The 56,287-nt window shown below is 43.2% G+C and overlaps 1 protein-coding gene across 7 annotated transcripts; it reads right to left on the bottom strand.

Annotated features, from left to right (window-relative positions):
* Positions 1-6,779: 6,779 nt before the first annotated feature.
* Positions 6,780-56,078, bottom strand: APLP2 (amyloid beta precursor like protein 2). Of its 7 annotated transcripts, none has more exons than XM_038161327.1 (18): positions 55,926-56,078; positions 33,934-34,107; positions 32,571-32,700; positions 27,796-27,908; positions 26,112-26,287; positions 25,027-25,244; positions 23,261-23,428; positions 21,189-21,304; positions 20,505-20,579; positions 19,174-19,332; positions 18,602-18,730; positions 14,751-14,850; positions 14,039-14,209; positions 13,426-13,461; positions 10,618-10,700; positions 9,704-9,778; positions 9,070-9,225; positions 6,780-8,322 (listed from the first exon to the last, which is right to left on the bottom strand). In XM_038161327.1, exons 1-18 carry the CDS (start codon positions 56,004-56,006, stop codon positions 8,221-8,223), a joined length of 2,262 nt encoding a protein of 753 aa, XP_038017255.1. In that variant the 5' UTR covers positions 56,007-56,078; the 3' UTR covers positions 6,780-8,220. The 7 variants fall into 7 exon arrangements, with proteins under 7 accessions (XP_038017255.1, XP_038017256.1, XP_038017257.1 ...); XM_038161328.1 differs by having other exon boundaries at positions 10,621-10,700; XM_038161329.1 differs by having other exon boundaries at positions 10,633-10,700.
* Positions 56,079-56,287: the final 209 nt, after the last annotated feature.

The raw sequence follows: 56,287 nt of genomic DNA, 5'->3' as shown, positions 1-56,287 counted from the left end.
AAATGCAACACCCTTAAAATAATTTTAAAAAATAAAAGTAAAAATAAAGTAACTTTTGCTTTACTTTTAATTTTTGTTTTAAGCTTTGCTTCCTTTTGTTTTCACTTATTTACTTTAATTTTCACCTTTTTATTTTTGCTTTTATTTTCAGTTATTTTTATAGTCACTTCTAGTTTTAATTTTTAAAATTAAAATATATTTAAATATTAAAGAAAAAAATCCAAACACTTGTTTCACCCCAGCCAAAATCCAAACCAGACCAGTGAGATAGAATCTATCCTGGTGTTTACTACTGTAAAAATTTTCATTTTTACAGTTCCCCCCCCTCCTCTAGAGTTTATACATTAAAAAAAAGCCCCCACCCAGGAAAAGAAGTAACATACCAACTACCTGGAAGTGTGGTCCTCTGGTATATTAGACATCCAAAAACACGGAATCTCAAAAATTCTTTCAAAGGAGCCAAATTCCGAGTCCTTCATTGTAGAGACCCTGGGTGGCATCCCTTGGCTGGGGAGACACGAGAAGCTTCCCTCAAAAAGCTGTTAAGACCCCATTGGCTCCTTCCCCTGTTCCTATGTCCCTGAGCCGCTCCCTCCCTATTCCCCCACTTCTCCCCCTATTTCCTATTGGCCCTTGTCTTTGTACTGCCCCGATGGCCCTGATCAGCCCCCACCTCTGGGCAGAGAGAAAACTGGAGACTGCCCAGGTGGGTGCCTACCATGCAAAGGCCCTTTTTGCTTCCTTACCCTGGACTTTATTAGAAATTCAGGCTGCAACACTTAATCAGAAAAAAATCACCATGATTTCCATGCTGAAGCTCCTTTTTTCAGCAAGATATTCCAAATATACCAGTAAAGTGTTGTGGTGGTCTATAAACATCCCAGGCTGAATATAGTTTATATATATATATATATATATATATATATATATATATATATATATACATGCTCATATATGTATAGTCTGTAAAAGTAAAGAACACTTGAACATCCTCAAACACCCAGTGTCTTAGAAAAATATGAACTGACAGCACAGGAATAAATGCACCACCTAAACCCAGAGTGTGATTCAGAGCACAAACTGGGTTGTTGGAAATTCAAGTGTTCTCTGCTTTTTTAAAAATAAACTTGAACAAATAGACCTGGAATTATATTACAAGAACTTTTCTCATCTGTGGCTTGTAGTTCTTGATGCATCATCCTGAAAAACAAAGGATGCTTCAAGTTCAACCCAAAAAACTGGTTTTGGTGTTCACTCTTCAAAGCAATGAGAAAGCAATTAGTAAAAGGCAATACAGACAACATTCCCAGAACTACGAGCAGAGAAAGGCACTAAACACAATCTGCACAAAAAGGATTATTAATGAAGTAACTGGAATAGCTGAGGGCTGGATCTATGACCAGGCCTTGGGATAGTCACAGTCTAGTTCTTGATTCTTGTAGTTATGATATTTTATGAAAATCCTTTTGTCAGGATTTTCTTTTCCTGAGAAGCTGAGGGCCTCAGGAACAAATGTAAACAAATTGTTATTTGCTGCTGTGGAATGCAACAGGTGCATTCTTGATTGGTCCATGTTGAATGTTTCTACTTAATAACCAATCAAGAATGCAGCTGGTCTGAGACTCTCTGGATCACAAGCCTTTGTTATTCATTCCTTTCTATTCCTGTCTTGCTTTCAGATATATCTTTTCTCTCTGTTCTTGTAATATAGTTTTAGTGTGTTTTTTAAAATATAATATGTATCATAATATAGTAAACCAACCTTCTGAAACATGAAGTCAAAATCTCTCAGTCTCCTTCACCTTCGTTCTAGCTGCCCTGAAAACCACAGATTCTCAGTACTTGGAGTGAGCTCCAGTAGTTTACTTATGTCACCAGTAAGGGTTAAACCCAAAATTCGCTCTTAAAAAAACCTCAAACCACTGGGAATCCATCCCAGCAGAGAATGGCTAGATCATTATTTAACCTGCAGTTTATTTCTTTTCTAGTATCCAAATACTCACATGGCCATAAGGAGTATTTCCTTCCTCGTGCCTGCTGAAAATTCATGTCCATAATTGCATCTTCACAGGATAACACAAAATCTAAAACATCCTGTTTACATCCAAAAAAGTGACACCAAAAGGTGCACAGCAAGGGCTGAGCCCCAGAAAGAGGGCTGCACACAAATAAGCTTGCCCAGCGGAGGAAAAAAGGATATTTCCCTGTGATCTGCTCTCAATGTGAAGATCCCTCTTTAGACTTCCCTGGCCTCAAATAATCACATAGTTTTTCCTGCCCCAAAACCCTTGGGTACAGGCAGGAGAAATGCTGCTGAAAAAGGCAGCATTATATTTGACCACCCAGACCTGTTCAGACCCAAGCTGGGAGTTCAGTGAGATGCCCTCCAGAAGTTCCTTCCAGCCTTCATTTCTGCATGAGCCTGCACCAGCTGCAGGATTATTCCCTGCTGGACCACCACACTGAGAAAACAATTATTCCTCACTCTGCATTTTGTGAGGTAGTGCCAGCCCTGGGAGAACCAGCCCCACTCTGTTCTCCACTGCAGGAAGGAGAGGTCCTGGTCAGCACATAGGAGAACAGCCCATCCCCTCCCTTTCACACATACACCCTGCAAACCCAGGCAGCAACACCAAAAGCCCAACCTGTAAGACCTCTGTAAGGTTGCTCTAAGAACAGGTCCTCTGCCAGATGTTCCCAAACACACCCTAGGAGCACCAAGCCCAGCTCCAGGATGACAGCTCTGTGCCAAGTCCCCATTCTAGCAGCCACCCAGGGAGCAGCTGAGGGAGCCAGTCCCTCTGCTCAGAAACCTTTACACCACTTTCTCCCTGCAGGTGTTTTCTCTGAAGTGCCTGTGCTTTCAACTAAAAAAAAATAAATCCACCCTGGTGCCATCCAAGAGACCAGAGTCTCCCTCTTTCTTGAGCTTGCTATAGACAGAGCCCTTCCTCTCCAAGACCTTGCAGGAGGATACACCAAACAGCTGCTATGATATAATCCAGAAGGGATATTAAATCCCAATCAACAATCTGCATCTCCCTTACCCCTCACTGACACTGTCTAGAGCGCCAGAACAGAAGCACCCTCAGCCTCTTCAACATCACAGCAATATGTTTTACAGGGAGAGATTCTTCACAGCCAGACACACATGGGATGAGCAGAAAGTTCAAAGCCAAGAAATGAACACATTCTCAGGCATTTCACTTCTGCTGCACAGTCAGGCAGAGAAAAGCCCCTGGTTGTGCAGGCAGGGGGACAGAAGAGAGAATTGATGTTCTCTCTGCCAGGCAATGTTCCCAGGGAGCAAGTGAGGAGGAGGGAGATCCCTGCTCTCACATGGAACAGGTGAGACACTCCTGAGAAGTTCCTGCCTCCAGAGAGGCCTCCAGCCCAGGTCCAGAGGATGGATGTTGCTGCAGAGACTGCAAGGATATTGAAGATGTCAGGAGGATCACTCGCAGGTAAACTGACTCCCCTTGCTCTTTCTGCTCTCACATTCAGGGTTCATATGGGGAAATCTAAGGTATGGAAGCAGAACTTTGGCTAAGGCTCCTACCTTCCTACAGCACAGCCAGACTGTGAGACACAGAGCTCCATGAAGCTCTAACATGGGAGGATGAGGGAGCATTCAGAAAACTGGGATATCCCCAAGCTGTTTCAGTCAGACACAGCAATTCAGGTATTAAGTTCCACAGACTCTGTCCCATCACCTCATCCCCTTAAGGGTCTTTACTTCCTCCCACTGACACACATCATGGCAAGGTTTTGGGGAGATGGGACCACTTCCCTCAGACCCAGCTCCTCCCACCACCTTCAGCCCCACACTCCAAACACCAGAGTCTGTGCAGACTCTGAATCTCCCTGATGCCATCCAGAGACTGATGGTATTAAACAACCAGCTCGTTCAGCCCACAGCCTGTTCTCAAATTGCACTCAGGAACCCAGTGCTGCTGGAAATAAAATTTTTCATTAACTCATCCTGGCAGCACACACAGAAAGCCACTGGTCCAGGGGTTAAGTGCTCCTGCTAGAAAGCACAGTCTCCACACAGGTCACTGGTAAATACAGCAAAATGCTCCCCTGTTTAACCCACTCACTCCTGCAGAACCACATATACATGAATTAAACCCTCATCTCTGTCAGGTGCTGTGCTCAGCAGAATCTTCTCCCCGCCTCTGCAGCAAAGCTACCAGTGCCTGCTGGGATCAAACTGTGAATTTATGGAGAGGCACCCAGAAGGTTAAGAATGCTCTGACTCCTGCACTGGAGAAACAGCTTTTGAGCCTGCTGCTTTCCAGTTGCCCGAGACTTCCATGCCACTGTGCTGCTAAGATTCACAGCCAGGTGATCTGCATGTGGCCCACTGAGACCTGAAAGCAGGAGCAGCTCACTCACCTTTGTTTTCCCTACCTTACTGTACTATGTCCTATAAAAACTGTCTTTCTGGTTCATCACTGTTGCCCCTTGCTGTGCATATCTGGCAGCCTTTTTCACCACAACAAAGCCACTGATGCCTCTGACTGAGTTGCACCTGCTCTGGAGACCACCCAAATTCCTGTGTGGTGGCACCAACTTTAAGCACCACTCACGCTGGACCAAAAGGACACCTCACCTTGAGACTTGCAGCTCTCAAACATCTACCTGAAACACCCCAGGTCAAAGGATAAGGAGGGTTTATGTGCTCCATCCGGTGAATGTCACCTTTTGATGGGGCAACAGGGAAAGGCTCCAGGCACTGCATCACCACCTGCTTGAGCTCATAGTGGGCACCTTTAATCTCTTGTGTGGGCCAGGGCTGAATGATCAAAACCACACTTCACACAAGTGTTGCTCTGGACATCAGAGACAAGTAAGGCTGGTTAAATCAATCCACCCACATTCCATCCATTTGTTCCTGTGCACATCACAGTCTTGATGCACTGACGTTCATCACTCTGACCTTGCAGGAGGGCTACACACAGCTTCAGGAGAAGGGAGACAAACTGACCCAGCACTTCCTCTGCTCAGCATTCCCAAAGACCCTTCTCAAACATCCTGTTTCCTCAGAGAGCTAGCACTACAGTGCTTGAAGCACTTTTTCTTTAAAATCAGTTTTTCTATTGAAATGCAGCTCTCTGCATGCTACAAGTCTTCCCCCAACCAACTGCTCTCCACTGTGCTCTGCATAATTTAATTTTAAGCATCTTATTGCCATGAAACTGCTGATATTTTCCCAAACTACCTCATCGCCTCTTTGCTGGGATCAGCCCCTCTGCTTGCACAGCTTATATCAGGAACACTTGGGACATGCCTTGGCATCCGTCTTCAAGCAGCTAGGTTTCAGCATGACTTTTCAGAAGCTGCGGTCAAAATCCATGCTTAAAGAATTGATCCCAAGTGCTCGGCAGTCTGTGCCAAAGCACGGAACTAATAGACTTTGATTCCTGCCTGATGCATTTATTTTGCAGGACTAATAGAATTTATCAAAGGAAAAATCTGATACCCAAATTCAATTCTGGAACTCAGTCTGCAACCTCTGTAATTTGTTTCACTTGCAGGTCACCCTACCTGAGAGTGCAGTTCAAGAATGGCACTGGGCTGCAGATATGCTTTGGCATCATTTAAATTAAATTTAGTTTAAAATCAAAACTCTTTCCCAAGTAGTTGTGACAAGCCAACAGACGGCATTTTCTAGGACAGCATCTGCTCTTTCCTCAGTGTCTGAATAATTTAGCCAGAATATGGAGGTTTCAGTGGAACCAAGGAGCCCATGTTTAAGGAGAAACAGGACACACAAGTGCTTCCTGTTCCAAATTGCTAAACCTTCTTGTTTCCTCCTCTCCCTCTCTTCCTCCAGACCTACTGGGAACTGCAAAGATCAATATGGAGGAAAATTAATTCTGTCTATTGACCTCTAAAATGACATTCAAGTGACAGTGACTCTTAGGACATTTCACTGAGATGAGAGAGTAGGAACACGTGCTTAAGGTCACACCTCAAAGGAGAATAGAGAGGAATGACACATGGGACCACAAATAGCTTTGAGCTTTACAGGCTGTTAGTTTTAGGTGTTCTGGAAGAGAGACTTAAACCAAACAGTTACTTCCCCTCATAAAACAGCAGCAGGAGTGATACAGTGAGCGCTAACCTTTATTAGCTGATTCCTGCACTGGGCTCCATGACTTTAATTATTTCAGATTTGGCCATCCACCAGAAGCAACCACACAAACTGTGTCACTGTGAGGTCTTTTTCCATGCCCTCATATCTAGGAATTCCAAGATTTCCTGCTGTCCTTCTGCCCAGCCCCATTCCTGAGGACTGTGGATGTCACAGGCTTTGAGCACACAGCCAGCACAGGGTCCCTATGGCTCTCAAGGAAGTGCAGGTGGATGGCCAGAGACAGAACAGCTTGTCACCACAGAGAGCTTTGGCTCTGCTTGCTCCCAACAGGGTGTGCCAGCAGCCACCTGCATCCTGGGAATAGGGCGAGTCATCCACAGGATCTTCCAAAAAGCAGCCAGAGGCAGCCCCAGCCTCATCTCTCCCTGACCTGCACTCCAGCAGCTGCTTTAACGCTACTCAGGATCTCAGGATCCAGCCGTTGGTTTAGCATCCTGCCTCCTCCTCTCCACAAAGGTCATCAGGATCTGGAAATACCACAAGACTCCAGGCATGGTTATACATCAGTACCTGTACAGTCTTTTTCACCGTCAGGGAAAGGTTTTGTGAGTTCGGCAGGATACAGGGGGAGGACGGGCAATTAGAGCAAGCTGATGAATAAAGAGAAGAAGCAATCTGGAAGTTAAAGTGTTTATTGATGTGTTTAAACTTTGTACATTCCCCACAGACCACACTAAGGAGTTTGCAGGTAAATCTGTGCATAGTGGGAAGAAACACGGAAAGGGAAAGAAAAAATAAAGTCACAGGAAAAATAGAAAAAATACACCACAGGTTACCAGAACCCCCAGATTAAAAAAAGCTGTGAGCATTAACACCAACTATACAAGCATTACAAAGACATGATGATGGTGAGTGGAACAATGCCCCTTTTGGTCTTCTTGGGGCCTATGCATCCTATTTCCCTCAAAGCAGGCAGCATCCCTTTCCCAACACGTCACTCTCTTTCATCCCCAGCTAAGAGACCTCTCTATGTTTATCAGCTCCCAAGGTCCTAGTTATTGCAGTGATTTGTCATTTCTGGCCCAACATCACCCAGGGAGATGCAAAGGCTCAAAAACCTGCGGCTCTTAACTACTTACCATGTTGGTGAGGCAGGAGAGCTGGGGAAATTAGAAAGCAGTAGCAAGAGGGGGCTGTTAATGCCAGGTGAGTGCTGAAGGAAACTGGCTGAGAACAGAGGATTTCAATTCAATACCAGAACTTCCAACTCTAGAGCAGAACTGAATCTCGAAGGGGAATGTGCAGACCCAAGTATGCACAAACCATGTTCTAACATTCTACTAGAATAACTATAAACAGAGATGCTAGAAGCCTTTTAACTCCTTGCCTCCAGGGAGTCTTGATTCCTAGAGCCCGAGCTGCTAAGCAGCAGGGTGCACACCACTGGCATATGAAGATAAGGTTTTTTCCTTTTTTTTTCTCTTTTTCTTTTTTTTGTCTCATTATAAGGAATTTTGTTAGTTAGTTACCATTCCAAATTGCTTCCTTGCTTATGCTGTAATAGCTTCTATCCCTAAATTAATCTCTTTGCAAGTCCCAGTGAAATTCACTTAAAAAAAAAAAAGGAAAAAAGAATAATGCTTTATATACAAAAGCCAAAATGACCAAAGAGCCACAACTGTCTCCTTTTTTGAAGGTGGGCTGGTACAAACGACCCTCAATATACAGGTGGTCTATCAGAAATTAAAATCAACATTTTCCATTTTTATATATATAGAGTTTGTATCAGACAATAGTACAACAGAACTGGTATTTTTCAGATTATTAAAAAAAACCAAAACAACTACATCTCAGTCAAATATCTGCAATAGATCAATCTTTCCCATTTAAGGAGATTTATATATCATATTGTTATATTATCATTTCTTCACCCATTTTAAAGAATGGAAACTGCAACTCTACAGTAGTAATTATAGTCTTAATGATCCAGGAGTTCTGAATGTAAGATGAAGTCCACTTGAAGCAACTGTTGGTCAGTAGTTGATCCAAAACACTGGACCACTTTGGCCCTTTGCCCCGCACCTTTTTCCATCGGGGCTATTCCATCTTCATCTCTTTTATATCTGCATCTGCTCCAGGTATTTGTAAGTGGGATTCTCATAGCCATGGTTTTGCATCTTGCTCAGATGCCGCTCCTCAGGGGTGAGCATCGGGTCAACCTTTAAAAAAAACACATGATACTAGTCAAGGAGACACTTCCAGGATTGATTCCACAAAACAAGAGGCAATAGACAAACACTGAGTGAATACCATGGTGAGCAGTAAACGGAAAAAAAGGTAAAGTGCAAAAGGGAATTTGTTTAATAGAATTGCTTGTTCAGGAGCTGATGCCTCCTGCCCACCCAGTCCTCTGTGGGGATGTTCTCACAAATCTGTCATTGCTCAGCCAACACTGCAAATTAGGGACCCACTTCTCTCATTGAAGAGGTTGTTATGATCTCCTGCATGGGTGGGGCAAAGGGAAAAGCAGCTTTCTCTGGGCTCCATTAAGTTGTCATAGAATGTGCAAGGAAGAAGGAGCAGCTCTTCAGCATTTCATCAATCACAACATCTTAATCGTCAATTAGCCAGGAGGACAAATTGCTATGGACTGACTGACTGCCCTGCTAAAGATATTGCCTGAAAAGCTCATTCCTGAATCCTACCCTAAGCCAGCCAGGGAAGCTAAGTAAATCCCAGTGATAAGCAAATGCAACTCTGTAGTGGCAGGTGCCAGCACAGCACACCTGGGACTGGCACCTGCACACTGAGGAACAAGCAATGGTGGTGTCAGCAGGGACAGAGTTAATTCCTACCCAGCCAGAAGCAGAACTCTCCATGGCCTGGCAGCTCCTGCCATTCTCTACCCCCACACATGTGATTCAACACTGACTATTTTCATCCTCAGTTATGGAGCTGTTTCTCACCTCCACAATTCCATGGCTGATGGTCCCATACTGCCTCTTCCTCAGCATCACCAAGCTGATGACTATAACAGTAGCTATGGCAACAGCAATCACCAACAGCCCAATAAGGGCACTGCTGCTGAAGCCAAAGTCATCACGGAGGGAGTTGTCATTATCCTGGAGGGAAGAAAACAGAGCAGGTTGAGGAAGAGCAATAAGGGACATGCACTGCTGAACACAAACCTAAACCATGGCCACTAGTAAAGTCTTTGACCATCTGTGGTATTGAGATATGACTGATTATACACTAGACAGTGTATATATATCACCTTAAGTATTCCACCCCTAAATATTTTACCTCTAAATATTCCATCAAAATGATAACCAATGCAAAATTATTTCCCCACTTAGTAGCTCTGGACAGACACTGGCCCACATCACTTCCCTTATCCCACAAAACACTTTTGCCGTAGGAGTCAAGTTTATATCTAATGTGTGTTCACTGTTTACATCTTATGCAGAAGGGCTGTACTGTGTTTCACTCTGCATGAGCTCCCAGGCATCCAGGCACCAAATCCTGAATTCAGTAAAAATGGTCATCAAAATCCAGCATTAGGAATTTGCCAGTCCCTGGATTCGGCAGCCACAAACGTACCGGCTCATCCACCAGCCCTCCGACACGCTCTGCGTTGAAAATCATCTCCTTCACATCAAGGGTTTCATCAATTACCTAAAAATGGCCACAAAAGTGTTTTATGGAAGGATCCACACAAAACAAGGAGGAGAAAGAAGAGAAAGACAAACAAGAGACCTTTAATGATCACTAGCAAAGGCTCAGGACCACTTACCATCTTCCCCTTTGCTCTCAACAGCACGGAATGCTCTCCAACTCTTATACAGCCATCAGAGATAGTATTACAGCTAGTTACCTCCAGACTATCTCAAACTAAAGCCCCAATGAAAAAAAAAAAAAACAATAAAAAAATAGGTGCTAACTTTGGACCCAGCGGTTCTGTTATGTAAGATCTAACCTGTGGCTTTAAAACAGTATTGAAAGGAAATTCAAAAGCTGACTTTTTAATTTTTTTAAACCCATGGAACTGAGGCAAAGTGGCTGTCACTAGAACCTAGAGAATTCTTAACACTGTGGATAGAGACAACTCCTGCTGGGTTGCTCACCTTCAGAGTAAGGTGAGGCCTCCCTTGCCATGAAAAAAAAGTGGGAACACAGAGGGAACACACCAGAATTCCGTGTGTTCAGACAGTGAACCTAGTGAAAATAAAGGGACATCAAAGGGTTTCTGCTTGGGAAAAGCATTCCTAAATCAGAGAGTTCTTGGAATCAGACTGCCAAAGATCCAAAGCTCTCTCCTTCCCTTCCCCTCCTACCCTTCTGATGCTAATCAGTATTAAGAGCCTACAACAGTCACCAAACTGACTCCCCCACACCATATGGATAATGAACACACTGACATTTGGTGAGCTGGAACGAGATATGGAAACAAGCCACTGCTATTAATTAGTGTCCACAGCAGGTTTAGCTTCACAAAATAAAGGTGGAGAGCTCACCACATTTTCATCCACCTTGTTCTTGCTGTTAATCACTTTTTCTTCAGCACCAATCAGCCCATCCAGCTCAGTCATGCCAGAACCTGCACCAAAAGAGCAAGGAGAGCCCATCAGTCCTTGAGAACATTTTGGAAGGATCACCTACTCTGTGTAGAGCTGCCATGGATCGTGTGTTTAACTGCAGAGACCGCTGAGTATTAACCTGTCCTCATGCCGCTATGTCAGATGGCAGCTCACGAGCTACAGTGACAAGTGATTAGGAGGGCTGTTAATGAGGGGAAATGAGGTGGCAATGAGAGGAGCAGACAGGACTCATCACCAAAATCAGGCTGAGGTGTCAATTCAGACAAACTGCACAGTTAAGTGCTTCTGTTAGATGGCTCCAGACAAGGCGTAACACACAGTGAGTGCAGTAATGGCTGCAAGTGTCACCCCAGGTCACCAACACCCCTCTGTGACCCTAAACAGGAGTGGACACACATCCATCTGCCAAGAGCCAGGGAATGCTTTCAGCATCGCCCATGCCGCTGGAATCAGGCACATCAGCAAGTGCCTCGGGAATGGGAATTTGAATTCCAAGGTCACCCAGCATGGCTCTGTAATGAGCTGCTGTCCCTGGCACAAGCCCAAAAACAATAAATCCTGGGACAAGGGAGGAGCAGAGAACTACACCAGCCTTTGTACCAGAACACTACTACCCCACTTCCAGGGTGGAACCAGCACTGGCTCAAGAGAAGAATATCAACTAACAGAAGGCTCTGCATAAACTATTTTGATCCAAAGCATTTATAAATAGATCAGATCAGTAAGAGAGTCTGATGCAAGCTGCCCTGACATAATGTGGCATGGTAGGAGAACACCAGTGTTCCACTGGTGGTGGGGACACTGTAATGACCTGTGATGCACTAGTGCAAAAGCAGGACAGTGAAGCCTCAAACCTGCAGTGGATCTTTCCAATGACATGGGAGAAATTCTACTAGAGCACTTCAGGCTTTGCTGGTGACTGCAAACTCCCCACTCTGCACAAACTGCTGAGCTTGCAAGGTGCCCAAGACATGTCAACTGCTGCTGGAATTGGCAATATTTTCTTTGATGAGATGCAAGGACAGGCTACTTGGCCTCAAGGCAAGTTTTTACAGTGACAAATTTGTACTGCCTGAAAATGCCACAGAAATAACATTTCACTATGAAGAATCTTAAGTTTTAGTGTATCATGTTTTTCTTCAGAGGCAGTAATAAGATTCCAAGCATGGCCAAGACTGCCAGTCTGACTTCCCTCAACTGTCAAAGCAGGTTATGTTATTATGGAAGCCAATGACTGGGATTTTCAGGAGAAACCAGCCACAAATAGTTTGTACAGAACTACTGTATTGGCTTTTGGCCTATGGTTGCTTTATTCCAGTCTCAAGAGCCAACCCAGCACAGTCTCCAGAGCTGAGAGTTCAGCTGCTGCACTGAGCTCTGCTATTTGTCTCAGTGTTCAGTACCAAGTAACACACCCAGTGCTACGTAGCTCAAAGGCACAGTTTATGTTATATACCTCACAGGGAAAAAAATCCAAAAACACACACCTGCACAAAATCCCCCCCCAACCCCACCAACCCAATACTCCCTCAAAGCCTTTGAGCAATTCAATTAAAAGGGAAGGGAGAGAAGGAACAAGTGTAGGAAAATTGCTGTCCCCAGGTCGTCAGAGACTCTTATATTTATCCAGACAGGGAGAACTAGCACAAGTTTATCATCCTCAAGGCAACACAGCAGTTGTCCAAAAATTTAATAAATAAAATATCAAACTAAAGTCTGTCCCAATTCTTGCCGGAGCAGTCAGCACACTGTACACTGTTCCACACCAGGGATGAAGGTGACTTACATTTGCAGAAAAACATGGATAATGAGAATAGTTTCAAGCTATTTGGCCTTCACTGTGTTACAAAACCACGTGTGCTCACATGAAATAGTTATTAGGCAAAATCTTTTACCCTCCCTTGAGATCTACACAATATATTGGGAACCAAAGGCAGATTTAAACATTGAGTTTACTCCACACACACAGCTCAAGCAGCACTACTCTGCAAGAGCCTCCCTTTTCTACTGATCCTTCCCTGATTCCGTATCACTAATAGAGACATTATTTAGTGCTAATATTTCTATGCTGCTCTTAAAGCTGCTTTTTAGCCAGGCACTGAGCTACTGCGGAATTAATCCTGAGTTAAGGGAGAAATGTAAAACCACACACACTTTCCTGGTATGGAGAGATGCTACATTTGGAAAAGTGATGCCGAGGAAAGCACAAACATGGAGGAGGAATCTCCTGATTTATCTGTCCCGTACTAGCTGCACTCCATAAAGACATTTAGATTGGAAACAGCCTGTGTCCTGAAGAACACTCATTTCTTCTTTTGTGGTGTCAAGGGGCATCAAGGACAGGTTCCACAGGAGGCAGAAGAGCCTCTGGACTATTCCCCACCAGCACAGCAGGGTTTAGTCTGAGAGGTGTCACAAACTGAGTGATGCAAAGCACCACTGCAGACACTGGCTAAGGCCACCTTCCCCAAGGACTAAGAGCCCCTCCAGGCATTCTGAGACCCTTGTGAGCCCACGAGGGAGGAACACACACACATCTAGATGCTCAGGCTAGCTGCCTTCTTTAATGCTAGGCCTAAACAAGCAAAAGTGAACATGACTGATCTAAGTGAAAGCAGGGAAATGAAAATCAAGGTGAGTATGGAACTAAAATGAAGCTATCAGACACATTAAGGAGGTAGGAGAGTGATCAAAAGCACTGTGAGGGAGCAGCTTAGAACCAACCTTTTTTCATTGGATGGTACAAATCCGGCTGAGGATCTAGCAGGAGGGGAAACAAAAACAAAAATAGCAGAGAAAGGAGATTAAGAGAGAAAGGAAAAAAGGCTTGTGCATGATTTCTGACTCAGACCCTGGGAAAAGCTTTTAGTCTACAGCTTTACGCTCAGGACTCCGTTCAAGCGCTTTTATAAAAATAAATACACGCGCACACACCAGATGTCAACATCCAGTGATACAAAAAAATAGATATACACATTTTAAAAAACAAGGGAATTCCTTCAGCCCTTCAACAGGTCACAGCACAAAGATTTAACATTACACGAGAACGTTTTTGTTAAAGACTGAAAATTAATTCCAGAGTCAAGTTGCACTGTAAAAACTTAACAGTCGCTGCAAAATGAAAAGAGAGGACAATTTTGCAAAGAGAAGATTAAGAAAATCATTAGAACAGCTCAGCCGACATTACTTGCAACACTGCTTCTCCAGTGAGTGAGGGGTCCTGTCAGGTTGACTGTTTTACTCTACATCGCCCAAAGAGATTGGAGCTTTCTCTGTTCCAGCTGAGCCTACTGTCTAAGGAAAACCACCAGTGAACCCAGTGTTCAGTTCCACATACCTTCACTTTCAGGCAAGGCTGGGAAGGTTTTCACCTGGAATGGGTGGAAAGGTTTGCCATCCAGGGGAATTTCTTCACTCTCCTCAGAGCTCACTCTGACATCCACCTGGGACTCAGAAATGGAGGATGTGAACTGATCCATGTCAGCACGCTGCTCCTGAAGCAGCTCATCTGAAAGGAATAAAAGGAATTATTACACAGACTGCATGCAGCCTGGCAGCGACAGAGAGGGGCAGATGGTTTGAACCAGGCTGAGGCAGGACTGCAGGGGAACACTGCTCTCAGGGCTGCCAGGTTATTTTATCTTGAGTATTTCATTTGGAATTCTCAGTAAAGGCCTTCGTTAGAAATACATTCAAATAAGGGCCAAGAGGTTTGATGTGGCAAGAGGTTTTGGCAAGATGGGACTAACCTATAAGGGGAGAAAGCATCTGGGTTTATTTTAACGGATCTTTTTCATCTCCCTTAGAGAGACAGCTTTGCTATTCTGAACATTGTTGACTTTTTCTTAAACGGACAGTAGAAATTCTTGGAACATGCTATTCTGACTGGCTATTTTGTAACATCCAGACAGTACCTTCCCTGAGCTTGAGCCAAGTGCTTGTTGTCGAGGGCACCCCCTCAAAGGAGAGAGCAATCTTTTGGGAGCTCATTTGATATAAAAACTTGGGAGTCTTAACACAGCAGCATAGGGGCTGGCATACACACTCACCAATCTCATCCTGGATTTCTTCAGCCACATATGGCACCTTGTAGAGCAGAGACAAGCTTTGATTCATCCGTTCCTCAATCACATGAAGATGTGTCATCACCTGCAGATGTAAAAGAATGTGTTGGGTAAGCAAAAACTGTCAGTCACTTCACAGAACCAGTTCTTTCCTTGCTCAATAAAATATCTATTACTGGTGGATCTGCCATGGCAGGCAATAGGGGACACAGATCCATTCAGTCCAATTCTCTGACCAATGCTCTCACACTTCACTGGAACTCACCATCTGTAGATGGTGCTCTCAGGAGTTTGGAAAATGTTGGGAATAAGAGAGGATTCAGCTGACTCTCACTGTAATGAGCTCTCCGCTGCAAACACTAAAATGCCACTGAAGTTGGTATTTCTCATATGTCCAACGTAGTCATAATTCATCTCCTGTAGCAGCTTTATTAAATGGATTATCATTCCTGACTGCTAGAAAAGACACAGGCAAAAGGAGCAGACAGGATATTTCTGGTTTCAGAACAAAGGTGCCTTTCAAACCAACTGTGGCATTACATTTGTCCTACACCCACGCATTGGCAGCCGTGTTCTCCCTTCCTTTGAGCAATACATTCAAGCTCTGGGCAAGCTCAAATCACTCCTCCCAAGCACATTAAATCCAGCGGTGAAGTCAGGCCTGACCTGAAGAGGGTGCTGCATAATCAGGGATCAAGGAGACCAAGGAAAACATTTATATAGATGGCCAAATATTGCAAAAAGCTAGAGTCAGATGGACCTGTTTCACAGTCTGATGCGTGCCTGACCTTTAAGAGCAAGGATGAAAATTTAATTTTGCATGTGGCAGCTTGTCAATCCAAGAAATCAACTGAGGAGCTTAAAAGTGCACGTGAAAAGTAAAGTGAATGGAAATTGAACTGTACCACCCACATCCCTCGCTTGTCGATTTGTTGGCACTACAGCCTTCAGAATGAATTAAGAACTGTTTAGGGTTTAGCTTAAGAACACAGCTCACACACACTCTCCTTGGCTGTGGCAGCAGCAGAACAAAGCGCTGGGTCAGGCAGTGCTTGACATGTCTGAAAACGTGACCACGAATTCCATATGGAGAGCCAAGCACCATCATAACTACCACAGTTGCCACCACTCCTCCTGGGGATATGCAGCTTAAGAAGAATCCTACAGGCAGTGGGAGACCAGGAAACACAAGGTGAACGTGCACTGCCAACACCCAGAAACAAGATGGAACCCATGGAATGTGCCACCTCCCAGTGTGAGGTTTGCTTCTGGAAAATCATTGTGACATCACTCTGCCCCTCACCAGAAGTGACAGCAACAGGCTTCAGACCTGGTCCCACCCTTAACCCAGGATATTTCCACTTGCTGGTTATACAGTTTTTATGTAGTTTTTCCTCAGTGCCTACTTCTTCCTCTTGGCAGCACTAGATGTGCTCCACTGCACTGTCTCCCTGCAGCTCTCCATTCCTGCTTCTTCTTGCTTATCTTTTGTGCACTGCATAATTCAAAAATACTCCAAGGCAGCATACCAGCCACAGAGACTAGGGAAACATTCCTAAAGCTGCAAAAGGACAGCGAGTTCTCTCTGAACCTAAGAAAGGGCACATCCTTCCAAACAGATCTTTGTGTTAACAGACCATTCTTGATCTGAATTTTGAATTGGCCTTCCAGCACATTTTCACTATTTTAAAACAAGTGAAAACAAGTATCAACATAATTCCAAAGACTACCGGAGTATCTGCAAGTACTTGGACAAATACAAAAGCCAGTTTTGAAGTAACATATTCACACACAATACCCAGCAGAAGGAAAAGGATTTTCTGGCTGTTCAGAAGTAAAATACAGTGTAGTGGTGTAGTGGGTCTAGTGATGGTCAAATGCCAGCACAGCCACTAGAATTATTCATTTTCTGCTTTGAAGATAAGGATTAGGAGGAGAGCAAAGGTCAGAACTTTAAAAAAAAAAAACAACTTTATGAACAGAATTAAAAGAAAAAATAATTAAAAAAACCCCCAAAATAAACCTTCAGAACATTTCTCTGCCCTCCAACTTTTCTTTCTTTTTCCCACTGACAACATAAAGAGATAAATTTGGTATTTTCAGTCAGTTTAGCACTTTTAAAATAATCTTTCTTTAGTCTACTTAGGGAGAGGAGTCTCTCCTGCCATGCCATGGAGACTTTTCCACAAGAAACAGTTTTCTTGTGGTTTTAATTTTCACAAATAGCACCTTCCCAGAAAGTCCCTACCACGTTTGGTAGTTTTCCCACAACTACCACCATGGGTCATTTCAGCTTATTGGGGTGCAATTTTAAGGATGAGCTGTTCCAGTATAGAAACAAAAGTTCTCTTCTTTTATCTCTGGGAACAGAGGTTTTCTTCTTCCATCCCTGGGGCAAGGTTTTTCATCTCTCTCATTTCTCTCTGTTCAGGCTTTTCATTGGATCACAGCTAGTTCAACATCTGCTTGCTTCGACACAGGTGCCTCTGCTCACAGTCGTGGTTAGAACGCTACCCAGATCCCCCCCAGTGCATTCCATGAGTTACAGGGAAAAAAAAACAACTGTGGTGTATCAATTGTATCTTCACCACAGCCTTACACGAGAATTTCAGCCCAAGACTAAGGCATCTCCTCATTCTCCTCCCATCTGGGATTTGACTCTTTCTTCACTGACCTTGGTGTCTCCATGTTGTTTCCTTTATGTGTCTTCAACCTTTCCTTTTCTCTCACTCAAGAGAGGATTGATGTCTGCAAGTTTCATCTGTGCACTAAAAAGAGTTAATATCTCGTCCAGGCCTGCGGATGGCCACGTGATCTCTGCCAGGCAGCGGCTGCTCTGGCTGCACACCTGTTTTCTGGCCCCCCTACGCAGTCAATTCCAGCCACGGGGCTGCAGGGCTGCCCCTGCTCTCAGCCGTGAGATTTTCCGCGGTGCCAGCAGAATGGCTCAGCGGCTCACAGCCAGAGCAGGGCCTGGCTTTGCTCTGGCCAAAGCCAAACGGAGCCGGCCTGGCCCATTAGCTGTGGAAAATCTCAGCCGAGCCGCAGGCTGAGCCGGCCGGGCTGCGCAGCAGAGTGAGCCCGGCCAGCGTCCAGTTACCTGTTTAAAAGCTAGAAGCAAGAGTGTTTTTTCCAGGGTTTGTTCATTTTTAAGTGTGATTTCACAGAGGCATGTTCAGCTCTCTTAAGTGGTTTGACAGGGTGTCAATATTCAAAACCAGCCAGCTGATTGGTTCTGTCCGGTCCAAAGGAAGCTTTTAGCAGTCCACACAGATAATCACTTCCATAACGAATGGATTTTCTCTTTCAAATGGTACAACATAAACCCATAAATACCAGACTTTCTGATAAAGCTAACAACATTGATCAAGTACTTGGAAAGGGTTACGATTTATGCATTGGAAACCAGGTAATAACACCCCAGAGGCAGGAGAGAATTCCCACCAACCCCAAACACAGGTGCTATGAAGATCAAGCCTAAGGAAAGAAACACGTAGACACTTGGAAGAAGTGAGGAAGCCTGTTCAGGAAAACCAAGTCCCCAGCAAATAAATTTCAGGGGTGCTTGATAAAAGGAAACGTAAAACTGATACTGACCTAGGTCTAAATCCCTCAACTTGCCACTGTGACCAACAATGTATAAAACAGAGCTTCAATTTTTAACACTGAGTCAGGCACCGAGGAAAACCATGCAGCAAGCATGTCTGGTGACAAGAAGTAAGCACAGGAGAGGGAGAGAGCTCCACAAGGATGAAGTTCCAACACACAGCTTCCAGAGCCTCCGACAGCCCCAGGGCTGGACAATAATGGCTCCCTTGACAGAAAGCCCCTCATACCTGGGATTTCATCTGCGCAGCCTTCTCCGGATCCACCGCCAGGACATGCTGGTAGTGGCGGATGGTGTGCAACCTATCCTTGTTCTCGGCACGGACATAGCGCTTCAGGGCCTGCAGGATGCGATGGGGCTGCAGGACAGGAGCAGGGAATAGGTCAAACCACTGGTTTCAACCCAAACCCACAGCTGAAAACAGCACTTCAGGTGTGAGCCTACTTTGGTGCTGGACAGATCTATCACCTGCACTCGCCCCCTGGATTTTTTTTTTCATTAAGCCGGTTTGATTCGGAACACTTAAAATTAAGTCAGTATGACTCAGAACACCACACCTTATGAACTGTGCCTTACGGACACCAAGTACAGCAGAGTTTTTTCTCCCCAGGCAGGAAGGAGTAGGAGTCAATTACAGACCCACTGCTAAGTCTGCAGCACCAACTTCCACAATGAAGAAACTTTCCTAGGAACCAATTCCCAGTTTCTGCAAGTCACAGGCAATCTTCTCACCAAGACATTCCCACCTGCCATCCTACCCAATGCTATCCCACTGTAAAAATATGTTGGGAAGAAACTCACACGTGGTGGGTCAGCCTGCAGGGCAGCCAGGTAGTTCTCCAGGGCAATGCGACGGCGATCATTCAGCATGGCTTCCACACGAGCCAGGTGAGTCTCCACCAGCTGCTGCTTTTCACTCGCTGCTTCTTTCTCCAGAGATTTTACCATGGCCTGGAAGTGCTAGAACAAAGAAAATAATCTGTGTGAAATGCACTGTGTGATCATCACCATCTGAAACTCCTCAGAAATAACAAAGACTGTGAAACTCCATATCCAACCCATTTACAGTTAGGAGAGAAAGGCATGGAAAAATGCTGATTTTTTCAGAGATTTCATCTCTGCAAATTCAGTAGTAATAATTTGCCTTCCAAACTTCCTTCACAAGCCATTTTAAAGGTCTGAAGAGTGAAAAGGATCTTGCACATAAAGGCTATGCAGGGGATGGGAGATCCAGGCTGTGCTGAAGAACTGACACAATATTAATTCTTTTCCTCAACCCTGCAATACAAAAACAGGATTGATCCCTTCAGCCTGAAGCCATTAATTTGAATTTACAAAAGTTTACAAAGGTATTGCATAGCGAATTTTCCATCAGCATGCCTTCAGATCAAATATCTTTCTATTCTTTTAGAAAGGTCATAACCCTCATTTCCAAACCAACCAGAATAGTCCACTAAGTGTTATGTTTCAATAGAGATAATGACAAACTTTTGCATTTGTGCATAGTTCCAAACAGAGACTTATATTAAAAAAAATGCAGAGAGAAAACTGTGTTCCAGGATAAAATCCAAAGTGGGCTTAAAAGCTGGAGTCAATCACTTCATTGCATATTGGTTTGAGAGAAATTCACAGAGTCGTCACTGCCAGAAGAGCCTTCCCCTAACGATCCCACACTGCAATCTCTCATTAACTTCACAGTCCAACTGAACTCTCCTCATAAGGCACAAGATTAGCATTTTGGCAGCAAATCAGCTTCATCTGCTGTCTAAGCTGTTTTCACTAAGTCAGGCCAAGCAGGAAATGTGTGCCCAGAGAGCCAGAGCTGACTCTGAACCAAGCTCTGAGGCCAGTGTTAGTGCAAAACAAGCCAAAGGTCTGAAATTACAATTTGGCTCCACTATTGCTACGTTTGAGGTGTGAGATCACTTTCTACTAGTGTGGGTAGGAAAGGACCTGGCATAGTGTCAGATCATCTCCAGTTTTAAGAACAAAGCAAATAACTGAATCAAACCTCCTCTAAAAGGCAGTTGTTGACAGCACAGGAAGGCTGTTCTTGCATCTCAGTTGTCTTTTAGCTCTGAATATTGCCATCTCTCTCAGTAACTTTCCCCTTTAGGTTCTTCCACTCTTACCTGGATCAGAGTCTGCCTTTCTGCCTTGGGGAGATTAACAGCCTGGTGCTCTGCTTCCTCCCACTCCTTTTTCACCTGGACAGGAAAAGGACAGAACACATGAACAAAACACAAATTTACACCTTATCTTTATGAGCTGATTTGCCTTCACAGGCAGATCCTAGCACATAACACAAAACCTGGCTGGGTTTTGAAGGCACAAAAGAGCTGTTGTGGGGTTTAAGCTTAGCACTTAATCCCTCTGAGTAACAAGCTAAGCTTCACGGAATCCCAGAAGGGTTTAGGCTGGAAGGGACATCCAAGATGAGCTGGAAGGCTCAGGGGGTTCCACCCCCTGCCATGGGCAGGGACACCTTCTACTAGACTGGATGGCTCCAAGCTCTGTCCAACCTGGCCTTAAACACTTCCAGGTATGGGGAATCCACAACCTCTCCAGGCAACCTGTGCCAGGGCTTCAGCACCTTCTGAATAAAGAATTTCTTCCCAGCACCTAATGTAATTTCTCTCTCCCAAAACTGGAGAAATAAAAATCTGACTCCCATGGTGTGGTCATACTGAAAGAAACACACAGAAGGCTGGAAACTGGAAAGCAAGTCACTTCACCACCAATTTTTCCAGCAAAACAGGGGCAGCAACCGACACACGAACAACCACACAGAACAAAGTCTGAAGGCTGACACTCACCCGGTCCATGCGGTTGTGGTGCCTGACCTCCAGCTGCTCCTTGGCCTTCTGGAAGCGGGCATGCTCATTGTCATCAGCAGGGGTTTCAAAATAGACATCCACATCATCAGTTGGCACTGCACGAAGAGGGAAGGGAAGCATGGTCAGAAACCCGCAATCCTGGATTGCGGAGTGCAAGGAAAGGAATCTCCATGCCTGCCTAATTAATAGTCTGGCAAGCTGAGCCTACTGAACCACCACCTTCCAGAGTCTGTTTTAGAATCTTTACGGTGCCAATTTTCTGTCCAACATCAGCTCCATCAGCCCAAATGGCAGCGATGACCACAGCTCTCAGCACTGTTTGGCCTGTGCAGTGCTGAGGTGAGCAGCACTCAGCTCCAGAAACACAGCGCCTGGCATGACAGGATAAAGAACTACTTTTCTGTTCCCTTCCACATTGGCTTTGGATGGTTTAAGTGACATTCTGTGCATTAGCTGTTCACTGACAAGCTGGCTCCAGACATCATAAATATGATTAGGGAGTTTGACAATAAATGTGCACAAAACCAGTATTTTACACTTCAAACCTACCTTCCCTACCAGATGCACCATGCAGGACTTACAGGCAATGATATTAGACAAGACAGCAACAGAAGGAGACTCAGTGTGACAAAGTGACTTGTCCAATACACTGGATGGTTTGTAACTTCAAGACATCCAAATTCAACAAGGGGAAAAAAAAGTCTCAGAACTGATAAACTTCACACATCTACAGAATCCACATCAGGGGCTCTGTATTCCTTATACTGTAGTTCAGGAAGTGCTGAAAGTGCTCCTGTGCTATGGTTTTAGGAACTACACATCCCGGAGTCTTTTTGAAAGATCTATGGCAAACATTATGTACCCTGTTGCTACCCTTCACCTGAGGGAAGGGACACAGGGACAGTTAAGGCAACCTGTCATCCATAGTAGTTATTTGGGTGGAAAAACCTCTAACATGTCTTTAAAGACAGCATGCTTCAGAAAAAAATTACCTGGCACTTCAGCATCAACACTGAGTAAGAGTTCAGCATGCAGTACACCCACCAAAACCTTCCCTCTAACTAGGGGGAAATAATGACAATACATAACACAGGCACTATTGCTGTGTGCAAGGGACAATGTCATATCCGTCCCATATTCTGGCCCTGCTCCTGGCATTTCTGAACCAGGCTTGGACACAGAGAACTCTCTTCCCAGCCCCAAATCCTTCTGTAACAGGACAATCTTTTGTACAAAAAGCTCCTGACATCTGCATCTTTTCTTTCACCGCCTCAGTTAGATCAGCCCAATCTAAAGCACTTGCATGAAGCACATTTTGTAAACAGGATTATGGCTGTATAGTCAGGCTGCCAAGCCCCAGATAACACAAAGAGCCTTTCAAAAGCTTTAATGGTAGCTGAAGTGGAAGTGCTGGAGTTCAATAATAAGATTAATAAGGAGGTTAAAATGTTTTTGGTAGTTTTATCATCTGACATAAAAGCCAGTTGAAACTGGTGCCAAACACCTTAAGCACTCAAAAACACAGGCATCGAGTTGTGATTTGTATTTCATACCAAGCTGAAAATGGGAATCTGAGTTGTATACTACTGGTCTGATATTTTCCAAAATTAAAGTAGCAAGAAAATGCCTACCAGCAGGAGAACAGTAGCCTGCTTTTCAGGACCTACTGTCAAACATATGCATAGTAACACGACTGGGGAAAGCAAAGGCTTCCTTACATATATTTTGATTAAAAAGCCAGTTAGGCAAGAGGTCAGAGATAGCCCCTGGTCCCTGTTATAGATCTGGAAGAGGGCAGCTGAGCCCTCAGCAAGAACTGCAAGTCACCAGGGAGCACAGACAGCATACGGTGGGGGGCACTTTCACCGAGGAACAATCACCCTACGGACCTAGGGAAGTAGAGACAGGAGGAGACTGCTGTAAAGGGACAGACACCAGAACCAAAGGAATAAGCTACAGTCAGGTCCTCTACTGCCCAAGGGAAGGAGGAGACACCACACGCCAGACACACAGTGGCCAGCTGCAAAAGGCCAGTGGGAGGCAGGACTTACTCATCTTTTTACACACAGCCATACAATACTCCTCTGACTCAAAATTGTTCCTGTTGCCTCCGCAGCCTCCATATATAAAGCGAATGCATTTTCTCTTGTTAGGATCGAAGTACCAACGAGGCATCACAGCCCGGCAGGGCCCTGTCATGGCCTCCTGGGAGCAGACAGCTGTGTGGAGATGGGTGAGAACATGAGCTAGTGAGGAGCACAGGCCTTGCCAAGCGATTTACATGATGCAGAGGTGGCTCGACTTCACCCCTTCCTCTGAGGCACTGGCCTCAGCATTGCTGCTGCACCAACCCAAGGGCTTCTGTCAGTTTTGGGGGGTTTAACATTCCAATGCATCCATCACAAGCTGGTCAGGGAGATGCCTGCACGTGGTGCTTTGGAGATAGCCAAGCAGCTCACTCTGTCTTTACATGGAGCTCTCATCCGTGAGAGATTTCTCCAGAGCCAGGGGCTGGGACAACAGGAATCTGTTCTGCTGATGCCACAGCATTATGCCCCAGCTGGCCCAGTGGGAGACACTCCACTCTATAAAACCAGAAGCATGAAAAGCCAGTCAATTAGGGTTGCTTAAAGCATCAAAGGATGCCCAGTTCACTGCACTCTGCCTGGACAGACACTCCACATCTTACAGGGCAGGTATAGGAGTAAGTGAAAAAGCAGGCTAAACAAAGGGACTGATCTCCATGCCAGCCTCAGACACTGAGGTTTTAAGGTTTGAAACATCTATGCACCAAACACTAAAGCTCCAGGTAGCCACGGCACGTGGAATGCTTCATGGTGAGCCAGCAATAGCAGCTGGGCTCTTTTAAGGCAAGAGAGCAGATACAGTGTATAAATTAGCAACTGTTCATGGTACTTCAGGGAAAAAAGACTGTATACCCCCAAAACAGACACCCCAATCATAATCTTCCAAGCCTCTAATAAAACCTGCAGATCTTCAACAGCCCTGTACACATATGAGCTAAGCCTTGTTTCAGCAAGGAAAATTATCTGCAGCATGCTGGCATTTTACCAAAAAGATGCGAAAACTGCTGGCAATGATTTAGTGATCTGTAGCTAATTGAATTTCTTTCCCTCTCCGCTCCTCCCTCCTCTGCAGACACTTCTACATGCAAAGTGTAGGGCATCACATAATGCTGAGGCATCACACCATGAGCCCTCTGCAAAGGCACCTACCACTCAACAAAAGCTGCTACCAGAACAGTAGATTATACTACTGCAGAAAGTATATCTTAACATACAATAAAGTTGGGGCGGTTGTGCTGGCTGACTTTCTTTTGTGGAAGAGAAGTGTTTTGCAAAGGCAACACCAAGGATGTTCCTCACCCTTAAATGACCAGATGGCACATCTGCAGAGTATGGCCCACCACTTTCAGCTTCCTCATTTTAAGCTGGTATAAACCACCAGATTTTAAATTTACAGTGTACCCCAAATGTCCCTTTAAGATTTCCAAAATTTGCAGATATGGCTTTTCTGACTCATCACTGCACCTTCATGAGGTGCTTGTTCAACATGCCACACACTGGGCTTCCTGCCAGCAGAACTGCTGTATATCTGGAAACATATGGCCTATGCTCTAGAGTTAATTTCAACACTTTAAACAAGCATCATGAGCTTTTCTCTGTTTGCTAAGTTATCTGGCAAATAAAACTTCCAAGTGGCACTTATCAACTTGATCAAAACCCCACCACTAACTGACAGCCAATAGGAATAATCTCAAGGGAGCAGGAGGCCTGTGGACTGGAATGTGTCTTACATTTCATGTCACTGCTCACTTCTTTTTCAGCCACAGCCTTGTCACTGCTGGGCTCTGTGGGGGTCTCTCCATTGTAGTCGTCAACCTTGTAGCTGTCATAGTAGTAATCACGATCTTCCACGACATCCTCCTCCTCTTCCCCTTCATCATCCTCATCCTCATCTTCCTCCACAGCTGTTCCTGTGAAGTCTTCTACACCCGCGTCTGTAGGGAACTCACTGGAGGGACACGGATAAATTAGGGAGTAAGGTTAAAGCTAATCACTTGGATGTACCTGAACAACTCCTTCCATCTGTACTAGAAACACCAGAAATGGGAAAAATAAGTGTACTATTAATTAGCCCATTACTCACAGCAAGGGGACATCCCTCATTACAGACATTCCTGCTGCTGCAAGCAGAGTATCTCCATGGCTCTGCCTTCATGTGGCCTCTTTCCATTGTTCAGTAAGTGAAAATCTAACCTTGAGTCAGGCCCCTACTACAGAATCCCAGAATGGTTTGTGTTGGGAAGGACCTTTAAGCCCATCTTGTTCCACCCCCTCCCCTGGGCAGGGACACCTTCCACTATCCCAGGTTGCTCCAAGACCCATCCAACCTGGCCTTGGACACTTCCAGGGATCCAGGGGCAGCCACAGCTTCTCTAGGCAGCCTGTGCAAGGACCTCACCATCCTCACAGGGAAGAATTCCTCTCCAATATCCCATCTAACACTCCCCTCTGGCAGGGTGAACCAATGTCCCCCTGTCCTGCCCCTGCAGGCTCTTGTATAAAGACCCTCTCCAGCTCTCTTGGAGCCAGTTTAGGCATTGGAAGGGGCTCTAAGGTCTCCCTGGAGCCTTCTCTTCTCGAGGCTGAATGACCTCAACTCTCTGCAGATATGAAGGAAGAGGGGGTGTTTAGCTCCTCCAGTAAAAGGGGGACTGCAAAGTCATTTGTCCTCTTCAGGCTTAGGACACTTCTTCCAGAAACTCAGAAGTACAGAAATTTGCTCAATCCTCACTACAAGGTAGTTGCTGTGTGAAATATTCCCAAGCAGCAGCTTCATGTGCAAAGCTGTCAATATCTACACCAGTAGGAACTCTACCTCTTGTAAAGGTCATAGTCTTCATCCTCATCCTCATCTTCTTCCTCTTTGGACAGAGCCTCATCCACAACCTTAGTCTGAGGACAGCACACATATTCTGTTCCGTGGAACTGGTCCACTCCGCAGGGCAGCAGCATCCCATAGCTGTGCAGGATCATCCCTTCTGTCAGACAGGCCTGAAAGGGAAGCCCATTCACGTCAGTTCAGCATCATGCTCTTCCTTTGGATAAAGCTCAAGTTTGCCTACCAGAGATCTCAAGAATGGTTTAAGTTTTACAGCAAAAACAACAGCAACGTATGACCTACATCTGAACATCAAAGGAGAGTGGAAACTTGTAGTGTAAAAAAAAAAAAAAACCCACAAATGTCCCAGACTCAGAAACACCTGGTACTTCTGGTGTTAACATTTCACACCCTGGCCCCAGCAACTGATGGTTTGTCAACCCAGAAAAGTTCAGGAAAAAAAACCTAAAAACTTTGTGCCAACTCAAGGGAGAGCACTTGAAAGAACCAGAAAGGGTGTTTTCTTTTCTGGGCTGGCCACTGCATTAAACTTTATCTATTAAACTATACGTGGTAGCAAGTGAATAATTGCTCAAATGGACTTTGTGTCAAGATTATTTTACCATGCTGTAAGAGTAAAATCAATCAGATGGTTCAAGAAAAATTCAAATGTAAACTACATTTAGACATTATGTCTATACACTTCTCTTAAGTGAAGGAAATACTTGGCTTAGAGGTGCCCGGAAAAGAATGAAGAAAACCTTTATTATACCCATCAGAACCCTTTTGTGGTTTGCTTTGTTACAACACTGATTTTAAATGTGCCAAATATTGCTGGAAAAGTTCTCCAACTACATTTAAAGTAAATGATTTTTCAATTTTCTAGACATTAAAAAGTTTACCCCCAATTAAAAGACAAAAGCTTTATTTAGACGGATTTTTGCTCACATGATTTTAAAGAAAAAAACCACACTTTAAGTGGAGCATCCTTAACTGGTCTTTGTGTTGCTGTTTCTACAATTGTTGCTTCTACAAAATGTTAAACATGCACATTCTGTAATGATCTTGCTTTTATTACCCCAGCTTCAAATGAAAGTGCAGAGCTTTTGCAATAGTTTAGCTAGCCAGGCAGAAAAAACCACAAACCTAAACCCCCAAAACCATGGGCTAGATTTGTTCTGCGAATATAATCCATCTTTTACGTAAAACCTCCACTAATCAGTCCCAACAAAACTCAGATGCTCCCTGGCAAGCCGTCCCAACCAAATCCCCAGCAGCAGAAGGTACATTAAAGCAAAATGTGCAAGAAAAATAGGAACTACCCTATGCTCACTGTATCTCCCCGGGGGGAAAAAAAAAAAAAAAAAAAAAAGAAAAAAAAAAGAAAGAGGGATGAACCATTGGTTAAAGCAGTATCCCAGGGATCTGATTTCAATTCCTACCTCTATGATGTGGATAAGCTATTTAGGACAGCTTTTCATGAAGAATAACTCAATTGCTAGACAGGCTTTTAAAGTCACTTGAATACCTTTGAATTTTTATTTTTTTTGCTGTCAGCCTCAGTCCATTGACCGGAACATGGGAACAGCAATACAGAGAGAAACACTACTGTGCTCCAACACAACAAATATCCAAGTGGACAGATCCAGAATAAACACTCCTGTCCCAGTGGCTGCATTACCTCCTTTGCCACAGTGTGCCAGTGCTGGTGGCTTTCACACACATCCATGCGCTCCTTGTGGAAGAACCGGCACTTCTCGGGCACCAACAGGACATCACTTACAAACTCACCCACTGAAAAACACAATGGCCAAAGTTCACATTCGTCCAGCTTCCAAAGGCAAATAAAGCCTCCCAGAAGTCCCCCCAATGTGCTCTCTGTGCATGTGTGTAGCAGTTTCAGTTGAACTGATTTAAGTGTAGCCATTTTTGTTCACCAAGCTGAGTTTCTTGGCCAATGTACCTATTAATGGGGTCTAGGGGAGCAAATGCCAGCACAGCCACTAGAATTATTCATTTTCTGCTTTGAAGATAAGGATTAGGAGGAGAGCAAAGGTCAGAACTTTAAAAAAAAAAACAACTTTATGAACAGAATTAAAAGAAAAAATAATAAAAAAAAAAAACCCCAAAATAAACCTTCAGAACATTTCTCTGCCCCCAACTTTTCTTTTTCCCACTGACAACATAAAGAGATAAATTTGGTATTTTCAGTCAGTTTAGCACTTTTAAAATAATCTTTCTTTAGTCTACTTAGGGAGAGGAGTCTCTCCTGCCATGCCATGGAGACTTTTCCACAAGAAACAGTTTTCTTGTGGTTTTAATTTTCACAAATAGCACCTTCCCAGAAAGTCCCTACCACGTTTGGTAGTTTTCCCACAACTACCACCATGGGTCATTTCAGCTTATTGGGGTGCAATTTTAAGGATGAGCTGTTCCAGTATAGAAACAAAAGTTCTCTTCTTTTATCTCTGGGAACAGAGGTTTTCTTCTTCCATCCCTGGGGCAAGGTTTTTCATCTCTCTCATTTCTCTCTGTTCAGGCTTTTCATTGGATCACAGCTAGTTCAACATCTGCTTGCTTCGACACAGGTGCCTCTGCTCACAGTCGTGGTTAGAACGCTACCCAGATCCCCCCAGTGCATTCCATGAGTTACAGGGAAAAAAAAACAACTGTGGTGTATCAATTGTATCTTCACCACAGCCTTACACGAGAATTTCAGCCCAAGACTAAGGCATCTCCTCATTCTCCTCCCATCTGGGATTTGACTCTTTCTTCACTGACCTTGGTGTCTCCATGTTGTTTCCTTTATGTGTCTTCAACCTTTCCTTTTCTCTCACTCAAGAGAGGATTGATGTCTGCAAGTTTCATCTGTGCACTAAAAAGAGTTAATATCTCGTCCAGGCCTGCGGATGGCCACGTGATCTCTGCCAGGCAGCGGCTGCTCTGGCTGCACACCTGTTTTCTGGCCCCCCTACGCAGTCAATTCCAGCCACGGGGCTGCAGGGCTGCCCCTGCTCTCAGCCGTGAGATTTTCCGCGGTGCCAGCAGAATGGCTCAGCGGCTCACAGCCAGAGCAGGGCCTGGCTTTGCTCTGGCCAAAGCCAAACGGAGCCGGCCTGGCCCATTAGCTGTGGAAAATCTCAGCCGAGCCGCAGGCTGAGCCGGCCGGGCTGCGCAGCAGAGTGAGCCCGGCCAGCGTCCAGTTACCTGTTTAAAAGCTAGAAGCAAGAGTGTTTTTTCCAGGGTTTGTTCATTTTTAAGTGTGATTTCACAGAGGCATGTTCAGCTCTCTTAAGTGGTTTGACAGGGTGTCAATATTCAAAACCAGCCAGCTGATTGGTTCTGTCCGGTCCAAAGGAAACTGCCAAGGTCCTTACAGGGAATCACTTCCATAGCTTCTGGATTTTTCCTTAAGTAAAAACCAAACTATGTTAAACCACGACAATGTGCCTTGAATGTTTGGTATATTCTAAAAGGAGACAAGTCACACCAGCTGTAAAAATTATTTCTCAGAATCTTAAGAAAAATAGTGCCTCATAGAGTCCAAGGTAAAACAATGAGCATGGGGTGATTCTGCTGACCCCGAAAGCTGAACTGAATGCAGAGTTTACAGTGCAACTTAATAAATAGTTTTTCTTCCATGAAAGGATTGACTGAAGAGATTTCACTCAAATCTTTGAGAAGACTATGTCTGCACTAAGAAGCTTCAAACTACTGAATCACGTATTTTCAAATGAGCTGCATCATACCAAAGTTCCTTCCTGCTGTCTGCTGCTGTAACAGCCTGGAACTTTTTAAATGCTGAGAGCGTTATCTATGTTTTCAGCACTTGAGCAAATCTTGTTTGGTTTTGTTTTTTTTTTTCCCAGATGGTTTAATTCAAGACCAACCACAGCACATTCACTGCCCTAACCAAAACACAGAGAGCTGGAAAATAAAAACTATACAGTCTAAATATCAGAGTACAACCAGAGTCAGCAAATACGATGCATTCCAGTATCTAGATAACCACAACCTCACTAGCATGAGGAAGTTTTGGCACAATCCTTCTGCCTAACCCAGACTTTTTCTTTTGAGGAAGATGGGGGAGAGAGAATCTCTCTGCTGTACAGACTCTACTTTAGTTGGAATTAAAAGCTATTTAGCCTAAATTTCCATCATCATTCAGCTTGGTACCAACACATACGAATTACGGATCAGAAGTAAATGAACATCACCCCCTGTTCTTACCCAAGAAGTCCCAGAAAACACTGCCACTGGAATCCAAACATGGAATTTTGTCCAAACTGAGGTTTTTCTTTCTTTCTTGCAGATTCAAATCTGCATTCATTAATTTTAAAATAAGGAGAGAGCTAGATACTCTGAAAAGACCAGGAAAAGATCTTCAGCGCAAGGGCTTTAAAGCACCATTACCTGCACACATGACCAGCAGCTTTAGGAATCGTTTGTTAAAATTGGAGAAAAGCTTTTAAGACAACGATTTTGCTCAGAGGAAAAGACTTCCACAAAGCAGAATTCTTTCTCAAACCAATCTTTCACACCATCTTTTCAAAAGATATTTTAAATATTGTTTGCACAACCAATTTTTTTGCATTTCCTTATTGTTGATACTAAATGATCATGGATACATCTACAAAGTATAGAGAAGTTAAATCGTTTATAGAGTTAGATTACTTGATAATTGAAGATAATGAAATCAAATGACTTTCATCATCCCTTTGCAATTACTTACATTTTAAACTAAAAGAGAGATTGTATTTTCACCATTTTCTCACCTCAAAACAGGCCAGTTAGATTTTTTTAGTTAATAATCTTTCATCCTACTCTATCAGGAAAGGTTTAAATGCTTCTGGTAAGAAAAGTAAACTGAGCAAACTTTTAAACCAAGGGACTCCCCTTCTGATGAAGGCAGAAGATTCACGGGTTCTTCTCATCACTTTTCAAATACAAAGCAGTTTTCCTTGTTGGGGGAGGGGCAGGGAAGTTTAAACAGGGTATGGTGACAGGATCCTACCCCAAGGTCCTCTGTGTATTAATTCATCAAGGAAAACACAACTAAGAAAGGGAACAAAATCCCACAGTTTGACTATAATCCCGAAGAAACGCATCATCCATTTACAAGAAGCAATTTGTGGAGTGCTGAAGACAGAGATTTTATAGACATATGGACTCCAGACTTACAACTCAGATCTGAAAACCAAGGCTGCCTCACAGGCTGGGGCCTGTAAATCATGAACACTGTGAAACATACTAATGAAAAACTTGCATAAATAGTTTAATGCCAATCAAATTTTAGGGCAGTGTCACTAAAATCAGCTTATTTTTTATCTGGAGAATAGCCTTGGGGAACGACTCCTTATAAATCCAGGGATCTTGCTTTCATCCTTATTTCCATCAGAAGTTCTCCTTATGATCAGACGATCATAAGATCCTCATGTTGTTTCCCAAACCTGAATCTCCACATCTATAAAGACAAGCACCTTTCTCCCAGGATGTGTCCACAATAAATTTTATGTTTAATGAAGTGCTTTATGATTGTCTCACAGAAGGCATTAAATAAAGGACAAAGCACACACATGGTTCTGCTGCTTTGCTGGTGTTATCCCACGTCAAATCACATGGTAACCTGAGATATGGACGCAAATTATGAAAACTGGTTCCTACTCAATGCTCCCAGCAATCAGTTGGGAGCATTCAGTAGGAGGTCTCTCCCAAGACCTCTTACAAGTCTTTTCCAGTGGATAACTCAAAAGAAAGTCAGCCAGCTGAGACTAAGCTCACTCCTAAGATCACACAGTACAGTGGGGCAGCGCAGTGTCCCCCACAACCCACAGGTCAAAAGTCACAAGTTAACCAGTTAAAACATGCTGCCTGATTCCAGTGGGTGGGGACATTCTGGAAAGCACCATGAAATCCATCACAGTTTATCTCATATTCTTTCACAGTTCAAAATGGGGACAGGAGATACAGCTGCAAGAAAAAGAGCCTCTTTGAAACAGCAAAGTTTAAATATAGCCATTGAAATGAAACAGAAATCTCTTGCCAAGACCAAGCAGGAAGCCTGAGCACACTGAGCCTTAAGTCTCCAAGGCAACAAAATATTAAAGCTTCACAAAAATAGGATCAAATTATTAAATCCCAGTGTCTTTGTGGTACTCAGATACAATAGTCTTCAGGTTTTTATGGCATTTGCAGAGAGAATGGGGACTTGGTTCTCATGCCAGGCATCATTATTCTACCACAGCTGTTACCAAGCTGTTGATCTGCTCCAGAAAGGCAGAGTTCCATCTTGTGGAAAGAAAAACATGTCAGAAAGAAAAACAGTGAAAGTTGTGGAAATGACAACCTGATACACGACAAGTCTAACAAACTGAGTTGCTCTCTCTGTAAGAATCCAGGAGGCAACTCCTTGCTTCTCCCACAGGAATGCACAGCACACCCACAGCACACACTCACCCAGGCACTTGTACGGCACGACGATGTGAGTGTGGTCCTTGCACTGCTTCTTCCCACGCTTGCACCAGCTGTCAATGCTGACAGGCTGGTTGGCTTCTACCACATTGGTGATCTGAAGGTCTGGGTACATCTGGGGAACAGCACAGACAGAGAGGTTTCTCTCCAGAAAGGACAGAGAATGCGCAGAGCAGCTCCTACCAGAGTAGCGAGGCTGATTCTCTACACAAGAACAACTTCAACTGAGTTGGAGTTTACACATAGACACACAACTCTGCTCTGGATCAAGCTCAGTACAACTAGAGACATAAAAAAGCTCCAGCTGCCTGTTACACAGGGCTTCAGAAATAGATATGCCACTGCCTTGAGGCAGGAGAAAGCCAGGTCAGGACTAGAGTCCTCACTGGCACTAAGCTGAGAGGTCTGGATTTGCACAGCAGTGGAGGAGGAGCATTTGGGTTTGGAGGAGATGTAGCTGTTTAATTCTTTCTGGAGCAGCACGATAACCCTGGAACAGCAATTAGCAACAAATAGGGCTTAGTAACATCTTCAGACTCCCTCATCACTTGTCAAATTATACACCCACCTCCTCAAGTTTCCTCATGCCTGGTCCATTTATGATGTATTAATTTGATCCTTATGCCCTGGTCAAGTTCTCAAGTCCAGACACTGACTTCTATATAGGCTTCTATCACTTGAAAAAAATGCAGCCCCAGTTATATCAGCCTTGTAAAACAGTTTAAAAAGTCTTCTAGTCCAGACATGGTACAGTCTGTTGCTTTCCCATTAAAAAAAATGCATTCCTTGTGGTATTTAATGTGCCTGTCACCTCAGAGGACCAATTAAAGACACTGGACAAGACCAATATGTTACAGTATATCTGGTACACACTAGAAGATGATTATATCTTTCTCAATAAAGCCTAAAGAGCTTAAAAATACTGACAAAAATTGATTAAAATATTTTTCTAACATTCTGCCTGATCTGAACACGTCACTAAGAACAGCCTAGCCACATTCTAACTAGAATAGGTGTCAGGTTCCATTTTACACAACAGAGAGCAGATACTGGTTAACCAGCTCAGGGGCAGAACACTGGGGTAAAGCCCTGCAAACAGATGAAGATACCTCTAACTTACAGACCAAAGACCTTCTGTGGCAGTGGGAGCTGATGTGAGGTAGCTTCTAAATCCCACTGCAGTGTCCTCCCTGCTCTTCCTGGACAATAACACAGCAGGACAGTGCAGAGAATTGGACTAGGCAAAAGCAAGTGCATCTCCTGCAGGTTTAATTTGCTACTGAGCAGCTAAATTGGAATCCAATTCCTTCACAGCAGTGAAGATTCAGGATTACACAGAAAATCTCACCTCCTGGCAGTATTGCAGAATCTCCTCCTTTCTTCCAAAGCAGCTCTTGGTCCCAGAAGTGTCAGGTTCCCATTTCCCAGTCTGGATATTCACATGCATATTTAGCTTCCCACAGAACATGGCAATTTGAGGTTCTGCCACTGCAAACCCTGTCCCAGCATTGGCTGCAAGGGCCTGTGAAGACAAACCAAAATTAAACACCTTGACTGCATTATCTGATCAAAGACTCAACAACTCAAAGAACCAGAAACCCTCTGGTATCTTCTCAGACAGCTCCTGCTTGATCCAGAATATCAGTGGAGTCTGGCAAACTATTTTGCAACATTACTTGAGATGGTGAGCCCATCCCAAGTTTCCACGAGCAAAGTGTTTGTTTTCCCAAACCCTGTTTTTTATAATTGAAACAACAACTTACCAAAACCAACAGTAATTCCCACTAAAAAGCTGCACCTACATGGACTAAAACAGATGTCTGAAAAACTTACCGAATAACTAATACTAATAACTTCTGGCAGAAGGATCTCTGTGAGGTTATACACAAGCAGGTATTACTACTAATAATAAAATAACTATGTCCCACTGCAAGAATCCTGCTTTTTTGATTTTTTTGCTAAAACATACAAATAAAGATAATTTCTACTGAATCAGAAGAAACAGCTGTGACAACCAGCTTCTCAAAGCCTTGTGTCCCATTCAGTGCACTCTTACAGGGAGCTGTTTCAGATGTGTATTCTGTGCACTTCCCAGACTGCACCAACAGACAAAAACCTGACAGTCCAGGCCCACATTTAGGTCAAACTGCAGAATGATCAATGAAAACAAGGTCAGGGCCCCTTTCTCTGAAATCCTGCTGGCTGACCAATAGAGGAAAAAAAGAGTAAATTAAATTGTAGACTTTTTTTTTTTTTTCTGAGAAGACCAAGTGGATGCTGGGAGCTGAACATGCTCTCTTTAAGTAACTACTAGCTGCTGTAAAACAGAAAGAGGCATAAGGTAAAAAAACAGATGAACTCCAAAGCTCTTTAAGGTGTTTAGGGGAATGGAATACATTTCAACTTCTCCAGATAGAAACAGCAATGTACAGAGTCTGCTGGCCTTAAGCTACTTTTCCTGGCAAGCAACACAATCCCAGGCTACCAGTCCTGCCTTCATATTTAACTTTTTGTGAATGGGGAAATGCATGAATTACTGTGGGCACTGTTCACTCCCTACCGCCTGCAGACTCCCATGAACTCATATCAATAACTGTATGCTTAAAATAAATAAGCAAGTAAAGAATAGAATTCAACTGGACAACTTCTTTTTGCAGCTCTTAGCTACAGGATATTAGGGAAAAGAATAACTCTTTTTATAACTATTACATTTAGCTCATTTTTCCCCCCTCCCCTTATCTCTCTGCCTGGAGATAAGACATTTCAACACTCAGAAAGTCAAGAATTGTTTAGTGCTGAACAGAAGACTAGTGCTTGGGGGAGAAAACCAACCTGAGGCACAAAAGCATAAATTTAAGTATTAACTGCAGAAAAATGACCCCCTGAGTTTTAAGTACTATTCACCCATACATCATTTAAGAGAAACATTCTTATACAAGTGGTTTCTACTTACTCTGACCCTTCCAACCAACAGATGCTCATGACAGCATGTTTTAGCACATGCCAGACCACAAAGTAACAAAAAACCAAACTACATCTAAGAGATAGCAGCATTGATGTCTCAGTATCAAAATGCTGGCAAATTCACATATATGTTCAAGTTTACTATGGGTACATTTGCTGTACTCTCTGTCCTAAGAAAAAAAGAGTCACGTAGTCCTGTACCTCCAGGTACAGGAGGAACAGACTGAGGTTGGGAATATGGTGCAGTAATTTGGTTCTTGCAGAAATCAAGTCTTTAATAAACATCTTACAAGTGCACACACCAGAATCCACAACAGGTTTTGCACCACCCTCCTCCTCGATGCCTTTTCAGAAGAAAGAAGCAAATGTAGAATGAACCTTCAGAACTCCCTAAACACACACAAATTTTTTAAGAGGCCATTTTTATCTCTCTCCAAACAAATACCATTTTGGTACCAACAATCATTTTCCAGAGACCACAGGACCTAACATTCAGGAAACAATCCCCAAAACAATTTTGTTTGTTGACAACATTACAAAAGCACATCCAAGTTCCACCCCTGGAAAAAACTGAAAAGAAATGCAAGATCAAGAACCCAGGAAGCATTAACCCTTGTAAGAATATAGGGCATCAAAGGATAATAAATGTATGTGCTATGATGACACTGCTGATGTCTGAAATCTCACTCCTTCAAAGCAAACTTAACAACTGTGCACCACAATAAAGGAACTTTGTGAGCAGGAGACTTGCAGGATCCATTGAGAGGCAGAAACAGTCCATAAGTAACCCATTCATCACACTTCTTGCATGAGCAAAGCTCCTGTTCAAACACATACCAACCTCCTGAAATCATGACCATCCACTATTTACATACTACTGATTCGAGTCAGTGTTTGTTTTTGCTGCCTCTCCAGCTTGCTCCCTGCAAAGGTATCATTCCTCCTTCTTGGATTGTTCACATAGCTTGCATATCAGTCGAGTGCTGTTGCCATAGCTACCAGAACATACTAAGCCCCAATTCACAGCTGAACAAACTAGACTAATTACTTGCTTGATTTCATCACTTTTAATCAACTGGCAGAAATCTTCTCTTGAATTGTGCTGTTGGGTGAGTTAATGAAGTTTGAGATACATGAGTTGATTCTTTAATCCCAGGACTTGTAAGGCAAGATTTTTGAGCATTGGCCTCAATTTTTCCTCCACTGGCAATCCATTCCAGGCCTCAATCACGTACATTATTTAATTTAGCACTTTAATCTCATTTCAGCTGTAACAAGAGAATACAGCACCTCCAAGCTTCATGGAGGCCACACCTTTAACACTGACACTTAAACAGGGAAAGAGATCACCTTTTGGGACCAAGTAACGTTCTGATGTTTCCCACAATTGCCCTCCGTATATGAAAACTGAATGCGGATCCCTCAGGCTACACTCAAGCATCACTCTGGAAAAGGCAGGCTGCAGAACATGTAAACAGGCGTGGAGCTTGGGATAAAGCCACCCGTCCTTAGTTAAGCTCTTTAGTACTTCAGAGAATTCACCCATTCCACATTGCAAAGGGATGAACAAACCGACTGCATATTTTTCTCTGGGAATTTCCCAGCCATAAATGGAAGCAGCTGCTTCTTTTAGTGCTGGGAAGCAACTATTCAATCTCTTAAATTAGCAGCCTGACAGATCAGGAGGGGCAACACATACGATGGAAGAAAGTTCACCCAGTTGCACATGTCCTTGCTGAGCATTATTTTAGTAGCTATAATCCTATTAATACAAACACGTAACATGAGAGCAAGACAAATGTTATTTGGGAAAAGACTGTTCCATAAGCCATTACTTTCCTCACTGGAACTTGCATTTACAAGATGTTTCAGGAGAAACTGGGCTCTGCCTTTTGGCATAATTCTGTAATCCAGTTTGCTTTCCAAGACCAAAGATGTTTTTCATTCCATAAACACATAAATCTCTGGCCAGTTAATGTCAGTGAAATTCCTCACCCTGCCAGCCAGTGCCCGATTTATGGCCCTGAAACACTGGAATTCAAGCCTCTAAATCTTCCTTTTCTCTGATGGAAGTGCCTGCCCAAGTATCCTGGCTTTTATTTACTACTGGCCTCTTCAGCTAGTGACAAGGGTTTGATGTGTGAGCATACCCACTTGGAGGCCTGGGCTTCAGGTGCTAAAAAGGGTCACATATGTTCTTCCTGCAAGTATCTCCCATCCCAAAGGAGGGACACAAGGCTAGAGACTTTAGTAAGATAATTTTACATCTACCCCTGCAACACAAGCAGGACACTGCAGTTCTAGTTTATAAAGACATAAACATGAAAACAACATCCATGTTCCTTGCCTTTTTTTGCCAGGATCTGTTAAACATCATCACAACATTACTTATTTCACATGCTGTCCATCCAGCTCCCTATGGAACCCTCTTCTGGAAAACCTTCTGCTATGCTGATGGGGACTTGAGGATTCAAGAGTGATTGGAACTTTTCTTGTGTGAAAAGACGCTGATAATTATAATTCACAGAAAGTAGTTCCGGAGAGCTTTCCTCAACAGCACAAAGGTATCTGCAAAATGTACTGAATTTAACTGAATTCTGCATTTTAACTGAGGTCAAACATGACTGGAGCCTCGTCCATCTGATCAGATTAGCCAGAATGAGCCTTTATGCCAACAAAACCACAGTGGATGGGAGCTTGAGAAGCATGGAGAGCCTGTGAGAACCCACACCACCCATGATTTCCATCAGGCTACCTCTGCAGCAACACAAAAGTAGCTCTCTGCATAAAACTGTGGAAGATTAAGCTGTTTTAAGACTGAAACTCCAGCCGCTAGAATTTATGAGCTGCTGAAGAAAGCTCCAATAGAGAATTGCATTGACTTGGTGGCCAGAGAACAGATTACTGGCTGCTGAGGGCAAAGCTTGCCTTAACTGACAATGCAGGGTCCTTTGCAGGATTCTCTACAGGTCAGATCAGAATTCCTGCTCCTGAGAGTTATATGTATTCCACAACCAGTGTTGCTACACTGACAAGAAAAAAAAACAACTCAGGCAGCACTTGGAAAGATTACAAAGATTACTCGCACTGTTTGTTTTTAATTAAGCTAAGGCCCTCAAAAGCAATACTGGTTATTACATCACGGCCCACATGAACCACAACCCGAGGGACTTCAGAACACGCTGCTCAGCACTGTCCTTATTCAGATAAATCATATTTATCTGCCCACCTTAAATTAAAGAAAGAACTTTTTATTTTTTTTATTACATTTTCTACTCTGCAAATCTCCCTATCAGTGCAATACTCACAAATATTGAGGATATAAATTGAACACTTTCAAGACCACTGAGGAATTCTAACAGTTACTTTGACACACAAATGAGCCCTGTTACCTTACCAGCCTTCTTGTGAACACAACCCTCCACGGTTGCTGCTTTTGAATGTGTGAGGATTCTAATGTTTTGCCCTTTCTGGGCTGAAAAATTGGTGTGAATGTTTGTGCAGGGACTCAAACTGCTTCAACTGCATATTAGTGGTGCCTCCCGCTGTGTCCACAGGCCTTTTTCTTTCCACAAGGAGAGGCCAGGCCTTGAAAATTAAAATTAAGAAGAGCCACAGTCACAAACTGAAGCTATTGGTAGGAGAACAGCTGGGCTGGCATTGTAAAACCCAGCCCTCCTGGATTACAACATGCCACAGAGCCCTTAAATCTAACATTCATCGCCATGAATCTCACCTGGGAATTAATGGTAAGTCAGTATTCAGGAAACCAACACTTCAACTAAAAAGTGAGGGAAGTTGGCAGAAGAACTTTACACACAAGAACTTCTGGACAGAATACTTAAAATTCCCCTGGTTTTGGATTCACAACTTGTAAATGCAAGCAGAGCTCTCAATTCATGCTTCAAATGGTGTTTCATGCATTGTTTTCCTTAGCTCCTCTTCCTGCTTTTATTCAGCAGATAGGTGGCTTGAACCCAGGAAAGCTAATGAATGCCTGACACAGCAGGCAGTAAATCTACAGACTCGCAGCTCATCCTAGCTTTATTGCTTTATTTTTTTTTAAATTGCTGATAATTACAATAATGCACATGGGCAGGGGTCCAAGACAGGAAGAATTACTGTCTGCAGGCAGATCTGGTGTGAGCTGATAATACCAGCCTGGGTTTGCTTTTGAATTTAAATGGCAGAAATCTCACTAAAGCAGTCTTTGGCTTGCTTTAACTTGCTGGAAAGGGTGGAGTTCTCATCTGTTTGTCCTTTATTGACACTTGTGGTGGAAGAGTCTGCACCAGCAGAGAACTGGGAGCCAAGGCAGGAGCTGCAGTGGTAGCTGGGGTGCAGTTTATATTTAGATGCCTGTGTTTATGACCGATATGAAGCCTTGAACACTCAGAAGTTCAGTGACAATAATGCATGTACTTCCATGTGTGCCAACAGCAACCGTAGGATTAAAGACCTGCTGCAGCCTGAAGCATTCCTTACTGCTTTGCACATTCCACTGCCTTTCCACAAGGAAAAGGGGAGACTTCCAAGTACCTTTGACTCATGCGCAGCCATTTTGCCCTTGGAATTTGTACTTAGCAGGTGCCAGGTTATTTCCCCCTTCCCCTCTGGTTTATCATGCTCCATAAGGGCCTATATGAGTCAAAGAGCATATAATCTGCATGTGAGACATCTGCACTGTGAGCTGCTGTATTCAATAGGGAGTGCCACACTGCAGGCAGTGCTGGGGAAGAGGTGATCAAATCCAGGAAAGCCATGACTCAGCACTGCCTCAGCTTCCTGAAGTTGCTTGTGGAACACGATTGCCTTTGGCATCCTCTTTTCTATCCCTAGAGAGACAAAGTTCATAACAACTCCACTGAAACATTCCCTGAACAAACGTTACTGTACCCAGAACTGTGTCCTTTGAAAAAGATCAATTTCAGGGCCTCAAGCTTTCAAGAGCACAGTTTGAGCATAATGGCTGGGACTGGAACAGTTTAACACAAAGCCTCCTTAAAAATAGGGGCAATAGAACAGGAGAGCACAAATACTGATAATCGTCACACAGCTCACAGGTAGGTCCAAATAGGTTTAATCAGCCAGGTCACCTTCCACGTGTCACAAGGATGTCAGGGACAATTTCCAAGCTGTGTCAGACAGACACACTCATGGCCACTTCCCTCCCCTTACAGCAGAACACTGCCACAGTGCTATTTTGAAGTCTCCTTTTTACGGCACCACCCTAAGTCCTATCCCAGCACAGAGAGCCAGGCCTATTTATCACTAGGCTAAACTGAGGCACAAAGTCAAGTGACTTGCCTAAGGTCACCCAGCAGCAGGCTCAGCTCGGTTTAATGTTGTCTCCTCACTCCAATCTGTGTCATCACTCTGTCTTGCACGGCCCAACTAATTACTGCTTTCCCACATTAATTATTTGGGCATCTGAGGCACAGAGACCCAAGATGTCCTGTTAGTCAGTCTGCAAGTGAAAACTTGAGAGCAAGTTAATGTTTTCACATTCACTAATATTCTACCGAAAAAATGGCCACAGGGCAGTTTTGCCTTCCTGGATACCGGAACAGACATCCAAACCAAAGCCTAAGGACAGCAGCTATGGCTTAATAGTGTTTGAAAAGTTTAACTCTCAGGTCTTTCATTTCTGAGCTGATTATTAATATGAACCATACTGCTGATACCACTAAGGCATGACTGAGAGCAGCACATGTGGAGGAGTACTGAGAAATGCTATTTTGTAACTTCTGCGTGGTTTAATAGGAGAGTTCGAGCCATTTTAAGGCACTTGAGCTATGCAAGAGTTAGGGAATATAATCATTGTAGTTACCCGGATACAGATTCCATAATACACAGGAAAGTACATTCAGAAAATCTTTCATCGCTTCGAAGCAATTTGTTCAAGGCAAAAGTAACTCCTGGACTAAAACTCATCACAAGTCACACACCCACATGAGTTCTCCACTAATTTCCCTAGTGGCCAAATCTGGCAGAAAGGAGACAGAATAAGTTGTTAACATCAGGCAGAGAAAAATAAACTCCTTACTACTGATTCAAAGTGATTTAGCATTCCAGGGGGGAACAAACCAAAATTCCTTCCTCAAAACAGCAGAAACATTTGTTTTACAGATCTTGTGAAGCTCACTGGGAGTTGTGCAAAAGAGCTACTGCATGAACCTGTGGCTCCTCACTCCATCTACGTGTCTAACCACTCGGCTGACTCCAGATAAAAAGGCTGCACAGATTGCATTTCTATCTAAAACACAATGACTCAAAAAGCAAGCAGAAAACTGAAGGGTGTATTTTAACAAAGAATTTGAAGTGGCAAGGAAAAATTCCTGAGGGGAAAAAAAAGGCAAGATAAAAGGATAACAAGCAGGAATGCAGTTTGCAGTGCAGTCCGAGTTTGGTTCAAGTATCCATCCCCTTACAGATGTTTTTCAGCATCACAGATTAATTATTTATGTGCACAGACTGCATGTGTTTTTGAACATGATAAAATACTTCAAATTTTCAAGCCCTGCAATTAGGCTAGAAAGCAACTTCCCAACAGCACACAGAAATGATTCAACAGGTCCTGCTCTGACCACGCTGGAGCTCTGCGGGTCATGCCTATGGCTTTCTACCTCTTCATTTCACAATTCACAATCTTCTGTAAAAAAAAAACCCAAATTCAACCCAATTAATTGGTAATTCTGTCCTCAAAGCAATTCAGATGAAACTTCCAATCTGCAGAAGAAACCATGAGGTTTTTAAGTCTTGGCTTTCCAAACCATGCTAATGACCACCTTTTGGAAACTGGAAACCACTAAAATACAGGGCTGCTTTTATCCTTGCTGCTGCTCCCTGAGCTCTGCCAAGCTTATGCTGATCCAGAACAAAATTAACAAGTTATAAAAAAATTATGGAATAGCCTTGTTGTTTCCAGAATAAAAACTTAGGATAAGTTTATACTTTAAACTTAAAGTCCACTCAAAAGCACAAGTTACTTCTACAAATTTCAAGTCTATGAAAACTGTCAGCAGTGAGTATCTGTTACTGAGAACAGATAGCAACTCTGGCTCTTAGTAAATCTACTTAAAAATAATGGAAATTGGAATTTTAAACCAAAACCATTTTCCCATACAGCTCCTCCTGTTATTTATTCAGAGTTGTTATGGAGCATCTTTCAGGGCAGCAGCTTACACGACTGCTCACATAAACTATTTTAAGAACCTTTAATGTCTACGTATGCAGAAATCAGTGCTTTAAAGAGATTCTGATATTGGCCGTGTAAGTTTGTTCAGCTCTGGTAAACAACATCTTTTCCCTTAAAGAAAACTTCAATGTGAACACTGTGCCAAGAAAGTTTAGTTTACAGTTAGCTGCTGATTAGGAACAGTTCCTATCACTCACAGTAAAAAATTAAAAAAAAAAAAAAAAAAAAAAAAAAAAGGCACGAGAATTAATTTAGCAAAACCATCTCAAATTGTCACCAAAAAAGTCTTTCATTTTCCTCACTGCAGCTATTTCTGATCCCAGCAATAAGAGAGGTGAAAGGTTGCCAGCTGCCTTCCACTACTGCCAGCACTGAAGGTGAAGGAGCAAGCCCTCAAGCAAGGGAGAATGAAGAATGGCAAGCACCACCCTTAAGTATGGAAGAGGCTGGAATGCTGGAAGAAGGCTCAGAGCAACATTTCTTACTTCCAAGAGTCTGAGGGCAAAAGCTTTATTTGCTCATTTTTAAGCTTACACACACAGCCAACCAATCCTCAAAAGATCCTGGGACATCAGCAGAATCCAGGCTCGAATCTCCCAATCTACCTTCTTCCACAACAGAGGATGAAAAGTAGACTTCCATCAATTTCTAGAACTCAGACACCTGGATTGAGCAGTCTGACATATGAGAAGTCAAATGACAAAATGCCTTTTGAAGTACCCCCAAAATTTGCCAGCAGCAGGGTCACAGAAAGTAAAGGACCTCAGAAATGGCTTAATTTACTTCCATTTTTTCCACTCTTGAAAAGCAATCCTTAGTGATTTAGCAGCATTTTATTTCTGAAGCATTAATTCATCAGCCAGGGTTTAACAGTCACAGCACCACCCCACAGCCAGGCTTGCACAAAAGCTCTAATGGACATATTAACCAGCTCCTTCACAGGAAGCAGCAGAGCTCTACTTAGAACAGCTGCCTAATGCTATTAGAAAATTAAGTGGTAATTTATAGAACAGACTCAAGCTGGCTGGGCTGAAATGTCCATTACTGATTTTGCTGATCCAGAAAGTAAAACCAGCTCCACAGAAGCAAGCCTAGAACCTCCAATGTTTCAGGGCTATCATTGCAGAATATTTACCTGGCTTTGCATGTTGAACACCTGAATTTCTTATGCTGAATTTTATAGCTCTTCACCCTATTGAGCTGTATCAGATTGTGTAGCACTGCATGGAAATAAACAAAATGGGAGAGGTGATTTTTATCTTTGGTAAAATGAGATTTTAACTTGTTAATAGTCTCTCCCAGGTTTCAGTGGGAAGCATGAACCCTCTGTACATTGACAATTTTTTTCCTTGATGTTTCTTTATTCATTTTCTGAAAAATTTCAAGGTAGGGGAGAGAACATGATTCTTTTCTGTCAGCTTAGCTGAAAATACAATTGACCACAAGATTAGTGGAAGAATTTACATGCTGCAGCTGCACCCACCTGATAGGCAGGCTCTAGATGAGTTTCAACTAATTTGACACTTCACTGAGGGCTTTTAAGCACAAAATAATCAGGTGCTGGAAGCTTTGTTCCAAAGGTGGAAGCAAAACCTGCCTGCTCTGCAACAGCAAGGGAAATCACTCTGAAAAAGAGTAGGTGGAACAGTTTTAGTCAAGTTTGTTATGCCTTAAAGAGGCACTATCCACAGAATTTCCATTACTTCAACCGATATTCCTCTTCAAGGTCTCTGAATGTACTGGTATTTCTTAAATACCATACTGGTATTTCTTAAAAAATACTGGTATTTTTTAAACCCTTTTCCTGGGCTGTCCATCACAGTAGCTTTTTTTTCTTTTTTTGGTATAAAGACCAGCTGGAGGATCTGTAAAGAAAATTGTCAAGATACATTATTTTGAACACAAGCATTCCAAACAATTCTTTATCGTCCTGCTTGGAAAAGGCTATCAGGCAGGGAAAGAAGTGACTATTAACTTTTACTTAGAGATGCTTTTCTTTCTCCTGCTCAGATGCTTTTGGGAGACATGCTTGAATGAGAAAGAAATAAATGGTCAGCCTTCCAAACAAGTTTTGCCTTCCTTGACCCCACAAGCAGATAAGGACAGCAATGGAAATGTTGACTTAACATGCAAACCTGATCACTGAGACGGTGCTTGGAGGGTAGATTGATCTGCCTGTTGATGCAATTGGCCACTCACCATTTTCCTAGCCATGGGCGGAGTCTTTTCAATAGTACTTTCTCAAAGTCAAAGGATGAAAATGTTGCATAAAGCTCTAACCCTGGGGAATGGTGGTTTTATGTTTCACTGGTTGACTTCAGACATGGCCCACTAAGGTGTTTTTTAAATTCAGAAACCCAGCTATGCACACATCTCAGCTGCAAATATAAACCCTGCCACAATCTGGCAAATCCCTGATGTTGATTAGCCCCACAGAATCTACTCAGATGTCTCAAATCATAAGAGAGCAGCACACAAAAAAGCTATACTAAAATGATAGCCTGATATGCAATAGCACAAGACAGCCAGAAGCATACCTCATTCTAATATTATTACTCTGGACATCTTACCAAAAAAAAAAAAAAAAAAAAAATCATTGAGAGCCCAAATGAGTTCTATGCTTTAATTATCCTGGAGGCTGCCTCTCCCTGCACAATTCTCAGCCAGCCTGGGTAGCACTGGGACCAGTACTACATGGATTTGTGTTATGAGGCTGGGAACATTCTGAGAATATTGCACTGAAAACTTTTGTATATCACTGTAGTATCTGTTGGAGGGGGAAAACAGGTTTGGTAACCAGCACAAAATGGATTTGCGGGTGTCAAGGCTGTGTGGCAACTCTACAGCCTGGACAACAAAGGCAAATGGATCAGTCATAGTCATACAATTGCACTGGAGGCTGTCTGTATTTTCATAGTTATACCTGTCAATTAAAAGTTCTGAATGTTAACCCAGAGAGGTGGGAATAAATAAGAACCGTCCGCTACTTCGGGTTGTTCCCAAAGTTAATTCACTGCAGGAAGCATCCTAACAATAGTGCCAAGGACACCATTTTAAGTGGCACTCAAGTGGGGCAGACAGGACCAACTATCCACTTAAACACAGCAGAGAAAAATGAGAGCAAGAAAGTGTCTCTAAAGCCAGCACTAGGCCAAGCATTTCCATATGCAAACTAAGCCCTGGTTTCATCTTTCTGTGATATAAGCATTTCAAGTCTGGCTCAAGTTAAAGATGTTCCCATCCTGATGCATTCCAACAGATTGTAACACTCCAGCATGTTCAGTCTCTCTGTATTTATTTTGTACCTTACAGGACATTTGGTGTATTCAGCAACTTAATGACTATTTTAATCCTCTTCATCAGTGAAGAGCATCATCCTGGACATGTTGTAGGTAGAGACTGTGAGATGGATGCTGCTCAGAGATCTATCTGAAGAGCCACTTCAAGGCAGAGCAGTCATTCCAAGGCAAATACTACAAACCAAAAAAAAAAATCTCCACTTCGCTTGATCTGGTGTATCTAAAGCTTGCTGTTAGAACAGTAAAAATCAGCCCTCTTTTATGGCCTGAGAAGCAGCTTAGAGCAGGTCAGCAGCATCCTCTTAAAAAAAAGACAAAGGACTCTCAGAGGCAATGCATCTCCAAGTCAACACCAGGGGAAAAGCTGGTGAAAGTTTAGCACATTAAACCTGTCTAAGTTAATGCTGCTGCCAGCTATGGCTAAATGTTTGCTATGCCCCCAGTTATAAGATAAAAATAAATGTAAGAATCACAGCTTAATAAATAAAACAACAGAAAATGATGAGTAATGCTATCAGCCACTTAGATAATGGGAATAATGATTCAAATTTTTGCAAAAATCTTTTAAAGACGGTGGCATAAAGCTCAAAAAGCCAAATTGAAATTAAGAACAGCAAAGCAAATGAAATAAAATCAACTTTTCTTTTGCCTGGAGCAAAAGGCCATTTAGGGTCTTGGAAAGCAGTGCTCCTCATGTCTCTGCTACAGCACACAGGAAGCTTGCAGCCCAAAATTCTTGTGGATGTCTCCATTATATTCTTCCTTGGAGTACCGAGTTTAGCAGTTTGCACCCACACCACTAAAAGTATGACAGTGGCCATTTCAGAACAGCATCACTCCTGAAATCTATCAGCATCTATTACAAAAGGACTACAATGCTGCATTCTATTCAGGGCCCTGCAGTGAAAGAAGGAATTAACATGCTGTAGATGCTCTGTGGAAAGCCTATCATAGTTATATTTTGAAAGTATTCTCCTCATCACGTTAAGTTCCATGTGAAGCAAGTTGCAAAAGCTTGCTCAGTAGAATTGAGCACAACAAATCTATCCAAACCCAGGAAATTCAGCCTCAACTTCAAAATTGCCTTTTGTCTGTACTGTGGATTTTACATTTTAGCAAATTTGAAAGATTTCCTGCCATTTAAAAGCCCTACTACGTGAGGAATCCAGCTCTTCTAGTTTCTCTTCCTGGCAGCCAGGATGCAAAGGGAAGGACCTGTTGTGCAGGGAGAGATCAGCCGGTTTATTTCTTTGTCTCTTAACCTGAGAAACAAAGATATACTCAGCAGCAATACACAAGGATTTAAAATTAAGGATTATTTAAAAACACTATGCATAAAATACAGCACTATGGATTCAAACACAGGTAATTGGTTTCAGCTCTTGTGATTGGTGCAAGTTCTTATTCACAAACTCAAATGTGTATACCATGAAGAAAAAAAGTGCATAAGCACATAGGCAGGAGGAGAGGGACAGAACAGGTGACAAGCTGTGATCTAGTCCACAAAGACAGCTGTAGACAACGTGGGCATACAGCAGTGCAAACCCTTCCACCCCATCCCTTTGCTCTGGGAGGTCCTGCATCTCTGCCTCAGCTATTGGGAAATTGTTTCCAAGAAAGTGGTTGTGCCCTAAACAAGACCTCCACGTACTGACTGGCTCTGTTGCAGGGCAAGTATTGATACAATTTGAGCAAGACAGCATTTATCAGGAGTGACAGGGGCAGGAACATGCTTTTCCCCCCCCTTCTTTCCCCAGTGTCTCTTGCAGTGACACAATGCTCTGTCCCAAGCCCGAACTTCACACACTCAAAGGAGCACCACAGCTTCATTCTGTGACCCCCTGAAGAATTCCCTCATCCACTCCTGGCATCTGCGTCTTGCCCAGGTAAGCCACAGCATCACGTCCATCCATGCCCAAAGGCTGAGCTCGAACACATCAATACACTGCAAATGCAAAATCTCAATTTTTTTGGCTGGTTATAAAGGGAAAAGCTTCTCCACCGCCTGACATTTCCAGCAATGAGGCTCTACTTAAAGCCTCTGGAAATGAAGTGGTTATTGAAACCCTGCAACTCAAACTACTTGGAGGCACTTAAATCTTATCCCAAGTCCAAATGGGAGCTGCGAGCATACTGCTCCACTCAAGAGTAATAACCGGTTTCCACGATAATATGCACCCTCAACAATTTCTCAGTTTCCTTTTTTCCTGGCAGGCAGCACATTTCAGTTCATGCACAAGCACTGCTGTACCCTGCATTTCAGAATTCATCTTTGACCAAGGCTGCTAAGGCAGGCTTCGTGCTCTGCTTGGATCCTGAATTCGTTTCATTCTTCTTTAGGGTTTCTAAATATGTTTGTGATCTTGAAGCATAAAACAAAACACCTATCAAATTCAATTTCTTCAGTAAGGGCTTTGATAAATTATGCAGGGAAAGACACATTCAAATGCCAATACACTCTCGGGGAGCACCGACCATAGGTTTGAATCAACATTTTGCATATAATCTTTGAGAAGAATACTTATGAGATTAAAGCAAATCTGCCCCTCTCTGTTTCAGACCACAATTACTGTAAGATGACCACTGCAAGAAGTCAACCAATGCTTGGTATTAGTGAATTATCCTAATTCACACAGATTGCTCTAGGACCATTTCTGGCAAGTTACTAGGCCTGATATGAATGACAGAAGATTAAATACTGCTTTTAAAAAAATCAGCTAAACTTAGACCTGGCAATGTGTCATGTCAAATCCAAAACCATACAGAGAATTTGGTGATTAAAGGCTTTATGCTAGAGGGTACCATACATCTAAGCAGAGACCAGCTTCTGTTGTAATCATGCAATCCAAATCTGCTTGGAATCTAATAGGAGTGCATAATATTTATTGTAACAGATGGTATGTGTTAAGATTTTTCTTTTTGTTGCTGTCATTTCACACCATGCAATGACATCATAACTAGTGGGATTCATCAACACAAAATCCAGAATAAAAGGAACAAAGCTTTTGGCAGGAAGTTGAAGCTAAAAATAAGAGCCTTTAAAGAAAACCCCAAAGATTCAAAGTGCAAATGTTTGGCTTTTGATTTAAGCATCTCAGTACTGAAGTGAACATAAGGCAACTCTTGGAAAATACCAAGTAGTTTGCTAAACCTCTTTTTCATCTCTGCAGCATCATCACCAGATGAAGATTTTTGAGTTCACCTCACTGGCTCCATTTAGAACTTTGTGGTGACAGGTTCAAGAACCCAAACACAACATCTTCATGAGAAAACACAAGCTCTGCTATAGTAGAGCATTAACAGAGTAATAAAATTCTCACTAATGCAAGAATTGAAAGAAACCAACCCCCTGACCCTCACCTCAGAACAGCTCACACATTTGAAAATATAACATAACCAGAACACATTTGTTGGAGGAAAAGAGACCTAAATGAGAAGAGGAACTTTCAACGTTAAACACTGCATTTATTTAAACATGAAGTCATCCGTAAGGAGATGATAATTAGCTACTTTTGAATGGAAATTTCATTGAGTATCAACCTGCTGTTAGAGTCAAGTAAAGCATGGGCTCAGCCAGCTCAGCGTGCCTGTGAGTGTCTGCCTGTCCCTGCCCTTGACCTGGATCAAAATACACTTTGCACCGTTATAATTTTGTTAGAGAGAAGCTTACTGTATGAAATTACCTAAATGCATCCCTGTCACAGAGCCAGAGCCTGGGATCTGACTGCTGAGGCACATTTATCATCTCCTGGACCTCAGCACGATACCACAGGTCAGTGATACTGCCAACAGCTGTAACACACCAATGACTCGGTGCCTCACCCCAAAGCTTCTCCAGCACAACTGGGAACCAAGGCACCGCTCCCACCTTCTGTAGGTTTTGTTGGGTTTTTTTCAGGCTGCATCTAAGTTATACTGACAATTTTAATGCCCTTCCTACTTGGTAGTTTGAAAAACCTGAGCTCAAAGTCATCATTTGATAATGATTTTCCCTTCGTCTCAAAGCACAGTGAAGCCATCCAAGGCAAACAATTATTGACTTGTCTCTTCCATAAGCTTTTCTGAAGCTCATATACTGCATGGAATAACAAATTCAGACCCTGCTTCATCAACTGAAGGCCTTGTCTAGCCACAGCATTGTACCCCACAGCTCACCTGTGCAGGAAATCCTGGCACTAGAAATAACTGGTGAGACTTCTTTTGAAGGTGCAGAGGAGGAATCCCCCAAGAAAGCACTGGCAAAGAAGATTAGACTAAATTCTGTAAGCAGACACTGATCTGCAGTTTGAGAACTAAGAATTCTCTCAAACCACTGCTAACAGATGTTACTGCACAGCCCAACAGAGTAATTTTGAAAAAGAAATCACCAGGAAAAAAAAAACAGCTCAAGTGAAGCCACTATCCTTGCAGTAAACACTCCAACATCAGGATAGTCCAGCTGCACCAGTCCTCAGACACTACTGGGCCAGTCTTGCCAGGAGATGAAAATCAGATGAAATGTACATGAACCAGGCCTGCCTGTAGTCCAGAAAGCCTTTTGTTCTCTACTATGCCTCACCCAGCAGTGAGTTTTCCTCAGGAAACAGAGTGCCAACATGTGATTTGACTTCCCATTATCACCAGCAAAAATGGAAAGTGAAATAAATCACCAAATGCCACAGAGATCAGCAGCATTTGACTGTGCACACTAGTTAAGAGTGACTAGGAGACTACTGAAAATATAAACTAAAATGAAGGTCTGCAGTACATTAATTTGTACAAGAGCATTACCACAGCAAGCAAACACGACAACACAGAGTTAGAACTCAATTTAGTACATCTACAGGTTGATCTTTCAAGAATAAGGAGTACATCCTTTTCCCCACTGGCTGTATACAAAACATCCCTGTAATACCTCCAAATGAAAAGCTGGTAAGCAGCTTAGCCACATGTGCTCCTGATCAGGTGGCCACCTGATTACATAAAACCAAGCAGGCTGGGTTTGGCTGCAAGGGAGAAGAGCTTAACATCATTTGCAGAACATTGGTGTTTTGATCATTCATCTCAGGTTGTAACTTAAAACTCCTACAAATGCACATAAAGACAATTTTTTGCGTTTTGAAGATCAATCCTTCAGAGCAAGCAGTAGAACCTATGGACATTTAAAAGCCAGGCTAAAAGGTGGATTGCAGTTCTGTATTCTTTGGTACGTAGGTTTTCCATGTCCTCACATAAGGTAGCATAGCTTAGAGAACACTCAACCACAAATATATATTTAACTCCAACTGAGAAGGCAGACGGAGGTGGAAGTAGTAAATCTAGTGCTGAACAAGTTAAAAAAAAGTATCTTTCACAAGCTAGATCTCCATGTGAAATGTATATATATCTCCCTGCTTACCACTGTAGGAATTCATAAATTAAAAGAAGTCAAATCTAATGTTAAGAAATTACTCTCAAAGAAAACCCCAGCCAAATTATGCCTCCCAAAACGCACTTTTCCCTGTGCACTGCCCCTCAGGAGTGAGAGTGCTGCTCCTACAGCACCAACCACTTGGCCTATACAAGTAACAGTATTAACAGGCTAAAGTTACTTCTATCCTATTGTATCTGAGGAGGAGCCATCAACCCCTCCAAACCAGAAAAAACATGTCATTTTGGATAATTCACAATAAAAAGAACCTGACAATTTATTCTACTCACATCTTCCTTCTTACTACTTTGTAACCACACTAGTAAGCACACAATAAGTATATACCTAAATATGGAAAAATTGTAAATTTTTATGCACAATGCTGTCAAACCCATTTCTCCCCACAAACCTGAGACTTATTGGCACCTACAGGAAAAAGCTGAAAAGGAAAATACCCAAAACCAAATGATAACAGTAATATAGTTAATGCATAGTTACAGAGCCCCAAATACTTCATTTAAGATAACCAGCAAGTAAAACCTGTGGTAGGAGATGCCATTGCACTGTTTCACTGTGACAAACGCACTGCAAGTAGAGAAAGCAGAACATGCAAATAATGGGTGCAGACAACAATTTGGGGAAAAAAAAAAAAGGTGGGGGGGGGCAATCTTGCAATTTCAAGTACATTTCTGAATTAGGAGCCCCACCAGAAGGGTTTCTAGGCCATTGTGAGTGGTCACAGCCTTCCAATTAAGAGCAAGTATCATCTTAAATTAACACCATGTTTCAGAGGTGTTGACTGCCTGAACTCAAAAACAGTGACACCAAGTTTTACTGCACAGAAGAAGCACAAGAGCAAGAGTCTGAGGGATTGCATCAATTTGGAAAGCCTGAGGAGTTAAAGAGCAGAGTGTGAAATGCCCAAGTGTAAAAAAAGAAAGGGAAAGGCTTTGCCTTCTAACAAGAAATAGATTGGGATGGTGTAATTCTCTTCTATTTTCATCTGAGGAACAAGGCTTTGGTTTAAGTACATGTGTAGAAGCAGAGGCTGCAGTCAAGTGACTTATGCTTCCAAGATTGAGCCCATACACCTCCAAGACACACACACAGGGAACAGCAATGGCAGAAGTTTTACAAGGCACATCTAGAGAGAAGCACAACTGGAGCAGAGCACATTGTACTGCACTAATCCTTCTCTGTACTCCCAGGAGCTGGAGGAGAAGCAGTGTGTAATTACAATACAGCTAAAGCCACCTACAGAACAGTTTTTGAGTTACTTGCAGGTGATGCAACAACCACATTAACGAAAAAGTCATTCAATCCCTGGTAGAGCTATTAATGCCTAAATAACATTAAATAGAGGTGATAATTATTTCACAGGTGAAACAAGGAGAGCTGAAGGCATCCTCCAAAAAGAAGCACTTACCATCACATGCCATCCTACAATGCAGCAGAAAATCCAGAGCCTCTCTGCAGTATCAGATTTGCTTTATTTCCATATCTTTGTTTCAGAGGAGCTTTAATTGAAGCTTAGAAGAGGCACTGCATATAATCACCTTCATATGAAGCTGCATTTCCTAACACCAGGAAGCAAAGTTTTAGGAACTGAGAGCAAACTAAAGGCCACAGGCTCAAGAATGGAATTTTCCTGAGCTGTTTCTGCTCAGGACTCAAACACCGAAGTGGAAATTTCCCTAGGTGGAGTTCTTTGTTTGATGCCGCAGGCAATTAGAAGTCCCCAAGGTCTGCAGAAATGGCACAAGGCTGATATTTTTGTCAGGGAGAATTTAAGCAATACAAGACAAAAATAATAGCATGAAGTTCTGCTGCAAAACACACCCTTTTTTTCCTCCCTCCCCCAAATCCTGGTGACTTGAGCAGGCAGGTAACAGATGTAAGCATCCAAGAGAGCTTTGGGAAAATACCCAACCTTATTAAAAAAAAAAGCAGTATCAAGTCTGCATTGCATTTGATTTGATTACACAAAAAGGTCAAGTAATAAAAAAAACTTTGCACCTTCAAAGGTCTTGAGGGCACAGCAGAAGTAGTTTATCATTGGAATACAGATCTAATTAGCATAGATGTATTTTCTTTTTCCAGTTGGCATCAATGTCCTCTTTGAGCTTTTCGGGGACTTCACAAGCAAAACAAGCAAAATTCATACACATACTGCTATGGAAAGAAACACATTAATTGCTGGGATCCATGATTTCTCTATACCCTTCTATTCATATTCATTCGGAAGAGAGACTGTCAGAGGTTATCAGCCATCCCCACACTATGATCTGAAAGGGAGACCGACTGTCACCAGCGCCAAGCCTTGGGAACGCCCTAGTCAAGAGTTCGGATGCAATAATTTAAGAGAAAAAAAACAGACTGCCACTCCCCTTGCTCTGTCCTGCACAGAAAGAAAAACAGATTGTAGTTGATAAGAAGATTAGCGGGTGTTCCAGGGACAGGGAATGGGAGCTAAGATAATCAAAAGACAGAAAATCCACCTAATGAGACCACGCCAATCCAGCTAAACTAGTAACTGCATACATTGTTACATGTTTTCCATAACTTTCAAATTACATTTTGATTATTTTAAAAAACCAATTGCTTGCATATTGTTCATTACGTTACCTGATAAAATCCAGTAATGACCACAGTATAAAACCCAGCACAAAACCATTTACTTCCTAAGCTCTGCATCGAGAATAGTTCTTGAGCAAATCTGACAGCAATAAAGACTTGAGAGCTGCAGTCCCCCCACCGACAAGACAATGGGAAAGAACACAGCAAAAATAAGAATTAAAATGCCACAGTTGACATTTTATGCCAGCAGACGAAGGCGGCTATCATGCCTTCAGAGGACGCAAATTGAATTGCAAGAACATTTTCATTTTAATGCTTCTCTAGAAGGTCAGTGACCCCCTCTCCGGGGCCGCTGGCCCCTCCTGAAGGGTCAACGTGAGACACGACTGCTCTCCCTCTCTGCCAGTCCTGGGACGGGCAAAACTCGGGATCTGTTTCATCACACAGACACCAGGCTTTGGAATAAAATGACAGCTAGATTTGTTTTCCAAGCTGATTTTTCACGGCACATGTCCCTAAGCAGCAGATTCCAGAAGGGATGTGCATAGCGGCCAAATTTGTCCCGGATGTAAGAGAGGAAGTGACCTACAGCTGGAGGAGTTGCCAAACAGGTGCAAGAGATTGGATATAGCATCAGACGGTCCCCTGTCACCAAGGCAATGCCAAGGAACCTGATCTGGGCATTAGCTCCATGCCCTCAGAGCAGCTCCACCACCCTTCCTGCAAGATAACCTCCCCACGAGTTGTTCCACAAATAATTATCAACCATGTTCCACTGATTTACAGAAATTTAACAGGAGGATTGGTACAAAGTATGTGGAATACCTCAATAGCAAGCAAACAAACAGAAATCATGGACTAGAACAATTTCATACAACATATATTAAAAATACCCAAGTTTACTGCCAGTTAGGAATTACCACCAGCTTAGAGCTTTGGATTTTTGCATCACACTGAGGTAGACGTTCTGCTTAACCAAGCTTGCTAAAATTTACTGTAAACTCTCAAATCAAGCCATTCACAAACAGTCACAAGCCTTTTCTTTGTCCAGGCCTAAATAACCCTGAACCTCCACAAGACTGATGCAGCTGTTTTGCATTTCCAAACAACATTCAGGCATAGATTATTAAACTCTGTTTACGTGCCATTTCTCAAGCTCAGCACATACTTAGCTCCTTGTTTTGCTCCTTCCATCTAATAATACAAGTTATAGTATCAAGTTTTTAAGCTCACAAGATTTTCTCCTACTTCTCTTGTTGTTTGGAGAGCTAGATTACACCGAGTTTTTAGATTTAGGATAAAGCTGGAATTTCTTCTGTCCAGCTATTTTCATATATGCAAATACAATACGTGTTTCGTACATACAAAAGTAATATATACTCGTTTATGTGTGCGTGTATTTATATATACACACACATACAAACAGACTCCTATGGGCGTCTAAGCCATTTCTATATGAAATGCATAGCCTTTACACTTGGCTAAAACATCTTCCCCGGAAGCCGAGGTACCAGTTCCAACCCAAAGATTTATTTTGGCTCCATCACCAACCAAATGGATTCGTTTAACCGAGATTTTTCTCTAGGAAATAGCCCTCTAACAGTCTTCAATGCTTCTGGACCCATCTGAAGCTGGCCGCTCCTGTTCCCGTGCCAAGAATGCCGAGGTCACGTCCCCAAAAAAACAGCCCCAAGCATCCCGGTGAGACGGAGCTTCCCGTCCAGGTGAGCGGCCTGATGGATACGGCTTTCCCGAAAACACCGGTAAAATGAACTCATCACCCCGGGAAGGTCTCAAAGACGCTGGACAATATCCAGGTGGCTCCACACCAGCCAAGACACCCCGAATTCCACTTAGCTCCCGCCTACGCATCGGGTACCCCGGGGGAGCCCTCCCCCGCACCCCTCACACACCTCGATGTATCCGGCGAGCGCGGCCGCGGGCCCAAGAAACGCCAGGAGGAGCAACAGCGCGGAGCCCATCGCCGCCGCCATCACCCGCCGCCGCCCGAGCGCAACTGCGGCCGCAGCGCCCCTGCGGGGACCCGCCTCGCCAGGCCACGCCTCCACCTAGAGTGACAGCCACACGCGCCAATCGAGAGGCGGCAGGTAGCCGCACCTCCGCAACGCTACCAGCCAATGGAAGAAGGCGCACGGCAGGTGGAGCCGCCCCCCGGCGGAAAATGGCTGCCGGGGCTGACGGGAGCCGTGGGGGGACAGTCGGGGCCGGGGTGTGGTGTGGTAGGGCCTTACCACATCAGGCCACTACAGAAACC

Source organism: Motacilla alba, chromosome 24 (assembly GCF_015832195.1).
Source record: "Motacilla alba alba isolate MOTALB_02 chromosome 24, Motacilla_alba_V1.0_pri, whole genome shotgun sequence".
Lineage (NCBI taxonomy): Eukaryota > Metazoa > Chordata > Aves > Passeriformes > Motacillidae > Motacilla > Motacilla alba.
Note: the sequence above shows the minus strand (reverse complement) of the source record. Positions and strands in the feature narration are given on the sequence as shown.

Bases quoted from the DNA above. Each gene is read 5' to 3' on its own strand.
- APLP2 (XM_038161327.1), bottom strand. From the start codon at position 56,006: ATGGCGGCGGCGATGGGCTCCGCGCTGTTGCTCCTCCTGGCGTTTCTT. The intron at 21,305-23,260 runs GTAAGTCCTGCC...CTCTTCGTGCAG, and splicing joins GGCTGTGTGTAAAAAGATGA to TGCCAACTGATGATGTGGAT. The intron at 20,580-21,188 runs GTGAGTGTCAGC...TTTCCTGTCCAG, and splicing joins ACCACAACCGCATGGACCGG to GTGAAAAAGGAGTGGGAGGA.